Source organism: Etheostoma spectabile, unplaced genomic scaffold (assembly GCF_008692095.1).
Source record: "Etheostoma spectabile isolate EspeVRDwgs_2016 unplaced genomic scaffold, UIUC_Espe_1.0 scaffold00570060, whole genome shotgun sequence".
NCBI classification, from domain to species: domain Eukaryota; kingdom Metazoa; phylum Chordata; class Actinopteri; order Perciformes; family Percidae; genus Etheostoma; species Etheostoma spectabile.
In genome coordinates this window covers 1-68,228 of record NW_022605505.1, presented here as the reverse complement: position 1 = coordinate 68,228, position 68,228 = coordinate 1, and the positions used below count along the sequence as shown (strand labels likewise).

General features: G+C 40.5%; 3 protein-coding genes and 5 non-coding genes across 9 annotated transcripts; 2 read left to right on the top strand and 6 right to left on the bottom strand.

Moving 5' to 3' along the window:
* Positions 1–7,078: 7,078 nt before the first annotated feature.
* On the bottom strand, positions 7,079–7,150 carry trnad-guc (transfer RNA aspartic acid (anticodon GUC)). The gene has a single exon. It is a non-coding gene; the product is annotated as a tRNA-Asp (tRNA).
* A 241-nt stretch (positions 7,151–7,391) lies between these two features.
* trnav-aac (transfer RNA valine (anticodon AAC)) lies at positions 7,392–7,464 on the top strand. Its single transcript has one exon. It is a non-coding gene; the product is annotated as a tRNA-Val (tRNA).
* Positions 7,465–9,402: 1,938 nt separating this feature from the next.
* On the bottom strand, positions 9,403–9,474 carry trnad-guc (transfer RNA aspartic acid (anticodon GUC)). The gene has a single exon. It is a non-coding gene; the product is annotated as a tRNA-Asp (tRNA).
* Positions 9,475–9,715: 241 nt separating this feature from the next.
* On the top strand, positions 9,716–9,788 carry trnav-aac (transfer RNA valine (anticodon AAC)). Its single transcript has one exon. It is a non-coding gene; the product is annotated as a tRNA-Val (tRNA).
* Positions 9,789–18,295: 8,507 nt separating this feature from the next.
* trnav-aac (transfer RNA valine (anticodon AAC)) lies at positions 18,296–18,368 on the bottom strand. Its single transcript has one exon. It is a non-coding gene; the product is annotated as a tRNA-Val (tRNA).
* An 8,888-nt stretch (positions 18,369–27,256) lies between these two features.
* LOC116685577 (NACHT, LRR and PYD domains-containing protein 12) lies at positions 27,257–50,930 on the bottom strand. Of its 2 annotated transcripts, XM_032510583.1 has the most exons (13): positions 50,828–50,930; positions 50,507–50,614; positions 49,841–49,951; positions 48,700–48,778; positions 36,444–36,672; positions 33,549–35,352; positions 33,269–33,442; positions 33,002–33,175; positions 31,906–32,079; positions 31,640–31,813; positions 30,395–30,568; positions 28,741–28,787; positions 27,257–28,026 (listed from the first exon to the last, which is right to left on the bottom strand). In XM_032510583.1, exons 1-13 carry the CDS (start codon positions 50,914–50,916, stop codon positions 27,494–27,496), a joined length of 3,870 nt encoding a protein of 1,289 aa, XP_032366474.1. In that variant the 5' UTR covers positions 50,917–50,930; the 3' UTR covers positions 27,257–27,493. The 2 variants fall into 2 exon arrangements, with proteins under 2 accessions (XP_032366474.1, XP_032366472.1); XM_032510581.1 differs by lacking the exons at positions 31,906–32,079; positions 33,002–33,175; positions 49,841–49,951; positions 50,507–50,614; positions 50,828–50,930 and having other exon boundaries at positions 27,479–28,026; positions 48,700–48,769.
* On the bottom strand, positions 39,243–42,731 carry LOC116685579 (coiled-coil domain-containing protein 106). Its single transcript, XM_032510584.1, has 4 exons — positions 42,285–42,731; positions 41,440–41,586; positions 41,076–41,285; positions 39,243–40,159 (listed from the first exon to the last, which is right to left on the bottom strand). Exons 1-4 carry the CDS (start codon positions 42,379–42,381, stop codon positions 39,846–39,848), a joined length of 768 nt encoding a protein of 255 aa, XP_032366475.1. The 5' UTR covers positions 42,382–42,731; the 3' UTR covers positions 39,243–39,845.
* Positions 50,931–66,619: 15,689 nt separating the features above from the next.
* On the bottom strand, positions 66,620–67,662 carry LOC116685576 (zinc finger protein 2 homolog; the record flags this gene model as incomplete). The annotated part of the gene is made up of 1 exon (XM_032510580.1): positions 66,620–67,662. A coding segment is annotated over one exon (1,018 nt), but the record flags the coding sequence as incomplete, so codon positions are not given.
* Between the last annotated feature and the right edge of the window lie 566 nt (positions 67,663–68,228).

Below are 68,228 nucleotides of genomic sequence, written 5' to 3'. Positions count from 1 at the left end.
ATTATGAATATTAAAAGACACCTAACCATGTGTCCTGTATCATAGCTACATGTATGACCTTTGCAGCAAAAGAACTTGTGAAAATCAGTTTGGTATCAGTGAGGGTGATTGGTTGTTTAGAGGCTAAAACAAGTTTAAACTAACTGTCCCTGTTTAAGGCTGTGGGTGTGCTAACTTAGCAGGAGGATAACAGGGTAGACACCACCGATTGGTTTCATTCTCTCTCCACTGACAGACCTCCTAATGTACAAACTACAGAGCTACGGTTGAAATGACTGGAATTCTCCTTTAAGGAAAAGTCCATCTGCTTTAAAAAGATGTCTTAATGCACCTCTCCATTTCTGACATTTGCCGTTACAATCAGATATGTCCCTGTAAAAATAGAATGTTGGCACATGTAGGGAGCTGCGTGGGAACCGGAGGGTCGCCAGTTCAAGTCCCCATGCGGACCAAGATACGGAGAGTGTTGGATGCCAACTTCACATCCTGGGAACTGCCAGGGTACCCCCCCCAACCGCTCAAGGCGCTGGTCCAGCTGGTAGCCCACTCACTCGACATCTCCATTAGTGCTTGAATAGATCCTGATGTGTGCGTGTGTGTGATCAAGGTCTGTGTGTGATTACAAAAGTGTACACAGAGTGTAAATTGTAATTTCCCCACTTCGGGATCAATAAATATTATAGATTAAATTATATTAATCAAAAAGAAAGATGATGTGTGTATGTATTACTCAAAAAGAACGTATAGGCATATAACGTATAGGCATATATGCATATGTGTATATGCCTTAAAAAGAGAAGACAGATTGCATTAATCAAAAAGAAAGTGATGTGTACATGCATTATGAATCAGTAGCCTCGTGGCGCAATGGTAGCGCGTCTGACTCAGATCAGAAGGTTGCGTGTTCAAATCACGTCGGGGTAAATGTCCTTACTGCAGTGTGTATTACATTGCAGTTGGTGTATTCAGCCCTGTGTGTGATTAGTAACAGAGTGTAAATTGTAATTTCCCCACTGAGGATCATTAAATTATTTTAATCAATAAGAAAGATGATGTGTATATGGTGTAGATGGAACATCGTAAGCACCTTTGATCCGCATTAAAGGATCAAAAGCATTCTTTGATGTGCCAACATTCTATTTTTACAGTGACATATCTGATTGGTGGAACTCCCTGTTACCATGGAAATGTTCACTGCACCTGCAAACTCACCAACAGCCCTATTTCATGCTACTTTGACAAATTCTATTTTCAGAATTTACATAAACAAATTTTAAGTTTCTAAAATGAAAATAACTGTTAAAGAGTATATAAAACATCTATTAAGTTGTTCAAATTCAGCTCATTAAATTAACCCATTAAGTTTCCGCATAACGCATCAGTACTAATATCAAATTCTATTGTAGGTGCTTTCTGCATATTTTCGTCATTTACACTTAGGTAAATATATGTATCAGATCCAACTCTGTTCTGAATATTAGGACTGGGATCAGGGTAAAAAATGATACACCCCCCCCCCCCCTCCTTCTCTCCTGGTTAGTAGATTTAATCAAGTATATTTATCAATAAACATGAAATGGAAGAATACAATGTTCCGATAAATGTGCTAGTTTACTGATATGTATATAAGCAGATTTTAAAAATTATCTGTGAAAATCTTTCAATGAAAATGAAAATCATTATCTGTAAACAATGTGCCAACAAGTATCAAAGAATCAAATCAAAGTGTTTATTTAACTTATTCAACACTGTCTGCTCGAGTATCTTAGCTTGCTAGATGAAAAAAATAGAGGTTGTAACTAGCAACACTTAGTGTTTGTAAGACACCATTTTGTTTTGATTACTCAATCTTAGGGACATCTCTCAGAGGAGAAAAAAATGCTGCTAATATCCTGTCTCTGAAAATAACCTCAGGCCCCAGAGGGTTAACCGAAATACAAGTCAGGAATAACTAGAACTGCAGCAGTTATGACGGGTCCAAACCCCCCCCAGCAAGTTGGCCCCAATGACCCGGGGAGCGCACAAAGGTGGAACAAAGCAAAACAATGGGGAGGGGGGGGGCAAATGTCAGGAAATATGGAGACGTGCATGTAACAGTATGGATTCAGCCGACTGTTGGCACTAAACAAATGGCTTTCAACTGAATGTACGTCCATTCTCTGCAGTTCATTGACAATTTTAGCATTTCTGGGACCGCAGACATCTTTTAAAGCAGATGGACTTTTCCTTAAAGGAGAATTCCAGTCAATTTCAACACGTAGCTCTGTAGTTTGTACATTAGGAGGTCTGTCAGTGGAGAGAGAAATGAAACCAATCGGTGGTGTCTACCCGTGTATCCTCCTGCTAGAGTTAGCACCCAACAGGCTCAAACAGGGACAGTTAGTTTAAACCTGTTTTATCACTCCAAATCCCCTTTGTGAAAACAAGGACAAGGAGTGAAACACTGACATACACACACACACACACACACACACACACAAACACACACACACACACACACACACACACACACGCACAACACACACAGTTTATATTGTCATGTGCCAAGTTCGCACACACATGCACGCACGCACACACAGAAACACAGCTAAGGAAATGCACTTAGTTCCATTCCATCAATGTTTTTATTTAAAAATCAAATCCCAACCCAACAAGAGAACTGACAGCAGAACTAGAACATTGACAGAGTTCCAGTACATTTCCATCCAACCCTTTGGAGAGGTAAGTCCCACTCTACAGCAGAGCTAAAACTACTTTTACTGAACTTTTTCTGTTTAGTAGAGCTGGATGGTGATGGGGAAGGAGTACATTCACTTCTCTCACATTCTTCTTCAAATGAATAAATTTTTTATCAGTATGTTCCAAATATCAGTACAGTATGATGTGCTGTGATTAAGAGATGCAAATGCACGTTTTCTCTTCGGGCTCTGTACCAAATTTGGTGAAGTTTGGCCCTTAGGGGGCGCTATCATCACCGTTCATTGGTTTTCTATAAAAAGTCAATGCATTTCAGTGGGAGAATTGCAACATGTCTGCCACAGTAAATGCTATAAACATGAAACCTGTGATGATTGTTTGTCATGCCTCTCTGAGGCAGTTATGACCGTAGACATATAAAGAGCAGACGCAGCATCGACCGCTACTGCCTACTGGCGCTGACGAGCCGTGGGGCGGCCATCTTGGATCGGTCACCAGCTCCACTCAGTGGAACGTGTTTGGCAGGTGCAATGAGGTGTCAGCGCATTTAATACATCATACCTCACTGAATACAGAACTGATTTTTCGCGTTCTTTTGCTGCAAATGTAGCTATGATACAGGACACATGGTTAGGCGTATTTTAATATTCATAGTAGGCAGTAATAGAATATTCTGATATGATATAAAGTCACCAGACGTCTGAGATCAAAACTGGGAACATAATCCCTGAAAATGGAGAAACACAGGGACATTTCCAGTTTGACTATCAATCTGATTGAAAAACCTAATGTTGTGTCTTTAAAAACAGAACAGGGACAGAGGTAGTTTTTTATGTGATGTAGGCTATGATTGGTATTATGCAAATCACACACCATAAATATGGTAGGTGAAGCAGGAACAGATAGTGGCAGTAACGTCAGATATTTTAATAAGTGGAAGAAACAATATGATTATATAATAGAGTCTACTTGAAGCTTTTTAAATTTGTTCTCTCACACACACACCCACACACACACACACATACACACACACACTGTACTACCACGTTGTTCTGTGATTAAAGACAGATTCTCATTATTATCCATCTGAACGGTTTACAACCCGGTAAACGTCACCGTAGTAACGTCATCAGCACTAATTCCATCTTTCTCATACTAGCTGGAGGCGACTATTGTGTCTTGTGCTCGTGCAAAATCACATTTGATCACACAGCTTATTTGCTATTTGCTTGTAATTCCAATATTCTTTGGAGTTATACTGTAATATTACAGATTACATTGTTATGAAAACTAAAAGTATATTTACGTCCTTTATGGAGAAGATTAAGATTCATAGAAGGGTTAGAATGTGTGACATCACACATTCTCTAATGACACTGATATAGAAGGTTTAGTGTGCTGTCACAAGCGTGTGACATAACACGTCCTTTCATGACGTTCTGTGGCTTTGAACACAGACCCTGTATCTTACCGAGAGACACAACCTTTCACTTGAACCCTGTCCTCCATTAAGAGACACGTCTTTGTTGGAACAGAGCTCAAAACTCAAAACACTTTTCTAAACTGCAATACAGCAGTAATAGTACAAAATACTCCAGTACCGCAAGAAATATCGTTAAAATGTATTCAAAAGTATTTTCCGTGGCTATCATGGCGACCAGCGCCTGGCTTGAGGACCTGAGAAAAGCCCTTCTGGAGGTCCAAAACCAAACTGAGGAGCTGGTCTCAGTGAATGCTGGCCTGGTGGAGGAGAAGGGGAAAATCCTCAAGGCTCTACAGTCAGAAAGATCCATGAGGAAAAACCTAAAGTAGGACCAGAAACTCAAGGATGAAGAGATCCGCCTTCTTAAGGAAAGGTTGGTCCAAGACAAAAACCTCACAGAGTCAGTCAGACGCCACTGGAGCTCAGAGTTCAACGGGTTCAATGGATCCATTAAAGAGGAGGACAAGAGCAGGAGACAGGCCTGGCAGGACGAGGTCAAATGTGGACGATGAGAATGATAGCCTTAGTACTGCGTTTATCTCTCTATTAGATTCCATTGGCTTCTCTCAAAGTGTTCATAAACCGACTCACCGTTTAACCTCAACTTTGATCTTGTTCTGGTGTATGGTGTTGAAATTGAACATTTGATAGTGTTCCCACAGAATCCCTTTTTATCTTACCACTGTTTGATAACTTTTGAGTTTATTCTGCTGAACTACACGCCAGTAGGTAAAAACTTCTATACAAGATGTCTATCTGATAGTGCTGTAGCAAAATTGAAAGATGCGATTCCATTAGCATTTAATTCATTCCCAAGTCACAAAGTAACGGAGGACTCCTATGCTAATTTCGGTCCCTCCCATATCGATCATTTTGTTGATAGTGCAGCAGGCTCGCTGCGAATGACACTTGACTCTGTTGCCCCTCTAAAAAAGAAGATGATGAAACCAAGAAGGTTTGCTCCATGGTATAACACTGAAACTAGCAATTTAAAGCAAATATCGCGGAAACTTGAGAAGAGTTGGCGTTCCACCAAACTGGAAGATTCTCGTATAATTTGGCAGGTTTGTCTTAAAACGTATAGGAAGGCCCTCCGTAATGCCAGAGCAGCGTACTACTCGTCATTAATAGAGGAAAATAGGAACAACCCCAGGTACCTTTTCAGCACTGTAGCCAGGCTGATGCAAGGTCACAGCCCTACTGAGCCAAGCATTCCCATAGCTTTAAGCAGTTACGACTTTATGAGATTCTTCAATGATAAAATTATAACAATTAGAAGGAAAATTCACCAAGACCTGCCTTTAACTGGCACTGACTTATCTCTAAAGTCAGGAACCTTAGAAACAGCTGTAAAACCAGACACATGTTTAGACTGCTTTGCTTCACTTGATCTTTATCAATTAATTCAATTATTTCTTCATCTAAACCATCACCCTGCCTATTAGACCCTACCCAACCTTAACAAGTTTTACCCTTAGTCAACAGTTCTCTACTAGCTATAACCAATCTGTCTTTACTTACAGGCTATGTACCACAGCACTTTAAAGTATCTGTAATTAAACCTTTTTCTGAAAAAGCCCAACCTTGATCCAGATGTTTTAGACAACTACAGACCTATGTCCAACCTTCCATTTCTCTCTAAGATTCTTGAGAAAGCAGTCCCCAAACAGCTGTGTGACTTTCTGCATAGCAACAGCTTATTTGAGGATTTTGAGTCAGGATTTAGAGTTCAGTTGTCTAATTGCCTCAGACAAAGGACTTATCTCTGTAATGGTGTTATTAGATTATTAGTGCTGCTTTTTTTCACCGATGTAATATTGCAAAAATCAATTTCCATAGTGAAGTAGTAATTACATTACATTCAGGAATTCAGGAATATCCTGTCTAAAAATGATGCAGAAAAACTAGTCCATGCATTTGTTACTTCTAAACTCGATTTTACAGGAAGCCAATGCAGAGAAGCCAAACCAGGAGAGATGTGATCTCTTTTCCTGGTTCCTATCAGAACACGTGCTGCAGCATTCTGGATCAGCTGAAGAATCTTTATGGACTCTTTTAAGCAACCTGATAATAAAGAAAATAATTAGCAGCTGGTAGACAGATCTCCCCATCGGGAAATAAAACCCCAGTCTTCCGTGTGAGAGGCGGAGGCGACCATCCAAAGTTTCAGTAGTATTGTGATTTTTGTTGGAACAAGTTGCACTGTTTGAAATAAGCTTTTGAGATACAAGAACGTCTTCACTTGGGACAGCAATTGACTCCCAACCCGATGGGAGAAATCCTGAGCTTTGAGATTTGGAGGTGCTGACTTTGATTACGAATGCTTGACACTGGACTTCAATCTGCCCCAGTGGGCGCTGTAGATCACTGTTGGATGAAGCCCACAGAACAACATAATCTGGAAAGAGCAGAAGAGGAATTATAAGGTGCCCAGACATGACACTCTCCCACCTTCTGCTGCGCCTTGTGAGGTGCTGTTCATGTCCAGTAGATATGCTTTTTCCATCGCTTGACGATATTCCCATTTAGGGTCAGGAGTTCTCCTCCCATGCTGAACACAGCCTGAGCCAAGGCACGCTTCCCCCTCATGATTCACCCCAGTGGAAGCTGTAGATCAATGCCTGATAAAGCCAAATGAACCACATAGTCTGCAAAGAGCATAAATGGAATTCCAAGGTGGCTAGACTTGACACTCTCCCAACTCCTGCAGCACCTTGTGACGTTTTGTTCACGTCCAGGAGTTGTGCTCTTTCAATCACTTGAAAACATTCCCATTTAGGATCAGGAGTTCTCCTTCCATGCTGAACACAGCTTGAGCCAAGGCCCACTTTCCCGAGTAGTCCCACGCGTTCGCCGGGACTTCCTCGAGGCCTTGCATTGGTTAGCTGGTAGAAAAATCTCCCCGTCGGGGAATCGAACCCCGATCTTCCGCGTGACAGGCGGAGATACTGTCCATTATACTAACGAGGAATGCCCAAGCTTAATATTTGGCACATCAACAAATAGGTGGCGCTATTCCAACATTCAGACCACAGTCAATGCATGTAGAAATATTTAGGTTTACTACATATTTGCTATCATTCAAATCCATGACAAAGCATCTGTGACTGAATCTAGTTTAAAATCTCTATTTTGTAGCTTTTTGAACATTTGCAGTAAACTAAAAATGGTGCATTTTCCCACAAATATGCAAAATAAATGCTTTTCGTCAGTTTCAGTAGTGTAGTGGTTATCACGTTCGCCTAACACGCGAAAGGTCCCCTGTTCGAAACAGGGCGGAAACACATTTCTTTGTTTGTATTGACTTCGCAGAATCAAACTCTGCGAAGTTAAACTCTCCATGACATTCATGGAAAAATCTCCCTGATGTGAAATCGTGGCCAGGCCTGCCGAAGTTTCCCCAGTGCAGTAGTCATCACATTCAGAGATTCAGGAGTATCCTGTCGAAAATTGATGCTGAAAAACTAGTCCACGCATTTGTTACTTCTAAGCTGGATTACTCCAGTTCTTTATTATCAGGTTGCTTAAAAGAGTCCATAAAGATTCTTCAGCTGATCCAGAATGCTGCAGCACGTGTTCTGATAGGAACCAGAAAAAGAGATCACATCTCTCCTGGTTTGGCTTCTCTGCATTGGCTTCCTGTAAAATCCAGAATAGAATTTAAAATCCTTCTTCTCACCTACAAAGCTCTTCATGTTCAAGCACCATCTTATCTTAAAGAGCTCATTGTACCTTATTACCCCACCAGAGCACTGCTCTCCCAGAATGCAGGGTTCCTTGTGGTTCCTAAAGTCTCCAAAAGTAGAATGGGAGCCAGAGTGTTCAGCTATCAAGCTCCTCACCGGGTTCCCGTTTGGGTTCAGGAGGCAGACACCATCTCCACATTTAAGAGTAGGCTTGAGACTTTCCTCTTTGATGAAGCTTATAGGTAGTTCTGGCTCAGTTTTTCCTTGCCTCTTTCGCCTAGTGCTTGCTCTTGGTGGGAATTTTCCGGTTTCTGTAAATAACATCACAGAAGATGGTCTGGACCTGCTCTTTTATGAAAAGCGCAATGAGATAAGTGTTGTTGTGATTTGGCGCTATATAAATAAAATTGAATTGAATTAAATTACCTGAACCTCAACTTCCTAGCCTCATAGTTGATGTTTTACATTCTTGGATCCGTCTTAGGTTCCTGCTGTCTGCCTACGTTCCTGGATCCTGAAGTAGGTGATCATATCGTCACTGAAAACATATCTTTGATAGCAGGATCATTCTCAATCCTTTTGTAAAACCTTTGTCTTTCTTGGAGTATATCCACTATAATACATTCTTAAAAAATGTCATATCTTTTGCTATGGTTGGGCCTCGTATCCAAACTACTCTGACAGATGATACTAGTGTCGATTTAGCCTTGGGAAATAATTAGCAGCTGGTAGACAGATCTCCCCATCGGGAAATAAAACCCCAGTCTTCCGTGTGAGAGGCGGAGGCGACCATCCAAAGTTTCAGTAGTATTGTGGTTTTTGTGTTGGAACAAGTTGCACTGTTTGAAATAAGCTTTTGAAATACAAGAACGTCTTCACTTGGGACAGCAATTGACTCCCAACCCGATGGGAGAAATCCTGAGCTTTGAGATTTGGAGGGGCTGACTTTGATTACGAATGCTTGACACTGGACTTCAATCTGCCCCAGTGGGTGCTGTAGATCACTGTTTGATGAAGCCCACAGAACAACATAATCTGGAAAGAGCAGAAGAGGAATTATAAGGTGCCCAGACTTGACACTCTCCCACCTTCTGCTGCGCCTTGTGAGGTGCTGTTCATGTCCAGTAGATATGCTTTTTCCATCGCTTGACGATATTCCCATTTAGGGTCAGGAGTTCTCCTCCCATGCTGAACACAGCCTGAGCCAAGGCACGCTTTCCCCCTCATGATTCACCCCAGTGGAAGCTGTAGATCAATGCCTGATAAAGCCAAATGAACCACATAGTCTGCAAAGAGCATAAATGGAATTCCAAGGTGGCTAGACTTGACACTCTCCCAACTCCTGCGGCACCTTGTGACGTTTTGTTCACGTCCAGGAGTTGTGCTCTTTCAATCGCTTGAAAACATTCCCATTTAGGATCAGGAGTTCTCCTTCCATGCTGAACACAGCTTGAGCCAAGGCCCACTTTCCCGAGTAGTCCCACGCGTTCGCCGGGACTTCCTCGAGGCCTTGCATTGGTTAGCTGGTAGAAAAATCTCCCCGTCGGGGAATCGAACCCCGATCTTCCGCGTGACAGGCGGAGATACTGTCCATTATAATAACGAGGAATGCCCACGCTTAATATTTGGCACATCAAGAAATAGGTGGCGCTATTCCAACATTCAGACCACAGTCAATGCATGTAGAAATATTTAGGTTTACTACATATTTGCTATCATTCAAATCCATGACAAAGCATCTGTGACTGAATCTAGTTTAAAATCTCTATTTTGTAGCTTTTTGAACATTTGCAGTAAAATAAAAATGGTGCATTTTCCCACAAATATGCAAAATAAATGAATTTCGTCAGTTTCCGTAGTGTAGTGGTTATCACGTTCGCCTAACACGCGAAAGGTCCCCTGTTCGAAACAGGGCGGAAACACATTTCTTTGTTTGTATTGACTTCGCACAATCAAACTCTGCGAAGTTAAACTCTCCATGACATTCACGGAAAAATCTCCCTGACGTGAAATCGTGGCCAGGCCTGCCGAAGTTTCCCCAGTGCAGTAGTCATCACATTCAGAGATTCAGGAATATCCTGTCGAAAATTGATGCAGAAAGACTAGTCCACGCATTTGTTACTTCTAAGCTGGATTACTCCAATTCTTTATTATCAGGCTGCTTAAAAGAGTCCATAAAGATTCTTCAGCTGATCCAGAATGCTGCAGCACGTGTTCTGATAGGAACCAGGAAAAGAGAACACATCTCTCCTGGTTTGGCTTCTCTGCATTGGCTTCCTGTAAAATCCAGAATAGAATTTAAAATCCTTCTTCTCACCTACAAAGCTCTTCATGTTCAAGCACCATCTTATCTTAAAGAGCTCATTGTACCTTATTACCCCACCAGAGCACTGCGCTCCCAGAATGCAGGGTTCCTTGTGGTTCCTAAAGTCTCCAAAAGTAGAATGGGAGCCAGAGTGTTCAGCTATCAAGCTCCTCACCAGGTTCCCGTTTGGGTTCAGGAGGCAGACACCATCTCCACATTTAAGAGTAGGCTTGAGACTTTCCTCTTTGATGAAGCTTAAAGGTAGTTCTGGCTCAGTTTTTCCTTGCCTCTTTCGCCTAGTGCTTGCTCTTGGTGGGAATTTTCCGGTTTCTGTAAATAACATCACAGAAGATGGTCTGGACCTGCTCTTTTATGAAAAGCGCAATGAGATAAGTGTTGTTGTGATTTGGCGCTATATAAATAAAATTGAATAGAATTAAATTACCTGAATCTCAACTTCCTAGCCTCATAGTTGATGTTTTACATTCTTGGATGCGTCTTAGGTTCCTGCCGTCTGCCTACGTTCCTGGATCCTGAAGTAGGTGATCATATCGTCACTGAAAACATATCTTTGATAGCAGGATCATTCTCAATCCTTTTGTAAAACCTTTGTCTTTCTTGGAGTATATCCACTATAATACATTCTTTAAAAATGTCTCTCTCTCTCTCTCTCTCTCTCCCTCTCTCTCTCTCTCTCTCTTTCTATCTCTCTCTCTCTCTCTCTCTCCCGCTCCGTCAGTCAATCAAGTCTGCGGATCTGTTCCTTTAACGTTTAGGGTTTCTTCAGCTTCAGGTTTGTTTTTAACTTCGGTTTGTAGTCCTTACATAGTAACCAGTAGATTTCTGGTGAACGTGGGGTTTGTAGTCCTTACATAGTAACCAGTAGATTTCTGGTGAACGTGGGGTTTGTGTCCTTACATAGTAACCAGTAGATTTCTGGTGAACGTGGGGTTTGTAGTCCTTACATAGTAACCAGTAGATTCCTGGTGAACGTGGGGTTTGTAGTCCTTACATAGTTCCCGGTAGATTTCTGGTGAACGTGGGTTTCAGACATGCTGCTTGGTTTAAATGCAACTCCCGTTGCGTCTCTGCCATCGGAGATTTTTTTTTTACTGTCAGCTGCACCCGCCCTATCTCTCTCTTTCTTTCTCTCTCTCTGTGTCTCTCTCTTATTCACACACACACACACACATACCTGTTGTGGAAATAAAAAACAAAAAAAGAACCAAAACCAAAAAAATCACACTGATCATAAAAAAAATTTGAGTTAAAAAAAGAAAGTTATACTGAATATGAAAACTCTTGTTCATTACATTTTACTTCATAATTGCAACCGCATGTGTTGTATTCATTGTTGCAAAACGTTCTGTATATAGTTTGTTAGTTACCATGACAACACCATTGATCTAAAGCTCGATGCTGTCATGTAAATAGTTTTCAAATCAGCCCCGCACATTTCAAGAGAACCCGACCCACTTCCTGGTTAAATCTGACCACTTCCGGGTTAGGCCCCGCCCAGTCCGAGTACGGATACAGATAATTCATGTGGTAAACAGATACAGATACAGATAATGCTGTACTCGCTCATCCCTACTATTCATTATGTCATCATCACAATTCATTATGACATCAACTTTCTTTTTCATTAATGTCTACACACATCAACTTAGTTTTAGATTTATGCATCAACTTTCTTTTTGATTAACGCATATACGCATCAACTTTTGTGTAAATTAATGCTTATGCACATCAACTTTTTTTTAGATTTCTGCATATACACATCAAAATTCTTTGTCTGCCAATAGAAGAGAGTTAAATCTCCAAAGAGGTGGGCTACGTTTATAGGTAGAAAGTTGCATATCTAATAATAAAGGTGAATGGTCAGATATTACAATACCTAAATAGTCAGAGGAAATTACACTTGCATTAGGCGTACTGTCAATAAAAAAGTAATCAAGCCTAGAATATGAATGATGCACCTGGGAAAAGAAAGAGAATTTTTTAATGGTGGGGTTACGAGATCTCCATGGATCAACAAGACCATTCCGTTTCATAAAATCAGAGAATGTTATAGACATAGCAGATTGAGTCAGATTTCGAGGATTAGAACGATCCAAGATTGGGTCAAAAACACAAATTAGATCCCCACTGAAGATCAGCAGGTGTGTATTCAAGAAGGGAATGTTACTCAGCAATCTGTAAGCATATTCAACATCATCGAAGTTTGGGGCATTTACATTTACAAACAAAACCCTCTTTTGTGAAAAAGTACCAGCAACCATGAGGTATCTGCCATTCCTATCAGCAACAACATCAGTGGATGAGAACTGAACTTTTCTGCTAACTAAAATGGCGACTCCTCTAGCTTTTGAATTAAAATTTGAGTGGAAAACTTGAGCCACCCAAGGGCAATGTAACCTACGGTGATCTTTGACGCGAAGGTGAGTCTCCTGCAAGAATACTATATCAGAGTTTAAACGTTTCAAGTGCGCAAAAACCTTAGATCGCTTAACAGGATTCCCCATACCTCTGATTTTCCAACTGATAAATCTGAGAGATGTGCCTGACCCAGCCATGCTGGGATCTATAATGCCATTAACCATGTAAATAACAAAATAACATAAAAAAAATGAAAATGGTCATAGAGAGCACCCACCCCCCAACATACCCCCAAACACAAATACACCCAAAGTCCCCATATAACCATAGAACAAAGGAGACAGCAGTGTTTCCCACAATAACCAAAAGTTGTCCACAATAGCGTTGAACAACCCGGAGACCATGCAGAATAGACAAAGGTAAGAGAGAAAAAAAACTCCCGCCGATCTCAACACTGTTTAACAGTATGCACATGAATATAGTAAAGCACGTAAAAATGCAAAATGACAAATAATAGTAGGCCCTCAGTCCTGTACTATCAGATGGAGAAAGCATAAAATGAGGTAGTGCTGATCATATCTGAAGGACAAAATACAAAATATATATATAATGTTAATCACATACAGTAAGATTGAAGGAAAAAAAAATACCTGCTATAAACAAACAGTGACACTAACCTAGTTAGTGTAGCAAGCCAGAAAACCTGAAAACATACTAAAAAAAAATACTGAACATGTAGATAAATAAGGCTGGTGAGTCCACAAACTAAGGAATAATAGAACAAAAATCTGAAAAGCTACTAGAGCGCACCCAGAAATCAAAGTTTTGACATAGTCGCTGGCTTCATCCGCAGAAACAAAGTCCTTCTCAACACCGTTGTATGTGATGCGAAGTCGCGCTGGATGAATCCGACCATATCGAGCACCGACAATGCCACGAAGTTGGCGTCTGACCTCGTTGAAAGCAGCCCGAGCCCGAGCTATCTTGGCAGTGTGATCCAGGAAGAGTGAGACGGTCAAGTCTCTGACTTTCATCTGTCGGAGCTCTCTAGCGCGGCGCAGAATGTCAACACAGTCACTGTAACAATGAAATCTGCACACAATGGCTCGTGGACCATCACCAGGCTTGGGTTTGGGTTGGAGGGTCCGGTGGGACCTGTCCAAAAGCGGCTCTTTTTCCAGACCAAACGCTTCCTTCAGTAAGGCGGCTACACATAACTGCACATATACATAACATTTCTTTTTGATTAATGCATATACACATTCATTATGTCATCATCACTATTCATTATGACATCATCACTATTCATTATGTCATCATCACTATTCATTATGACATCATCACTATTCAATATGACATCAACTTTTTTCATAGATTACACCAACACACCCAAAACACACAACTGGTAAAACAGTTAATTTCGTGCTCAAAATCCCACATTGTAAACTAAACTCCAAAACTAATTTTCAAAATACAATAATACAGTAACACAACACACTATGTCTGACAAAACACTGCAAACTTGTTTCAAAATACAATAATTATTCCAAACACTAACACACGTTCTCTTCCAACAGGAACATTTAGTCAATCATAACACAATGACAAAAAAAAACTCTATCATCAGCTGAAATTACAGAAACTGCAATATTTTAGATGTGTCAGGTATGCCTTTACACAATAGACAGTATACTGTATTGATCAGAGATGGTGTTTTGCACATGCATTTTATTTCTTTTGTTGAAAAAATTCAAATTTAAAAAATAAATGACTATCTCAGAGTAGCTTTATAGAATCTACAGTTTATGAAAAAAAAAGGAGGGGGATGCCCTCAGAGATGGAGGCGCTGGGTTTTGAGGGCGCCCGTGTGACCTCCTCAAAAGGACTAAGAACAGTGAGCATGTCTGATGCTAACCCCCACTCATTTGGATAGATGATTGTAGAATCTTTACCCATGTTAGAATGCCAAGCCCTGCGCTGCTCCACCAGCCGCTGGAGCATGTAGAAAGTATTGTTCCACCTTGTTTTTTCATCTGTTATGAGCGTGTGCTGGGGGAGGTTCTACTGTGTTTGGAGCTCATGTAATCTGTTGCTGGCTTTGCTTGAGCAATGAATATGGCCAGATATGCTCCTGGCTTTGGAGAGAAGGGATGAATAGTGATGATATCATAATTAATGGTGATGATACAATGAATAGAAAGTTGATTTGTACATGCATTACAGTATTTCTGAGTTGCTAAAACACTAAAATTCATTCGCAAAACCAAAGTTGCAAGTGTACAAACCACTTTATTGATTGAAGCACACAGTTTGTAGAACTTTAAACACTTCTCATGTGGTTAGACACAGCTAGCAAATCGGAATCGCTCTTTGTGCAAAACTGTAAACACATTGTCATTCAAAAAGCACATGTAGCATTTGGTGCACTTCAACTCAGAATGGCACAACACAGCCCCAAAAGTAACACACTGTTGTCATCGGTAACACACAAGCACTCAAAATTTAACACACCTGTTTCAAATCAGTAATGTGTTGCACCCAATCAGTAATGGGGATATAAAGCCAGGTCAAATCCAAATGGGATGTGTGATTTTCACAATGGAGGGCAGGAGAGAAGGTGGAAGTAGAAGTGGACGTGGACGTGGACGTGGACGTGGACGTGGACGTGGACGTGGACGTGGACGTGGACGACAAGGAAGAGGAAGAGGAAGAGAAGGAAGAGGAAGAGGAGGAGGAGGAGGAGGAGAAAGAGACAGAGGAGGAAGAGACAGAGGAGGAGGAGGAAGAAGAGACGGAGGAGGAGGAGGAGGAGGAGGAAGAAGAGACGGAGGAGGAAGAGGAGGAGGAAGAAGAGACGGAGGAGGAAGAGGAGGAGGAGGAGGAGGAGGAGGAGGAGGAAGAACAAGAGCCATCATTTCCAATGAAATTAGAGCAACAATCATACACCATGTTCTGGTTCATGGAATGAGTATGAGGGAAGCAGGACTACGTGTTCAACCAAATATAAGCAGGTTCTCTGTGGCCTCCATTGTCAGGACATTCAGAGAACACAACCGGTAAGTGTACTATCATTTGTGGTCCCTCAAACTTACAGTACAGTATGTACAGTTGTGGAATGTCTCAGTAAATTACTGTAACATCTCTAAAAATTGGCCCTTTTCTTGCAGTATTACAGTAAAACTAATAATAGTATTACATAAAAATATATATTTTATGTATTTTACATATTTGGTTACATTGCATTAGGTCTGTCTGTACAATTCTAACAAGATGTTTTATTCGCTAGAATTGAAAGACTGCCACATGCCGGTGGAACGAGAGGTATATTCTCACAAGAAGGGGCGGCTGTGGCTCAGTGGTAGAGCGGTTGCCTGCCAATCGGAAGGTTGGTGGTTCGATCCCTGCCCCTGCAGTCATTGTCGAAGTGTCCTTGGGCAAGACATCTAACCCCGAGTTGCCCCCGGTGCTGCACATCGGAGTGTGAATGTGTGTGAGTGTTTATCTGATGAGCAGGCGGCAGCCCCGGCCACAGTGTATGAATGTGTGTGAATGGTGAATGTATCCTGTAGATGTAAAAGCGCTTTGAGCAGTTGTTAAGACTGGAAAAGCGCTATATAAATACAGCACATTTACATTTACAAGAGCAGGAGACCATTATTGTCAATATGGTCCTTCAAAATAATCTCATTCGTCTGCGAGAAATACAACAGCGAGTTGAGGAAGACAACGAGAACTTTGAAGGAATCAACAGTGTGAGTCTCTCCACAATTGACCGTGTCCTGAAACGCAACCTGATAAGTCTCAAACAAGTCTACAGAGTACCATTTGAGAGAAATTCTGAGAGGGTAAAAGAGCTACGATATCAATATGTACAAGTAAGTAATACGTAATGTCCAGAGATTATAAAGCACTATTGAGTTACTGTACATCTTTACTGTGTTGAATGTAATGCAGCACATGTATACAGAGTCATGAAGCCTGGAATGCTATGTCATTTACGTTATATCAAAAATGAACTTTTTCTCATTTCTATAGAGAATGTTTCAACTGGATTCCATGGAGAGGCCTCATGAGTGCATCTTCTTGGATGAAGCTGGCTTCAATCTCACCAAGAGGAGAAGGAGAGGCCGCAATATTATTGGTCAACGAGCCATTGTCGAGTTGCCAGGGCAGCGTGGTGGCAACGTGACCATATGTGCTGCCATCAGCAGCTACAGGGTTATTCACCGCCATGTGACTTTAGGACCTTACAACACTGCCCATCTTATAACGTTTCTGTATGCTCTACAGGAAGCATTACTGAGACGTGAAGAGAGAGGTGATGAGCAGGCAGAGCATCCCATGTACGTGGTAATCTGGGACAATGTGAACTTTCACCGTGGTCCTAGAATCCGTGAGTGGTTTGAAAATTTTTTATGATCAGTGTGATTATCACAGAACGCTGCGCGGCCAGTTGAGGAGTTTTATTCAATCCGAGCACGGATATTGACTCATATTACTCGGATAATACTTGTACTCGGCAAAAGTGCTTTATCCGTACCGGATACTCGTTTCAGCCGGATACTCGGATCACCCCTAATATACACATCAACTTTCTTTTTGATTATTGCACATACACATCAACTTTCTTTTATATTAATGCATATACATATCAACTTTCTATTTGATTCATCATCACCATTCATTATATCATCAACTTCTTTTTAATAAATGCATATACACATCAACTTTCTTTTTAATGAATGCCTAACAAATCAAATTTCTTTTTGATTAATGCATATACACATAAACTTAATTTTTGATTTATGCATACACACACCAACTTTCTTTTAGATTAATTCATACACTCATCAACTTAATTTTTGATTTATGCAAATACACATCAACTTTCTTTTATATTAATGCATATACACAACTTTTTTTTTTGATTTATGCATATACACATCAACTTTCTTTTAGATTAATGCATATACACATCAACTTTTATTGATATTAAAGCATGAACACATCAACTTTTATTGATATTAAAGCATGAACACATCAACTTTTATTGATATTAATCCATATACCATCAACATTCTTTGATATTACTGCATATACACATCAACTTTCTTTTTATTTTACGCATATAAACATCAACTTTCTTTTTCATTAATGCATATACACATAAACTTTTGTTTTGATAAATGCATATACAGATCAAATTTCTTTTTGATTAATGCTTAAAAAACATCAACTTTCTTTTAATAAGTGCATGTACACATTCAATTTATTTTTTATTAATGCATATACACATCAACTTTCTTTTTCATTAAGATAAGATGGTGCTTGAACATGAAGAGCTTTGTAGGTGAGAAGAAGGATTTTAAATTCTATTCTGGATTTTACAGGAAGCCAATGCAGAGAAGCCAAACCAGGAGAGATGTGATCTCTTTTCCTGGTTCCTATCAGAACACGTGCTGCAGCATTCTGGATCAGCTGAAGAATCTTTATGGACTCTTTTAAGCAACCTGATAATAAAGAACTGGAGTAATCCAGCTTAGAAGTAACAAATGCGTGGACTAGTTTTTCTGCATCAATTTTCGACAGGATACTCCTGAATCTCTGAATGTGATGACTACTGCACTGGGTAAACTTCGGTAGGCCTGGCCACGATTTCACGTCAGGGAGATTTTTCCGTGAATGTCATGGAGAGTTTAACTTCGCAGAGTTTGATTGTGCGAAGTCAATACAAACAAAGAAATGTGTTTCCGCCCTGTTTCGAACAGGGGACCTTTCGCGTGTTAGGCGAACGTGATAACCACTACACTACGGAAACTGACGAAATGCATTTATTTTGCATATTTGTGGGAAAATGCACCATTTTTATTTTACTGCAAATGTTCAAAAAGCTACAAAATAGAGATTTTAAACTAGATTCAGTCACAGATGCTTTGTCATGGATTTGAATGATAGCAAATATGTAGTAAACCTAAATATTTCTACATGCATTGACTGTGGTCTGAATGTTGGAATAGCGCCACCTATTTGTTGATGTGCCAAATATTAAGCTTGGGCATTCCTCGTTAGTATAATGGACAGTATCTCCGCCTGTCACGATGAAGATCAGGGTTCGATTCCCCGACGGGGAGATTTTTCTACCAGCTAACAAATGCAAGGCCTCGAGGAAGTCCCGGCGAACGCGTGGGACTACTCGGGAAAGTGGGCCTTGGCTCAAACTGTGTTCAGCATGGAAGGAGAACTCCTGATCCTAAATGGGAATGTTTTCAAGCGATTGAAAGAGCACAACTCCTGGACGTGAACAAAACGTCACAAGGTGCCGCAGGAGTTGGGAGAGTGTCAAGTCTAGCCACCTTGGAATTCCATTTATGCTCTTTGCAGACTATGTGGTTCATTTGGCTTTATCAGGCATTGATCTACAGCTTCCACTGGGGTGAATCATGAGGGGGAAAGCGTGCCTTGGCTCAGGCTGTGTTCAGCATGGGAGGAGAACTCCTGACCCTAAATGGGAATATCGTCAAGCGATGGAAAAAGCATATCTACTGGACATGAACAGCACCTCACAAGGCGCAGCAGAAGGTGGGAGAGTGTCAAGTCTGGGCACCTTATAATTCCTCTTCTGCTCTTTCCAGATTATGTTGTTCTGTGGGCTTCATCAAACAGTGATCTACAGCACCCACTGGGGCAGATTGAAGTCCAGTGTCAAGCATTCGTAATCAAAGTCAGCCCCTCCAAATCTCAAAGCTCAGGATTTCTCCCATCGGGTTGGGAGTCAATTGCTGTCCCAAGTGAAGACGTTCTTGTATTTCAAAAGCTTATTTTAAACAGTGCAACTTGTTCCAACACAAAAACCACAATACTACTGAAACTTTGGATGGTCGCCTCCGCCTCTCACACGGAAGACTGGGGTTTTATTTCCCGATGGGGAGATCTGTCTACCAGCTGCTAATTATTTCCCAAGGCTAAATCGACACTAGTATCATCTGTCAGAGTAGTTTGGATACGAGGCCCAACCATAGCAAAAGATATGACATTTTTTAAGAATGTATTATAGTGGATATACTCCAAGAAAGACAAAGGTTTTACAAAAGGATTGAGAATGATCCTGCTATCAAAGATATGTTTTCAGTGACGATATGATCACCTACTTCAGGATCCAGGAACGTAGGCAGACAGCAGGAACCTAAGACGGATCCAAGAATGTAAACATCAACTATGAGGCTAGGAAGTTGAGGTTCAGGTAATTTAATTCAATTCAATTGTATTTATATAGCGCCAAATCACAACAACACTTATCTCATTGCGCTTTTCATAAAAGAGCAGGTCCAGACCATACTCTGTGATGTCTTTTACAGAAACACGAAAATTCCCACCAAGAGCAAGCACTAGGGGAAAGAGGCATGGAAAAATGCGTGGAATAGTTTTTTCTGCATCATTTTTATACAGGATATTCCTGAATTCCTGAATGTGATGTGATTACTACTTCACTATGGAAATTGATTTTTGCAATATTACGACGGTGAAAAAAAGCAGCACTAATATCTAGTAACACCATTACAGAGATAAGTCCTTTTGTCTGATGCAATTAGGAGGTCATTATTAATTTTCACATATATCTCTGGGCTATGATGAACTCTAAATCGTGACTGAAAATCCTCATATAAGCTGTTGCTATGCAGAAAGTCACACAGCTGTTTGGCGACTGCTTTCTCAAGAATCTTAGAGAGAAATGGAAAGTTGGATATACACTACTGGTCAAAAGTTTGGGGTCACTTACAATTTTCCATTCCACTCTATTACAGACAGAATACCAGCTGAACTGAGTGGGGGGCTGATCTTTAATTCAATATCTACATTATCCATAATCAGCAACCATTCATCCAATGTTCCAAAGTCACATCCTGTTTACTAATCTGATATCATTTTAAAAAACTAACTAAGATTACATTGGAGAACCCTTTGCAATTATGTAAGCACACAAAGTAATCACAAAACTGCTGCCCTGGTTAAAAAAAAACAATGCAACTGATTTCAGCTGGTAATCTGTCTACAATGGAGTGCAATGGTAATTTCTAAGTGACCCCAAACTTTTGACCGGTAGTGTAGGTCTATGGTTGGCTAAAACATCTGGATCAAGGTTGGGCTTTTTCAGAAGAGGTTTAATTACAGCTACTTTAAAGTACTGTGGTACATAGCCTGTTAGTAAAGACAGATTGGTTCTATCTAGTAGAGAACTGTTGACTGAGGGTAAAACTTGTTTAAGTAGCCTAGTCGGGATGGGGTCTAAGAGGCAGGTTGATGGTTTAGATGAAGAAATAATTGAATTAAATTGATAAAGATCAAGTGAAGCAAAGCAGTCTAAACACGTATCTGGTTTTACTGATGTTTCTAAGGTTCCTGAGTTTAGAGAGAAGTCAGTGCCAGTTAAAGGCAGGTCTTGGTGAATTTTGGTTCTAATAGTAAGTCTATCATTGAAGAACCTCATAAAGTCGTTACTACTAAGAGCTATGGGAATACTTGGCTCAGTAGAGGTGTGACCTTCTGTTAGCCTGCTAGCTACAGTGCTGAAAAGAAACCTGGGGTTGTTCCTATTTTCCTCTATTAACAACGAGTAGTACGCTGGTCTGGCATTATGGAGGGCCTTCCTATAAGTTTTAAGACTATCTTGCCAAATTATACAAGAATCTTCCAGTTTGGTGGAAACTAGTACCTAGCAACTCTTCTCAAGTTTCCTCAATATTTGCTTTAATTTGTGAGTTTCGGTGTTATACCATGGAGCTAACCGTCTTGGTTTTATCATCTTCTGTTTTAGAGGGGCAACAGAGTCGAGTGTCATTCGCAGCAACAAAATGATCGATTTTGGAGGGAAATTAGCATAGGAGTCCTCCGTTACTTTGTGACTTGGGAATGAATTAAAAGTTGATGGAATCACATCCTTAAATTTAGCTACAGCACTATCAGATAGACATCTTGTATAGACGTTTTTGCCTACTGTCGTGTAGTTCAGCAGTATAAACTCAAAAGTTATCAAACAGTGGTCAGATAAAAAGGGATTCTGTGGGAACACTATCAAATGTTCAATTTCAACATCATACACCAGAACAAGATCAAGGTTGAGGTTAAAATGGTGAGTCGGTTTATGAACACTTTGAGAGAAGCCAATAGAATCTAATAGAGAGATAAACGCAGTGCTAAGGCTATCATTCTCTTTGTCCACAATTGACCTCGTCCTGCCAGGCCTGTCTCCTGCTCTTGTCCTCCTCTTTAATGGATCCATTGAACCCGTTGAACTCTGAGCTCCAGTGGCGTCTGACTGACTCCGTGAAGTTTTTGTCTTTTGTGTGTGTGTGTGTGTGTGTGTGCGTGTGTGCGTGTGCGTGTGTGTGTGTGTGTGCGCGTGCACAAAACCAGATTGAATTAAACCCAGCCAAGTTACCATGGAGATTTATTCTTTGCGGCTAGCCTGGTCCAGAGCAGGCAAACAGCCAGGCTAAGATTAATGTGTTAAATCAGTTGCCGCTCTGATCCGACATAAACGTGTTTAACAGTAATTACGTTGTCTTCTGCATGTGTTCTGCTTTGTTTTTATTAACATGCATTACTTGTCACTATTGTTTTCGCGAGTTTGATTTAAACCCTACTATAGCAGTGGTTTAGATGGTTAGAAATGGTTGCACTGGCACCCAGGTGCAGAGTGGCAATTGGGAGAGTCAGGACTTTTCCCGGTGGGACGATAGTGTGTCGAGGCTGCCTGGCGTGCAGCCGCTGCCCGGTGGCCACTGCCCGGTGGCCGCTGTCTGGAGTGTGTGGCCGCTGCCTGCCGTGCGGCCGCTGCCTGCCGGCAGACCTATGCATCACATCAGTGTCCACTTTCTCAGTAAAAGCAGAGATGAGCAGCGCGGTGTCCGTGGTCTGTGCATCTTCAGGACGCTGCGGAGATTAAGTGTGACAAAGAGCGATATTCCCAGATGATGTTGATGACAGACTGGTCAGAAACCAATACATTCATGTTTCATTTTCTTGTTGCTTGTCCTTCTCTAATAAAGGACATATTACTCCGTAATATGTAGGCCTAATGTTTTCTTTTTTTTATATCTTCAGGGCTGCCAACTCTCACGCATTGGCCGTGAGACATTCGGCCGTGAGACATTCGCATTTGACTGGTTTTACACGCTCACACGCCACACCCCCGATTTCTCACGCTGAAGTGTCAACCCGGTCGGTCAGATTTCTGAAAGATGAGTTTATCTATGGATCTACCTGTTGAGCCAATTGTGATAGACTAGACTGTGCTTTCAGAGACTGCGAGGGGGGGTTCAGGAGCGCTCCCTGTCTGTGGAATTTTCGAATTGTCGCAAACTGAAAACATTTTTTTTCACGAGCCATCCCAGGTGCATTTCCCCGGCTTCAGGTATGAGCTCAGAGTATCACAGACCCGTCCGTCGCTTCGTGTCCACTAGGGATGAGAGAGTACAGCATTATCTGTATCTGTATCTGTTTATCACATGAATTATCTGTATCCGTATCCGTACTCGGACTGGGCACGCAATTGATATGAGTTGATCAGAAATTGTTATATTTATTGCTGATTAGAAAACTATTTCCATGACAGCATTAGCATTGAGCTTCAGATCAGTGGTGTCATGGTAACAAACAAACTATATAGGCCTACAGTATATAACAAGTTTTGCAACAATAAATACAACAACATGGTTGCAATTATTTAGTAAAATGTAATGAACAAGAGTTTTCATAATCAATAATATAACTTTCTTTTTTTAACTTTTAATTTTTCTATGATCAGTGTGATCATTTCTTTTTTATTTTCCCACCAGGTATGTGTGAGTGTGTGTGTGTGTCTGTGAGTGAGTAAGAGATACAGAGAGAGAGAGAGAGAGAGAGAAACAAAGAGAGAGAGGGGCGGGGGGTTGGAATGTGTTTGTGTGTGTATCTTAATTTGTAATATTATTCATTTATACCGCAACTGCCTTTTACTTTTTTATAAAACACAGCAAGAAAGTTTCAGACACTCAAAAAAACTGGTTAGAGCCAGCAGGCGGTTTAAAAAAAAAAAAAAAAAAAAAAAAACTCTGATGGCAGAGATGCAACGCGAGTCCCATTCTACCAACACCATGTCCAAAAAAAAAAAACACGTTACCAAAAGTCTCCTGGTTGCTAGGTACTAGTTTGAACCGAAGTATAAAACAAACCTGAAGCTTGAAGAAACCCTAAATGTTAACAGAAAAGCCCGCGGACCTGAGAAGAGAGACGTTCACTTCTCTGTGTCCTGAGCGTGTGTGAGCAGGGCCGGTGAGACACAACAACAGGAGGAATCTTTGTGTGTAGGGGAGGGGCGCTGGGACTAGCCTATCACAGAATAGTGTAGGGGAGGGGCGCTGTGACTAGCACTGTGACTAGCCTATCAAAGAACGGAGACACAGTCAGTGGAGACTTAGTCAATATGAGTACAGATATTGACTCGCATTACTCGTATAATACTTGTACTCGGCAAAAGCGCTATATCCGTACTCGTTTCCACCGAGTACTCGGCTCATCCCTAATCATCACTATTCATTATGTCATCATCACAATTCATTATGACATCAACTTTCTTTTAGATTAATGCATATACACATCAACTTTGTTTTTGATTTATCATCACCATTCATTATGTCATCATCACTATTCATTATGTCATCATCACTATTCATTATGTCATCATCACAATTAATTATGACATCAACTTTCTTTTTAATAAATGCATATACACATCAACTCTTTTTTAGATGAACGCATATACACATCGACTTTCTTTTTTAATTATGCATATACGCATCAACTTTCTTTTTAATAAATGCATATACACATCAACTTTATTTTAGATCAATGCATATACACATCAACTTTTGTTTTGATAAATGCATATACACATCAACTTTCTTTTTGATTTGTGATCACCATTCATTGTCATCATCACTATTTATTATGACATCAACTTTTTTTATAGATTAATGCATATACACATCAACTTTCTTTTAGATTAATGCACATGCACATCAACTTCCTTTTTAATGAATGCATATACACATCACATTTATTTTTGATTAATGCATAAACACATCAACTTTCTTTTTAATAAATGCATATACACATAAACTTTCATTTAGATTAATCCATATACACATCAACTTTCTTTTAGATTAATGCATATGCACATTAACTTTCTTTTTGAATTATGCATAAACACATCAACTTTCTTTTAGATTTATGCATATACACATCATCTTTCTTTTACATTAATGCATATACGCATAAACGTTCCTTTTGATTAATGCATATACACATCAACTTTCTTTTCATTTTATCATCATCATTCATTATGACATCAACTTTCTTTTAGATCAATGCATATACTGATCAAATTCAATTTTGATTAATGCATAAACACGTCAACTTTCTTTTATATTAAAGCATATACTCATCAACTTTCTTTTAGATTAATGCATATACACATCAACTTTCTTTTAGATTTATGCATATACACATCTAATTTATTTTTTATTAATGCATATACACATCAACTTTCTTTTAGATTTATGCATATACACATCAACTTTCTTTTTGATTTATCATCACCATTCATTATGTCATCATCACTATTCATTATGTCATCATCACTATTCATTATGACATCAACTTTTTTTATAGATTAATGCATATACACATCAACTTTCTTTTAGATTTATGCATATACACATCTGATTTCTTATATATTAATGCATATATATACACATCAACTTTCTTTTAGATTAATGAATATACACATCAACTTTCTGTTTCATTAATGCATATACACATCAACTTTCTTTATAATATACAGTATAATCACCATTCATTATGTCATCATCACTATGCATTATGTCATCATCACTATTCATTATGTCATCATCACAATTCATTATGACATCAACTTTCTTTTAGATCAATGCATATACACATCAACTTTTGTTTTGATTAATGCATAAACACATCTAATTTATTTTTAATTAATGCATAAACACATCAACTTTCTTTTTGATTAATGCATATACACTTCAACTGTGTTTTATATTAATTCATATGCACATCAACTTTCTTTTATATTAATGCATTAATCCCAACCGGCCCGTCAGACACCGCCTACCAAGAGCCTGGGTCTGACCGAGGTTTCTGTCTAAAAGGAAGTTTTTCCTCGCCACTGTCGCACTGTTGCTTGCTCTGTAGGAAACTACTAGAACTGTTGGGTCCTTGTAAATTCTGGAGTGTGGTCTATCTGTATAGTGTCTTGAGATAACGCTTGTTATGAATTGATACTATAAATAAAATTGAATTGAATTGAAAAAGTGTTTGCCCCTTTCCTCATTTCCTGTTCCTTTGCATGTTTGTCACACTTAAGTGTTTCGGAACATCAAACCAATTTAAACAATAGTCAAGGACAACACAAGTAAACACAAAATGCAATTTGTAAATGAAGGTGTTTATTATTAAAGGTGAAAAAAAATCCAACCCATCATGGCCTTGTTAATACATACTATAACTGTGGTTGTCCACACCTGAGTTCAATTTCTCTAGCCACACCCAGGCCTGATTATTGCCACACCTGTTCACAATCAAGGCATCACTTAAATAGAAGCTGCTTGACACAGTAAGGTCCACCAGAAGATCCTTAAAAACTACACATCATGCCGAGACCCAAAGAAATTCAGGAACAATTGAGAAAGAAAGTAATTGAGATCTATCAGTCTGGAAAGGGTTATAAAGCCATTTCCAAAGCTTTGGGGATTCCAGCAAACCACAGTGAGAGCCATTAGCCATTAGGACGCTGTAAAAGCCTCATTGCACGTTATCGCAAACACTTGGTTGCAGTTGTTGCTGCTAAGGGTGGCCCAACCAGTTATTAGGTTTAGGGGGCAATCACTTTTTCACACAGGGCCATGATGGTTTGGATTTTTTTTCACCTTTAATAATAAACACCTTCATTTACAAATTGCATTTTGTGTTTACTTGTGTTGTCCTTGACTATTGTTTAAATTGGTTTGATGTTCCGAAACACTTAAGTGTGACAAACATGCAAAGGAACAGGAAATGAGGAAGGGGGCAAACACTTTTTCACACCACTGTAAGTCCTTTAACCCTTGATATATTCTTAAGGTGATAGTAGGCTGACTTTGTAATTGTCTTAATGTGGCTGTTAAAGTTCAGGTCTGAGTCCATGACTAAACCAAGATTTCTGGCTTTGTCTGTTGTTTTTAACATTGTTGTTTGAAGCTGAGCACAGACTTTTAATCGTTCCTCTTTTGCTCCAAAAACAACCACCTCAGTTTTTCCTTCATTTAATTTCAGAAAGTTCTGGCACATCCAGCCGTTAATTTGTTTGATGCACTTAGTCAGTTTTTGTATTGGACTATAGTCCCCTGGCAATAAGGTTATGTAAATTTGTGTGTCGTCCGCATAACTATGGTAACTTATTTTGTTCTCCATAATTTGAACCAGTGGGATCATGTAGATGTTAAACAGAAGAGGCCCCAGAATAGAGCCTTGGGGAACTCCGCACGTCATATTTGTATGCTCAGATCTATAATTACCTGAATGAATGCAACATGGGGGGAACTTTAGCTTCAACATTTTATGGGGGGGGGGGGGATTTCGAACATCAAACACTTTAAAATATAAAGGACATAATAGTGACCAATAACAGTTGATTATATTTTAGATGTGACATATCATGAAGTGTTTTAGTCAAACAGTTCAAATGTTGATAATCAGAGATGAAATCAGATGAATGTTGTTGTGTTTGAGTCTCAGATCTGCTTCACAGTGCAGAGTGTGTGTGATGGTGAACAGACTGAACTTTGATTTCATTAGCTGGTCTTCAGTCAGTGTTTCTGTCCACAGGAGAGACTCTCAGTCCTGCAGAGGACACAGAGACACCGAGGAACCAGACCAGACCGTAAACCCAGGATAGAGAGGCTGAGTGAATGTGGTTTTGAAGGTGTGGAGGTGGATCAGTGAGTCAGAGGAGACTGTGTAGAAGGACAGAGAGCCAGCAGGAACGTCCACATACACTGCTACTCTGTTAGAGACAGAGCAGGAAGTGAGGACTGTTCTTCTCTTATTGTGCCAGACAGAGTAACCTTCATCAGAACAGAACAGACTCCAGGAATGATCATTACATCCAAACCAACAGTCTCTACTGTCTCCTTTCCATCTGATTCCTCTGTAACTCACTGATATATAAACCTCTCCTCTCCTCTTGACCTCCCAGTAACAGCGACCAGTCAGACCATCTCTACACAGCAGCTGAGGCCAGCGGTCATATCTGTCTGGATGATCAGGATATGACTGATCCTCCTCCACACCTGTCACCTTCCTGTTGTTGTCAGACAATTTGAGGTATCTGTTTACTGTGTTTGTGTCCAGTTCCAGTTCACAGACATCTGATGGAGAGAACAAGACACAATACAGCTGCAGGTTATCATCTGATCATTTATTAACAACTTTACTGACAATAACTGAAAGAAAACCCTTCAAACGTTGATTTCATATCCAGCTGTGAGTGATGTTTAACAATCCAGTTCTACCAACATGAAGAGTTCCTGAACATAAGAGTCAACATGTCAACAATGTCCAGCTTCTTGTCCTCGTGTTGACCCGATGAGGACAGCTGATGATCCAAATCTAGAAACATCAACTGAATAAAGTCTCACTAATAAAACTGTCCCATCTTCTTCTACTGCAACACAAAGCAGCTCTGAACCATATGCTTTCTAAAACTGCTATTAGCTGATGTTCAGTTATAGAAATACCAGTTTATGGATGAAAAATGAGGATTTATGGACTGTGAGTTTTTTTCAATGCTTATTTATTAAAAACATTGACATTACGCATTACATGTTTTTTATTTTTGAAATACCGATATAGCTCATAGTGAGTTAAGTAGTTCCACAGTGGAGGCACCGCGTTATTGGTTGTTGATTATTTCTTTATAGTTACCTATGCCTATAATAACAACATTCACTGGTAAAGGGAGATTTAGCCAATTCACCATAATAAGTAACCTCATCTCATATTATACTTCCAGCGCCAGGAAGGGGTTAAACTAGTGTAACACACAGCTGAGTTCTCTTAGAGCAAACTTAAAACACACTCACACTTCCTCAGACCAGGTCTCAGTCTCTGCGGTCCACCATGGTCCACCCTGCAGGAAGACACAAAGACACAATCCACTTCATACTCCAGGGCTGTGGATAATTGAAGGTTTAACCATCATATTGTGAAATGAGACGGAGTGAGACTACGTGGACTCTGCAGCTTGTTCAAGTCAAAGTCAGGGCAATCCTGCTAAAGCTGTCACGGTGTGGTTACACTTAAGCCGCCTACACATGATACGCAATTTGCTCTCTGAGCACCGCTAGGTAGGACGCAGAGCAAAGCACAGCGCAGGTAAAAGTCATTAAGGGTGGAAAGGAAGCTATTTCCAGTTGCTAGGTAATGACATGCCATTATCTCATTATCTCATTGGTTGGGCGTACTAAAGGTCAGCGACAACTAGGTAAAGATGAAATAATTTGAACTTTGAGCGCTTAGTAGTAGTATTAGTAGTACTGCTACTGCTTGCTTGTGTGGTGTGAGGTTCTTATATGGTTAGAAAATGTTTTCATTTAAGTGCTTTTGTCTCTATCTTAACCGTTTCTGTACTACATATGGTTATAACCTTCGTAGCACAGGAAACACCAGGTCTGAGTTTCTGTGTGGTGTGTGTGTGGTTAGGCTTAGACTGCATATTTTGGAACATACTGCAGGCTGTGCCCTTCAATGTATCCAACTCCTTATGTTAAGCGCACACATAAGACAACTGGGACACTCCCACGTCACTTGCTCCACTTTGCAATAAAGAGACTGCTCTGAGGGAAGATTTTCAAAGTGCTCAGACCGTGTCAGAGGTGACACGGAGGCGTCGCTTGCAGCAAGAAACATTTTAAATTAAATTGTCCTGTCTTCTGTTTATTACTGGAAAGAGAGATTTGGTAAACGAATCTGTGGGTAGTTATCAGAATAACCCAACAGGTATTGTCACCAAATTTCACTCGCTAAAAGAGTTGACTAGGAAAAATGAGTACTCAGCGGGAATAAATGTATCATAAAAGTGGTTAATTGAAGTTGATTAAATCTGATTTTTACTTCAGTATTTTTCATTTTCTCCTGCACCTGCCACAAGGTGGGATGTGCACACAATTATTGTTTCTTTTTAATTTGATACGCTAAAATGGTCTGAGGCATTGGTTAACTCTGGTGTGTTCCTGTGAGAGAAAGAAAAGAGTTTGAGTTGATTTTAAAGGCAACTGACCTTCGTAAAATGTAACTGTTTTTTTAATGCCAATTGAATCTCTACGGTGGTCTTGAAGTGCAAATCACAACAGCAAATAGGAAAACACTTCAACAAATCATTAAACACAACGACATTAACTTCTAAGGTAGGGCCTATCTAGCAGAGGACAGAGCCTCCTGATTGGACAGAAGAACTGTCTGTCTTTTAACAGGAAGGAGAGGTGAAAAACACAGAAAAGCGCCTATTTTGAAAACATGAGTATAATGATGTTGTGTTGTTCTATTTGCTGTTGTGACTTGCACTTCAGGGCCACTGTACTTTCCAGACCTCTGACTTTGAATAAATATTTGTATTTGTGTTATAAGATTGAGAACCCCTGTAATACACCTTCACTTAGATCCTCCATTTAACATTAACCAGAGTTTCTCAGTTAATGACAAAAAATAAAATAAAATAAAGTCTTGGTCTGTCAATACCTGAGAGTGTCCAGTCTGCAGTTTGGATCCTCCAGTAAAGCAGAAATCCGCTTCACTCCTGAGTTTCCTGGATGATTGTAGCTCAGGTCCAGCACTCTCAGATGGGAGGGGTTGGAGCTCAGAGCTGACACCAGAAAAGTACAGCCTTCCTCTGAGATCATACAGCCTGAGAAACTACACACATACACAACACACACACACACACACACACACACACACACACACACACACAGTTGGTCATGACAATTCAGGTCCGACTTGGGCCACCCCCCGGGAGCAATTCTTGGGCGGGGCTTTACACTGCAGCTGAACAACAAGAACTAATTTTGGGTAGCTATTTGAAAATTGTATTATTAATTAAAGAGAGAGAGCGAGAGAGAAATAAACCCTGTTAGTAATTGTTTTGCAGTTATTACATTCTAAAGCACAAATAAATTGATTGACCGTTCTGCTGTTGTTGAAGCTGACTGTCAAAACCCAGCACAATTAGTGAATCACTAATTTTAGGCTCAGAGCTGAATGCTAAATGTAGCCTATTTTGCATTGTGACATTATACCATTTCATATACTGTATTTTTATACAGCAGAAAGGCCTCAGAAGCTGAGTTTTTATTTGATTTGATTGTACATTACATGTACTTACTGTGAGAGAGACAAGGTATTGAAAGATATGTATTGTCATACTTTTGTTAAAAATAACAATTTCCACTAAAACAAGTTTAATAAAGAGCAGAACTCCAGATAACTGCTGTGGGCTTCTATGTCTCTGTCTGTGATGTGGACATGGCCATCCTGATTCGGTCTGGATTCCCCATATGCAGATGCAGATCCACATACACAACGTAGTGAGACTGTCACAAAGGGGACCGTCACATCCGCTTGAGCCTTCCTCAGCCGAGCTGCCGCCAGACAACTCTGACTGGCTTTAAGTCGTTGCAGAGAGTTTCACAAAATAACAAAGGGCAGGACAGCCAGCTGGCCTTCTTGTTCTTGGACTATTAAGTAATATTAGCTGGCTTGCTATGTCTTGTGTCATTTGCTCTGTTAGCAGAGTTGTTGACCCGCTAGATTTTGATTACAAGCAATGTAATCATAACAAATGCACGTGTAGAAGTATTAATATTTATGACAGCAGTGTAGAAGTAAATTACTGTGAAAGTTTAGGGACACAAATCTAAAAGAATTGGAATGTTACACAATGTTGCTTTAAATGTAAAGTTACTCAGGTCCTAACTGAACACCAACCTGAGAGTTTCCAGTCTGCAGTGTGGACTTTTCAGTCCAGGAGACATCAGCTCCAGTCCTGAATCCTGCAAGTCGTTGTTACTCAGGTCCAGCTCTCTCAGACTAGAGGACTGGGAGCTGAGAACTGAGGACAGAGCTTCACAGCTTCTCTCTGAAAGGTCACAGCCACTCAGTCTGAAAGGGATTCAATAAATAGTCAATCCAATAATTAACAGGAAGAAAATAACCGCTCAGAGGTGATACTTGTTATTTAACTGAACACCAACCTGAGAGTTTCCAGTCTGCAGTGTGGACTCTTCAGTCCAGGAGACATCAGCTCCACTCCTGAATCCTGCAGGTCGTTGTTACTCAGGTCCAGCTCTCTCAGACTAGAGGACTGGGAACTGACAATTGAGGGCAGAGCTTCACAGCTTCTCTCTGACAAAGTACAGCCACTCAACCTAAAAGAGATTTGATAGAAAGGTCATCCAATAATTAATATATGAAGAAATTAACAACGTAGAGCAGTGTTTCCTACAGAGACTATTTTGTGAAATGAGCCACACAATTAATACTACAGCCCGCTGTAGCTTCTCCCTGTCCGTCGGCAAATGCAGTGAAACATCCCGCCGAAATCAACGTACAGGTCGTGCTGGACTACATGGAAGATCCTTCCTATCACCACTCTGTCTTTGGCTGGTCCCATCTGGATCAGCGGGGACCGGCACAGCACTGAGGCGAAGCTGTGTTCCTGCCCAGATTATATGAATACAATGTTGTCAGTGTGTTATTGTTGGAGTCCTGATCCTACTCTTACCAAACAAGGGATTGCACCTGCTTTAGAAAGTTAACTAGCCTCATGTTTGTGGTAAAATGCAGTTGGGTTGTCGAGGTCAAAACACTATGTGGCATCTGCGAATCAAATAAACTTATTATAGATACTGTTATGTTATTTTTATACTCTTACACTGAATGTTTGCTGTTTTAAAACAGATGAGTATTGAAAAGTATTTTCTGTGACTGAAAAGGCACGTGTTGAGGATGAAGACCAGCCAGTCTGAAACAGAGCTGAACAGTCCGACCTGTGTAATTAGTTATGTTATTAATTTGTTTACAATATTTTCAGCCTTCAACCAGTGCTGCTCAAGGAGAAAAACAGGGTCAGGGAGAGAAAGAGATAGATTTGTTTGGCAGTGAAGAAAGAGTAGGAGAGGAGGACACCATCCAACATCGTGTCCTCCTCATTTATTAATACATCATTGTTATGAAAATAAGTATTCCCCTCACCCCCCGGTCAGACACCGTGCGCCAAATATTGCTTTGTAATATGTGGGAAACATTGTTGAGGTTCATTTCATAATTTTCAAATAGCTGAGCACCAACTTGAGAGTTTCCAGTCTGCAGTGTGTACTCTTCAATCCAGAGGACAGTTGCTTCACTCCTGAATCCTGCAGGTTGTTGTTACTCAGGTCCAGCTCTCTCAGACTAGAGGACTGGGAGCTGAGAACTGAAGACAGAGCTTCACAGCTTCTCTGTGAAAGCTCACAGCCACTCAGTCTGAAAGGGATTCAATAAAAAGTCAATCCAATAATTATCAGGAAGAAAATAACCACTCAAAGGGTGTTACTTTTTATTTAACTGAACACCAACCTGAGAGTTTCCAGTGTGCAGTGTGGACTCTTCAGTCCAGAGGACAGATGCTTCACTTCTGAATCCTGCAAGTCGTTGTTACTCAGGTCCAGCTCTCTCAGACTAGAAGACTGGGAGCTGAGAACTGAGGACAGAGCTTCCCAGCTTCTCTCTGACAGGTTACAGCCACTCAACCTGAAAAAAAAAAAAACAATGCATAAGAATACATTTTCAAGCAAACATAAACAATTCTAATTAAATAAAACCTCCGTTTAATCTGAAGAGTTGTGTGTGCACATACAGAGCTTTGTTGGAGGCTTTGACCACTGGCAGCAGCCTCAGAAGAGCCTCCTCTGAAGCAGAGTATTTCTTCAGGTCAAACACGTCCAGATCTTCTTCTGATGACAGTAAGATGAAGACCAGAGCTGACCACTGAGCAGGAGACAGTTTATCTGTGGACAGACGTCCTGAACTCAGGGACTGTTGGATCTGCTCCACTAGAGAACCATCATTCAGTTCATTCAGACAGTGGAACAGATTAATGCTTCTCTCTGCAGACAAATTCTCACTGATCTTTGTCTTAATGTACTCAACTGTTCCCCGATTGGTCTCTGAGCTACTTCCAGCAAAGGTCATCAGACCTTTTAGGTGTTTCTGATTGGTCTGCAGTGAAATACCCAGAAGGAAGCGGAGGAACAAGTCCAGGTGTCCATTTGGACTCTGTAAAGCTTTGTCCACAGCACTCTGATGGAGATTGTTTAATTTAGGTTTGACTCTGAAGACTTTAGGCATCAGAGAGGTTTTTTGTTCTTCTGCCAGCAGGTTGACTCCAGAGTTGGTGAAGGCCTGATAGACATGAAGAGCAGCCAGGAACTCCTGAACACTCAGATGGACAAAGCAGAACACCTTGTCCTGGTACAGTCCACTCTCCTCTTTAAAGATCTGTGTGAACACTCCTGAGTACACTGATGCTGCTCTGATATCGATGCCACACTCTGTCAGGTCTGATTCATAGAAGATCAGGTTGCCTTTCTGCAGCTGCTCAAAAGCCAGTTTTCCCAGAGACTTCATCATCTTCTTTGTCTTTTTATTCCAGTTTGAATCTGTCCCAGATCCTCCATCATACTTGATGTTCTTCAGTTTGGACTGAACCACCAGGAAGTGGATGTACATCTCAGTCAGGGTCTTGGGCAGTTCTCCTCCCTCTCTGGTCTCCAACACCATCTCCAGAACTGTAGCAGTGATCCAGCAGAAGACTGGGATGTGGCACATGATGTGGAGGCTTCGTGCTGTCTTGATGTGGGAGATGATTTTGCTGGCCTGCTTCTTGTCTCTGTATCTCTTACTGAAATAATCCTCCTTCTGTGGGTCAGTGAATCCTCTGACCTCTGTCACCATGTCAACATACTCAGCAGGGATCTGATTGGCTGCTGCAGGTCGTGTGGTTATCCAGAGGCCAGCAGAGGGAAGCAGATTCCCCCTGATGAGGTTTGTCAGCAGCACACCCACTGAGGTGGACTCTGTAACATCAGTCAGGATCTCAGTGTTGAGGAAGTCCAGAGGAAGTCGACACTCATCCAGACCGTCAAAGATGAAGACAACCTGGACTTCTTCAAACCTGCTGATTCCTGCTTCTTTGGTTTCACTAAAGAAGTGATCAACAAGTTCCACCAAGCTGCACTTTCTCTCTTTCAGCACATTCAGCTCTCTGAAGGTGAATGGGAATATGAACTGGATGTCCTGGTTGGCTTTGCCTTCAGCCCAGTCCAGAGTGAACTTCTGTGTTAAGACTGTTTTCCCGATGCCAGCCACTCCCTTTGTCATCACGGTTCTGATTGGTTCATCTCTTCCAGGTGGGGCTTTAAAGATGTCTTCACATCTGATTATGGTTTCTGGTCTGTCTGGTTTCTTGGATGCTGTTTCAATCTGTCTGACCTCATGTTCTTCATTGACCCCTGCAGCCCCTCCCTCCATGATGTAGATCTCTGTGAACATCTGATGCAGAACGGTTGGGTTTCCTGCTTTAGCAATCCCCTCAAACACACACTGGAACTTTATCTTCTGGTTAGTCTTGAGTTTACGCTGACAAACTTCAGAATGACTTCCTGAATGAACACACAACAAGAAAAATCAATAATACAAAGAACATATTTCAACATTAAAATAATAAGTATATATTTTAATACATTTTTTCAGACATTAGTAAATGTCCCATTTGTCCCAAATCCCGTTGAAACATAAGTCCTTTAACCCTTAATATATTCTTAAGGTGAAAATAGGCTGACTTTGTAATTGTCTTAATGTGGCTGTTAAAATTCAGGTCTGAGTCCATGACTACACCAAGATTTCTGGCTTTGTCTGTTGTTTTTAACATTGTTGTTTGAAGCTGAGCGCAGACTTTTAATTGTTCCTCTTTTGCTCCAAAAACAACCACCTCAGTTTTTCCTTCATCTAATTTCAGAAAGTTCTGGCACATCCAGCCGTTAATGTGTTTGATGCACTTAGTCAGTTTTTGTTTTGGACTATAGTCCCCTGGCAATAAGGTTATGTAAATGTGTGTGTCATCTACATAACTGTAGTGACTTATTTTTTGTTTTCCATAATCTGAGCCAGTGGAAGGATCTACATTAAACAGACGAGGCCCCAGAATAGAGCCTTGGGGAACTTCGCACGTCATATTTGTATGCTCAGATGTATAATTACCTATTGACCCAAAGTAGTCCCTATTCTTTAAGTAGGATTCAAACCAGTTTAGTACTGAGCCAGAAAGGCCAACCCAGTTTTCCAATCGTCTAGTAATATGTCATGGTCGACCGTGTCAAATGCAGCACTGAGATCAAGTAATAATAAGACTGAGATTTTGCCATTATCTGTGTTAAGGTGGATGTCATTAAAGACTTTGACGAGAGCCGTCTCAGTGCTGTGGTGTGGTCGGAAACCCGACTGAAAGGTATCAAAACTGTTGTTTAGTGACGTTGTTTTAGTGAAGAAATGGTTGAGTTGTCAATACACCGATACATTATATACATTATTATATCAGAGAATCTAAACATTTAAGGCTGTATCAGTTTTAAAAAAACAGCCTTGGGTGTGATGCAATGTGTGCAGTTACAGCATAGTTTTGGAACTATACAGTTGTCACGTTTTGCCTCCATCTCATCTTTCTATCATGATAAATGTGTTAAAATCCTCTTACTGCTCTGCAGACGGTCAGCCAGCTCCTCCTGCTTCATTCTCCTCAGGAAGTGCAGTGTGATCTTCAGAAATGCTTCTCTGCTCCTCCTCCTCTGCTCTTCATCCTCACCCTCCAAAACCTCCTCATCCTCCCTCTGACTCTCTAAGCATTCTGGGTAATCTGGACATAGAACCTTCTGAAACTTCTTCAGCTCGTTCTTTACAAAAGTGACGATGTTCTCCTCCAGCAGCTGGACCAGAATGATAAAGTCAACATTTAGTTTAAAGAACTCAACATGTGATTCATCTCTCAGTCTGAAGGCCTGCTGGTTTGAAAAGAGCAGCATGGAGACTATTGGAAAGACCGTGCCAGTGCGCCTGCGTCAGTATGAACATTTCCAGCCATCACCTCAAGATAGATGCGCAGCGATCCAGAGAGAGACAGCGGCTATGTGTGTGCAATGTGTGCGTCATTGCTGAGAAGTGAGTAATTTAGTGTAATCCCTTTATGTTTAGATGCCTTTGAGCATTATACGAGAGATATGTTTAAGTTTGACACGTAGTTTGGTTAGAAAATGTTTAGCGCAAGTCAACATAACCTCGCATTTACGGCAATTACTTTCACTTGTAAATCCTTATTTTCCATGATTAACGTTGCATCCACTTAAACTGTAACCTGGTTTATCTATGTTAACATTTAAATGTGACATTATTGTGCTTACTAGACCTGTTCCGCACGGTGTATGCTATGTGTAAAATGCGGCACATTTGTGAATCAATAAGTGGCCACACTCGTGGGAACATTCCAGAGCCCTTGCGGGCGGTCTAATGTTAATTCAGTTGGCCACTAGGTGGCATTGTTGTATTGCATTTCACTAGTAAATACTGTTGTGCCATTAGACATAGTCACCATAGTTGAGAAATGTCAGTTTAGCCTGTATTTTTTATTTTATTCCCTCTCCCACACACCCCTGACCCCCCGCACATCAGCAGCTGAAACTCCGTTCAGTGCATGGGAAAGGGAGCTCATAGATGCTTTCACTTGTTGATTAAACTGATTTTCTCAACAGCAGATGTTTCAGGGTGGTCAATAAGGCTTGTGCTGTGAGTAATATAATGCCTTATTTGTAAGAAACGATATAAATCCTGTTTGGAGAGCTTGTGAATGTTTGCAAGTTGTTCAAATGACATTAGCTATGATCTACAAATAGGTCGCTAAGGGATTTTATGTTCTTGTTAGACCATTGCTGAAAACCAGGGTCCGAGGAACCTGGGGAAAAGCAGGATTATTTATTATTGGGGTAAGAATGGATGTGAGATTTGATCTTCTCTCAAGTCGTCAGGTAATCCGCCATGCTTTAGAGTATTAATTGTTACTGGATTTACACAGAGGGTTTTGATTCCTCTAAAATTATTAAAAAACAACAAGTCGCTTAGTCTGCAGTGTGATAGTGCTGTCTCAATGTCCATCCAAATTGAGGTTTTACCCTTGACCCATTCTTGTACCAATCTCAAATGGGCACAAAGCAGGTAAATTTTAATATTAGGTAGATCTAGGCCGCCCCTTTAATTTGGTAGTTGCAACACAGCCATGTTAAGCCTGGGTCTGCGCTTGCTCCAAATGAAAGCGCTGAGCCAACCATCTATATCCTTCAACACCCGCTTAGAAAACAACACAGGAATCATTTGGATAGGATACAATAACCTAGGCAGGACATTCATTTTGATCAGAGCGATACGCCCCAAGAAGGAAATGGGAAGAGACATCCATCGCTCTAGGTCCTGTTTCATTTTACAAAATAGTGGGGGAAAGTTGGCTTTATATAATTGATCAAAGGATGGGGTGATGAAGATTCCTAGGTACACTAACCCATTGGGAGACCATTTAAAAGGAAAGGGAGGTGTAGTAAGTGGTATCATTGAGAGGGTGCCTAGTGGCATCGCCTCAGATTTAGTTAGGTTAATCGGTAACACTTTATAATAACTACATGCTATAAAGCATTAGTTAAGCATTAGTAAATTAGGAATTTATCATTTATAAAGCATTATTCATACATTAATACCCATTAGTAAGTCATTTATAAGCACAGTTATAAATGTTTTAACTTCACATTATTAAGCATTAGTTAAGCATTAGTAAATTAGGAATTCATCATTTATAAAGCATTATTTATACATTAATACCCATTAGTAAGTCATTTATAAGCACAGTTATAATGTTTTATTCTTTATTATCTACACACTATTAACATGTTGTATTCTTTATTAATAAGCTCATCTATAATGTGCTTAATAATTGTATTTTCATACTTTATATATGATCATGTCACTATTTATAAATGAAGTATTATTTTAATGACAAACCCTTTATGTATGAGTTGTTAATGGTTCATAAGATAATTTGGAAAGTGTAAGAATTATTATATAAGTGCCTGTTTTTTATACTCTCCTGAGGAAGAATTTAAACAATCTCAGCATAACTTGTAAATGTACTAGTGGCAAAACTCAAAGGATGCTGCTAAGACAACCTGAAAGATGCCCCAGCTAATGTTACTGGTGGCAGGGAAAAGCCTCACCGTTACAGGCCTGGTACTGTTTCTCTGAACTCCTCATCAAAACTCCGACCTGCGCTTCCAGAGATCTGCTGTGACGGGACTAGCAAATGGTTGCTTGGATGTTCTGTTGAAGGACCCCCCCCCCCCTAGTGCTTTGATCAACCACTAACTTGAAATGACATGTAATTATTAGAAATGGTCTAATGCAGTGCACGTGTTCATAGATGTTTTATAACACTTATTAATACTGCAATTCATGATAATTCAGGTAGTTACAAAGCATTTACTAACTGTTAGTAAGGACTTAGTGAGAGCTCATCTAAAGTGAGGACTATCTATGCCTCATTAAGCATTTACAAATGAAATCTAAAGGCAATAGATATTCTCTAGACATTTGTTAATAAAGTATTTCATGATTAATTCAGGTAGTTACAAAGCATTAACTACCATTTAGTAAGGACTTAGTGAGAGCTCATCTAAAGTGAGGACTATCTATGCCTCATTAAGCATTTACAAATGATATTGTAACACAAATCAGTTATTTTCTGAACAGAAAAAGGAAAAAGACAACATAAAGTGATATACAACATATCAATTATTTATTACAAAACATGTCAGCCATTCGTTAATAAAAAAAGACAAAACACGGCTGCATAAACTGTAGAACTGTTCATAAAATGCACCATGTACAAATATATAATAAAATAAATTGAATACATTTCTTTCAAGTATAAACACCCATGGCTGAATACAAATTTACCAGTAGAGGTGCCAAATAAAATCTTCATAAAATAATAATATAAAATCTTTCAATGTCAAAATGTAACTAAAACAACTTTAGAATAGATCTCCTACCCCAGCATCAGAGCTCACTTTTTTTTTAGGGGCAGAAGCTTTCCAGAAGCCTTATAGGCTGTGATTGTGTCCTCTATTCCTTGGTCCTCCTGAATAGCAGTGGCACACTGTGTGGCAAACACGCTGAGTTTCTTCACATTATTGTGGTTTTTAAGGATTTCCTTGTACTTGCCAGGCGCAGCAATGAACAGCTCTGCGATTGGAGCATTGACCACCACCGTGTTCCTGTCTACTCCAACATGCTTGAAAGCAGCAGACATGGTCCCTCCTTTACTGAACTTTCTAAGAATTCTTTTGTACCGGTCCACCACCTGGTCTGGAGTTTGGGCTGCAATTATAACAACATAAAATTAGTGTTCCACAATATTGTTTTTTTTTTTTTACTCGCACACTCTTTGACACACACACACACACACACACACACACACACACACACACACACACACACACACACACACACACACACACACACACACACACACACACACACACACACACACGGCTTGCGAGTCACACTAACATTCAGTTTTAATCTACAATACAAAACGTGACACTGAATGGTTGCAATTAAGAGACCTACATGTTGGTTAGGTTTATTCCACCTCAAATCAACAAATGCCTTCTGCTTGCATCTCAGGTGTTCTTGAAATTTGTCCACATAAAGTCTGACCATCCAAAGTGGGACCAAGTTTAGGAATGCTATTAATATACTGTAGATAAATTAATGCTTGCTTACAATTCAGCAACCTCAACACTAGATACCACTAAATCCTACACACTGCACTTTGAAAGGGTTGCATAAGTGGAAATGTATTTGTTTAATTTGTTCAGTTTGTCAGACAAGTTCAGTGGGCTCGTGAAATATGATTAAAAAAATTCAAACATTAAAAACACTAAATGGGGACACAATCCTCTTTACAGGAAACAGGAAACTACCTATAAAAGGTTATTATCTGATGCCTCTAGCATGAAAATCTTTGAGAATATAAATCACAAACTTCGCCTGTGCATGTGCTTAAAAGGGCACGGGAAAAAAAAAAAATCTGCTTTGAGGTGGAATTACCTTTTACCAGGTTCCATGAATCCAGAACGCACTGTGTTTATGGTAAAATAGTTAGTTAGCACCAATAAAAATCACACATTTAATGTTGTGTTGGAGGAACCAACCTAGAGGAGCAATTGTACAGCAGAGCTAAGCAGGAACCAATGGAAACGTGGAAAGGGGTCAAAGTAGCTTTTTTTACCTCTCTGCCGTGTCTTTGGTTTGATTTTCTTTGACTTCTTCCTATATTTTTTCCCTTTTCCCTTCTTCTTTCTCTTTTTTATCTTGTCCTCCTCTGATGAGGACGAGGAGGAATCAGACATATCAGAGGAAGATTCCACTGGGCTGTCACCAGAAGAATCTGAAGACAAGTTTATTTCCTTGATGGAACCTTTGTCATCCTTTTTGAGAGCTGTTAAAACAGATACAAATACAAACATAAGGCTCACAATACATGGCACCATGGGAAAGAAATGTTCATATACCCTACTAGAAACCAAAACTAGACTTGCATAAGACTGAACTGTACTACAATTTCACCACATACTGTTTGTTGGGAGACTTACCTGATGCCAACTGGTCTTTGAGATAGTCTCTCTCCTTAGTCAGCTCAGCAATCTTCTCCTTTTGCCACTCTACCCTCAGCTTAAACATCTCCAACTCATTGGATTTTTGCTTAAGTCCCAGCTGTGCGGTAGGTGCCATGGCAGAACCTGAAATAAAATAATGTTTCATTAATGAATGAATCTAAAACATTATTTTAATCTTATTTGCTATTCAAAATGTATTAATTAAATGTATTAATGTATATTGTCTGCTATGTAGCAGAAGGGAGTTCAAAACTCACCTTCACTCCTAACTTGTTATATTTTGACAGTAACCCTACCTACAAACACCCACACTACACGTTGTTGGCAAAGAATAGATACAGTAAAGAACATATTTTTACTGGCCCGTTTCCATAACACTTTTACTTAAATAAAGATATACCCATTGTTTCATTAAACAAACAAATAAGTTTTTTTATTTTCTAGGCAAAAAGAGAGGGAGGAATTTGTCACATATGATGATTGACGTTTAATGTTACAGCGGCGGGGCGGGTTGGGTTGCAGAGTGGTGGGGAAGAGGATTATGGTAGTAATCTTTTCTCAGTACCATTGACAAAATTGCCCTACACCATTGCTCTAAAAGCTGCTCCATGTATCATCAGCTTTAGCACCCGGGGCTGAGTCAGCTATACTCGGAGGCTGTGTTCGGTCTTATTCGGGCGGCGTTCACTGAGAGGCTATAGAGCGCGGTTTTGTTGACTGTTTGCCCGGCTCCGCTCCCATTCCCTGCTGGTCCACCCCGCCCCGGTCTGAAAACCTCTAGTGACAGTGCTTGAATAAAAGTGTAACAAAAAAATACTCACCACTAATGACAGGTATCTCCTCCAATGTGTTCATGCCCTCGGTTTTCTTTTTGCCCCGGGTCCGCATCCCTTTTTTATTTTTTTCGACGTTGTCCATGCTTCGGCTGTCTAACTTTGGCGGTCGTTTTCTTGATCGCACGTTGATGACGTATGAACGCGGGCCCACTGAGGGAACTTTGCAGAGCGGCAAATTGCAGAGCAGACTATTGGATTGCAAACCACTACCATTTAAAAGCAAATCTTTTGCAAAAAATGACTAGGTTCACAAAGCTAAAAAAGCTTATTAATGATGACCCGAAAAGAAACACACTGAAGCTTATAAAGTGGCTTCAAAAGAAGAAACTCCTAAAAACTAAAGTGAAATGCAGAATATGTCATCATGGCATGAAACTGAAGAAAAGGGCAAACAGTGGAGATCAGTATGCTTGGTAAGTAACCTATATTTACAACACTATGTATTAATGTGTGTGATAGTGGGCAGTGGCAGGGATGGGCGAAAATCTAATAGGCATACATCAAAATTATTTTGATACAAGATACAAAATACTAAAGTTGTAAAAGTAGCCTATCAAAATAAAATACAAAATACAGCAACCAAGACATGTATCAAAATAAACTACAGTATCATGTATTTTTTTTAAATACAATAATACTGAGCATGATACATATAATGATGTATAAATGATCAGAAATACTGCCCATACCTAGGTGGTGGGGCATATCATTTCTGTTTTACTAGCTTTGTGTAGATACTTTTGTAGTAATAATCATTTCATTGTTTCGGACACCTGTCATAAGGAATATGGGTATAAAAATCATGGTAATTAGCCTACAACAAAGCTTTCACTTTGCAAAGGTTATCATATCAGAATATGTCCGGCACATGGATGATTACAAAAAATCATTACTAGACTTGGACTAGCTCCTAGTCTAGGCCATGGACATCTTTCTAATAAAATCGTATTTAATATTACTGTTCTTTTAAATAGGACCTGTCGACATGTTGGAACGGAAAAACAAATCTCTGTCAGGCACAAGTCAATCTTCAGTCGTTCAAAGATCTCCTTCAGTAACTGGATGCAATTCATGTACAGGTAGGCAAGTAATAACAATGATAACAAACACATACCACAGTCTCACTACATTGCCAAGTAAAGCACTGAATGTTTTGTTCATGATTTCAGATATACATAAACATTACTCTTTTAAATTTGCCTATGGAGATTTTGTCAGGGTCTACGATTACGACAGATTGACATGATGGATGACAGCATTGCGGCCAGTTCAGCAACTCTCAGTAAAATGGCTAAAAACTAAGGGAGGTCTGTGTCACGGCGGTTGAAAGGATGAGGAGGCGTACAGGCCAGAAGATTGGTGGAAGAAGAGAGTTTGTTGTGATTGATGAGAGCCATTTTCGGCACAAAAGAAAGGTGTCTTATAATAGTTAATAAATAATTGTGAAATATAGTCAACTGTGTTTTTCTTAATATAATAATGTATGTGTTTGTCTGTGTTTGTTGTTTTGTATCTTCATCAGTACGGGAGAGGACGAATGGTTGGTGGATGGAAGAGAAAGAAGTGGGTTTTTGGGATGTTAGGTGTCAAGCATCATCAAGGACGAACATCAAGAAAGCCTGTTCTACGTCTTGTGGAGAGAAGATCTCGAGGACATCTAGTCCCCTTAATCGCCCATCATGTGAGGCGTGGATCATCAATAATCAGTGATGAGTGGCGTGCCTATCGCATACTCCCTGCACTAGGGTACAACCATCACACAGTCAACCACAGCAGGTGGTATGTAGATCCCCATACTGGTGCCCATACCCAACATATTGAGAGGGCCTGGAGATCCTACAAGGAGCAGATCTGGAGGCTTAGGGGAAATCGCACAGATAGTTTGCTTTCTGACCATCTTGCAATAATTGAGTGGAATGAATGGCTTGCAAAGAAACACCATAATGGTGCATTTGGCAGACTGATTCATGACATTTCCAGAAAGTACAAGTAGTCCCATTCAAACTGTATAAGATAAGATGTACAGAACAAATGTTATATTATCCAGCCAGGGTCTCCTGAAAGAGAATCAATGTTTTTATTATGAATAAATGGCTGAGAGACAATAAATGGCAATAAATCCTTTATATGTTCATCAATTTGTGTTGTGTCTATTTACTTTTTCTGTTGAAAAACTGAGAGAACTGATTTTTCAATCTCATTAGTCAATGATTTGTATGGTGTAGATAGTCTTTAAAAATAGTTAACCACTAACAACTGAATTAATCATAAATTTAATATCAATAAATGTTTGTAACATTGTCTTAACACTCAAAATGTCTAAACCATTTGTATAAATGCATGCAAAAATGTACATCTAAATAGTTTATTAATCATTTCCTTACACTTTATAAATGATCTTTCGAACCATAAAGAACTACTTTATATATGGTATGTCTTTGAAATATTTCCTTTATAAAAAGTGAACACACAATTTTTAAAGTCATCATTAAGCCCATTATAAAGGAGCTTATTAATATAGAATTCAACATGTATAACTATGCTTATAAATGATTTACTAATGTGTATTAAGAACAAGAACAATGTTTATGAATGACAAATCAAGAATTTACTAATGCTTAAATAATGTTTAATAATGTGAAGATAAAACATTTATAACTGTGCTTATAAATGACTTACTAATGGGTATTAATGTATGAATAATGCTTTATAAATAATGAATTCCTAATTTACTAATGCTTAACTAATGCTTAATAATGTGAAGTTAAAACATTTATAACTGTGCTTGTAAATGACTTACTAATGAGTATTAATGTGTGAATAATGCTTTATAAATGATAAATTCCTAATTTACTAATGCTTAACTAATGCTTTATAGCATGTAGTTATTATAAAGTGTTACCGGTTAATCTTATAACCTGAAAAACGACTAAATCGGTCAATTAAATCGAGAAGACTTGGTACGGATGTTTCAGGGTCAGTTAGAAGGATTAGAACATCGTCCGCATATAAGGTTATTTTGTGACACAGCTGTCCAATCTCCAAACCACGTATTGTAGGTGTCGTCCTAATGGCCTCTGCAAGCGGCTCTATAGCCAAAACAAATAAGAGAGGCGATAAAGGGCAGCCCTGCATCACCCCCCTGTGAGTATTAAAGTATTCAGACTTGAGTCCATTAGTTAAAACTGCTGCCTGTGGTTCAGTATATATAATCCTAATCCATTTTATAAAATTTTCCCCCAACCCAAATTTGTCCAGTGTATACAGTAGGAAAGACCATTCAATTCGGTCGAAAGCCTTCTCTGCATCTAGAGAAAGCACCAGACCATTAACAGATTCCTGCTTGAAAGCTATGATAGCATTCAACAAACGTCTTACATTAGAAGCTGAGTTCCGCCCCTTTACAAAACCTGTCTGGTCTTCTTTTACCAATGCCGGCAAGAATTTTTCCAACCAAGTGGCCAGGATCTTAGACAGTAGCTTCCTATCTACATTTAGAAGAGCTATGGGCCTATAGGATCCACATAAGTCAGAACGCTTCCCCTTTTTCAAGATTAAAGATATATTGACCTCCTTCAATGTCTGTGGGAATACTCCTGAAGTAAAGGAGTGGTTGAACATGTCAAGAAGAGGATCTGTTAGAATATCTTGAAAATGTTTGTAAAATTCAGAACAGAATCCGTCAGAGCCTGGTGATTTCCCATTTTGTAACGCTTTGATAGCTTTAATCACTTCAGTTTTAGTTATGGGGCTATTGAGGGCAGTTCTATACTCCTCTGACAGATGTGGTAAGTCAATTTGAGCAAAGAAATTGTCCATGAGCTGCCCTTGCTCCTGTTCTTGATCAGAAGAGTAGAGGTTTTCATAGAAATTCTTAAAACAGATATTTATTAATTTATTTTTGTATACCTTGTGGCCATCTTTGTCTGTAATCGCAGCAATAATTTGGGATTCTGCACGTTTTTTCACATAATATGCAAGGCATTGGTTTGACACTTATGTGGGGGAGAAAAAAATGTGTATCGTTTACCCGAGGGGTGGATGCATCTCCAAGCGTCTATAAGGCCAAGCTCCTCACACAGAGCGTGGAGCGCCTTGGCCTGAGGAGAGGGGGGTACGTTACTATTCGGAAATTTGTCAATGAGTGGATTAAATATCAAATTAATATCACCGGCAACGATAACAGTGGAACTAGAGAGAAATGGAGCTAGGTCCAGAAACATTTTGGTTAGAAAATTAACTGGGGGGGCAGGTGGAAAGTACACATTCATCATTACAATACTCTGACCTTGCAAAGTTCCCTTGATTATCACATAGCGACCACTCGGGTCCTTAACGCATTCAGACACTATAAGAGGTAGATTCTTCCTTATCAATACTGCTACACCCCTGCTCCTTGATGTGAAAGATGAGAAGAACACTCGGCCAAATGGCCCTTGTTGTAACTTTAAATGCTCTATATCATCGAGATGCGTCTCTTGTAACATAGCAACATCTATATCATCTTTCCTTATGCATGTAATTATTTTTCTCCGCTTAATAGGGCTGTGGACACCCCGTACATTCCAGGTGCAGACCCGTAACTTATTCATCATTAATATTATTGATGATCCAGACAAAATCTATTAAAACATGTGAACCACCATACACTGAGTAAGAGCTGAGTAAATGAACAAAGAGAAAGAAAGAAAAGTGATACAAATAGCTGTACAACAACACATTTAACAAACAACAGTTTGGCAACAACCCTACTAAACTTGTAGGGAAAACTCTCCCCCCGCCTGCCGCCGGGAGCCGGCAGGTGCAACAAGCGCTCACCGCGCTCATAGACGTAAACACACTAAAGTCCGCTAAGCACACAGCAGAGCAGAATCGAGCATTACTGTTCACCTAGTTATTATACGTAGCAGAAGAGAGGTCCACTGATACTCACACCATTTCATAAGGCACTGTCCGGATGCGGTGCTGGGAAAAATAGATTCGCTGTTTTCAGGTGTTTAGGGCAGCAATTCCACGTAAGTCGCGGCTGCCTCCGGTGTGTCAAATCTCTTCACTGCGCCGTTGACAGACAGCTTCAGAATATCGGGATAAAGAAGGGCATAGTCCACATTTTTCCTCCTGAGGGAGACCTTCACCTCGTCAAAAGCCTTGCGTTTCTTGGCCACCGCCACCGAATAATCATTGAAAAAGGAAACTTTAATCCGGCCTCGGTGCTAGGGAACGGTGAGCGCGGATGACCTTAATCTTCCCGGATTTTGTTGGCAGGTTGAGATGGGAGGGGAGCCACGTCTCCATGAAAGTGACCAGGTCTTTGCCCTCCGTGCCCTCGGGTAGTCCGACCAATCGGAGATTACATCTGCGGCTGCGGTTCTCCAGGTCGTCAATATGATCTGCCATATCGGATGTTTGTTTCTCAAGTTTTGCCACTTTAGCCTGCAGCGTGTCAATCGTGTCTTCCACGCTTGAGATCTGTGTCTCAGCATCCCCGACGCGCGTCGCCAGGGCCTGCATCTGAGATGTTTGTTCGCGTATAGCGGCGAGCACAGTGTTGACTTTGGCGTCTATTAACTTTGTGATGTTATCCGTTATCTTGCTCAAAGCCATAAGGATAGTTGGGTCGACGTCATTCTCATATTCTGCGACTTCAGCAGCGGCATTTGTTTCGTTAGTATTTTCGGGTTCTACAGCAGTAGGCCCCGCAGCGTCGCTGGGTTGGTCCTCCGAAACAGTATTTCTTTTAGATTTGACACGAGGCATTTTCAAAAAGTAGTCAGCCAGGCTCATTATAGAGCTACTCCCGCTCACATATATTACGTTTTTACCAGGTGAACACGTGTTTTAGACGGATATTTCAGCTGAATCCACAGGTGCCGAGCAAACGTGGTGCTCACACTACGACGCCATCTTGTCCGCCCCAGTTTAGCCTGTATTAATGTAAATGATGCCACTAATTTGATGGTGACAAATTAATGTTCATGTTATTTCTTGTTTATTCTTGTTTATTTCAGACCACACACACACACTCTAACACACATGCATGAAGACAGAGATATTCCTGATCGCCTAATCATAGATAGCTCTATGCACAGATAGCCATTATCTGACAACTGTGTACTCTACTGTGCTGTGCTGTGTAAATCCTTCACCTAAAGTAAAGTTCTGGTCTGGATTGAACTGCATCGACTCCTTTGTGTTCTGACCGACACCCCAGTGAGACACCCATCTTACATTCATCATTCCTAATGCAGTCCTAACATATTCACCAACCCATCACCTATTTAACAGAGACTATTGGGATCTGAATGGTAGTTTATTATTTAATCTGTAGATAATAATGAAAATATTCTTATAAATATATATATATATATACATATATAAATATTCTACAATATGTACACACCATAAATATGGAGTCCAGGTTTGTTTGCTGCTGCAGGTCAGACTGACCACCGAGGCCCTCTGAGCTCTTCTGGTGAACTCTGTAGAGAAAACATCAAGTTTAAGAAAATTTAATGATCTGTACACAGTCCTGATGATGACAGCTGTGGCTCTCATACATGGATGCGGTCGTTGGCTAAATCTCCAAATGCATCGAGGACATCGTCTCCAGGACTACTGTACGGACATTCACGAATCAGGAGAAGAACCTTTTATTAACAGGGACAGCAACAACAGCTTCTCAGAGTTTTTAAAAACGTGCACTTGAATACAGCATTATTTGGAGGATTTGTTTGGAGCCAATATGTTTTTCCTCCGTTATTTGTTTCCATATCTCAGTCACAGGGAAGGCAACATGTTCCCACAGTTCTGTTGTTTCTCCGTCATCTCCAACTCTGATGAGTAAATGTTACCCAGAGTCCTTTGCTGCATGCTACCAACCGGTAAGCTAAACTGAGTCTCTTGTTTTTTTCTTTGGTCGTGTATGTAGGCGGGGACACAGTTTTACACACAGTTTTATAAATGAGACCCCAGGACTGTATGACTTAGTGATGGGTTGTTTTGGTTCTTTTGTAGTGTTATTTTTGCTACTGTTACAATTACTTCTAAAAAAGGTTCTGATCTGGTTTATTGGCATTTCTTTAAACAAATGACAATAATCTGTCTGGTGGTTCTGGTCTTGTTATCACTGGGCATCAGATCAAAGACGTGCACTTGAATACACCATTAGTTGGTGGGGCGGCTGTGGCTCAGTGGTAGAGCAGTTGCCTGCCAATTGGAAGGTTGGTGGTTCAATACCTGGCCCTGTAGTCCCATGTCGAAGTGACTGAACCCCGAGTTGCCCCCGATGCTGTGCATCGGAGTGTGAATGTGTGTGAGTGTGTATCTGATGAGCAGGTGGCACCATGTACAGCAGCCTCGGCCACAGTGTATGAATGTGTGTGAATGGTGAATGTATCCTGTATGATGTAAAAGCGCTTTGAGTAGTCGTTAAACTAGAAAAGATATATAAATACAGCACATTTACATCACATGTTGTGGCATTGCCAAACTTGGACCACGAAGCTCTGAGAGAGTCAGGTAATAAAGTTTTAAATTCTTACCTTTCATCGACAGCTTTTCCATCTTTAAAGTTATAAGGACAACCCATAGACTGGTCACTCTTCATGGATACACAGCTGGGTCCAGGTCCTGGTTCAGGTCTTTTCTGCAGACTGATGAAAAGTAGTTGAAGTTGAAGTTAATACTTTTAACTAGTTACATTAATGAATTTGCCCTGTTTTATTATTATAACAACAATGATCTATAAGTCTTATTTTGAGAGTTGAGCGTCAGGATGAATATTATAAATGGATCTGTCTCAGAGTAGACCATGTTATGAACATGTAACTTCTCTTAGTGCTGCACTCTGAAGCAGAAGCTCACGTCACTTTGACTCAACATGAGTCTGATGACTTTAGACTCAAGTTCACAAAATCAAAACCTCAACAACAATGACTTGTGATTTCACTTGGACTTGATATCCTCCCACAGACCAAAGATTAACTATGATCGTATATGTATATTTTTTGCAATGAAACATCTCATGTTCCTGAAAACAGACTTTCAGTCGTGGTAAGAAAGGTGTTTGGCAGTTCAGAGCTGGCTGGTGGTCCTGGTCCTGGTATCACTGGGCACCAGATCCAAACCACATTATGTGGCATCGCCAAACCCGACTATGAAGCTCTGAGAGAGTTAGATAATAACAAAGTTCACTTTTAAATTATTACCTTCTATCAACAGCTTGTCCATCTTTAATGTCAATAGGACGATCCATAGACCGGTCACTCTTCATGGACACACAGCTGGGTCCAGGTCCAGGTTTCTGCTGCTGCATCCTGATACAAACAAAGACCGTGGATGAGTTACTATTCACCAAAATGTAATCTGATGAAAGATGGCGTCTCATCTCAGTAGATAACCAGTGGTTGTCTCTTTGTTGCATATTCCAGTAAGAAGTTCTTATTAACTAGATATTGAGAGTAAATCCTGATGGAGGAGTGATGTGAGTGCTGAGCTCTAACATGGAGAAGAGTCCATCATCATCTCACCTCTGAGCTTTGGTCTGGCTGTCATGGTCCCCCCACAGAGTGGTTTTAGAGGGAAGGGGTCCCTCCTCTCTGTCCTCACACTGACTCATAGCAGAGTCCAAACCTGCTGGGAGACATCACCTCTGTTACTGTCGGCGTATAAAAGGGGAAAACTCCAATGTGCTGTTTACTACCATGTTGTGCTGTTTTATTACATTATAAACCAGATTATCTTTCTATAATATAACTATATGAATACAAACTAAGTAAGTAAACATTATCATGTTAACATGATAAGGTGTATTTATTGGTGTATTATTGTAGATGGTAAAATATTTTTGTGTTTATTTTGTGTTTATTTTGGACTCTTTTCTGCATTTCTTTACTTCCATTTTAAGTATTTGTGCTACAACAATGGATGACCTTTGTTCTCTGCGGAGCAATAAAGTTTTATGTAATCTCATAAAAAAGATTTTATTGCACAATGTTGAACTCATTGGACCTCTTCACCTTCTAAAAACTCCTTCAGTTAACTTCTCTGATTTTTAAGATTATTTTTTGGGCATTTTAGTTCAAAGTTCAACAGAGATGGAAACAAGTAGATTTTTCAGATATTTTTATTTTACTATTTTTATTTTTTTGACGACTTTTTGCTTTTACTCCTTACAATTAAACACGAATATCGGTACTTTCTACTCCTTACATTTTACTCTGCTCGTTACTTTAGTTTTGTACTAAAAGTCGCTAGTAGTTTTGATGTTTGTTCTTCACCTGTTACCTAGGTTACACCTGGCTGTTGATTCAAAATGGCGATTGTTGAACGTCCTCGCTCACGATTGTATTTTAGGTGTATTATTTACATGGTACAGTTACACTGCATTAATATAATGGACTTAATAACGGTTCATTGTTATTATTTACTAGCATGTATGATTCCTATGTATTGTGTGTGGTAACCTTTACAACGTTAATGCTGACCGGTAACATCTTCACAGCAGAACGTGTACTAACGCAGTACTTTGATAGCGTGTACTGGTACTTTTACTGAAGTACAGATTAAACATCAGAGACTTCAGATTCTTTCATGAGTTGTGTTTTAAATATGAATAATAAGAGAGTGTCAGTAATATTAAATGAGTCATTAACTGTCCTAACGCTAACAGATCCCCTTCAGTCCTGTCTCACTCTGTCTCAGAGCTGCATTTCATTTCTCAAATATTTAATTTAAATCACCTCCATAACTGTTACCATGGTTACCTCCTATTGTTGGAAAGCTGGTGATCCTAAACACGGTGGCTAACAGCTAACTGGAAGGGTTAACACTAACCCACCGCTAACCCTGACCCCCCTAACCCTAACACCCTAATATTTACACCCCTAACCCAAACTCATTTTAACCCATTTTCCAGTTTGATGAAACTAACAGATCAGAAATCATCTGAAAAGTTTTACTCACCAACAGTTTAACCTGGAGGAAACATCTGGGTCACAACACAGGACGGAGTGGAGGACCAGAGGAAGACTTTGACCTTTAATGTCCCTTATCAAGACACCTGATCACCAGCTACAGGACACACCTACACACACACCTACAGACACACACACCTACACACACAGATCCAAAGTGCAACATTATGATTAATTAGAGGAAGGTTGAACATTAACACTCTTCATCACAGGCAGATAAGTTGGACACATGAAGATGGTTGACAGAGACGTAGTATTCATCCTCATTCCTTTAAGACAGAGACGTAGTATTCATCCTCGGCCCTTTAAGACAGAGACGTAGTATTCATCCTCAGTCCTTTAAGACAGAGACGTAGTATTCATCCTCGGCCCTTTAGTAAGTAAGTAAGTAAGTACACTTTATTTATAACGCACCTTTCACAGACAAGAAGGTCACAAAGAACTTTACAGTAAAAACAAATAAAACAGCAACACATAAAACACTGAGCCATGTTGTTAGTTAAAAGCTCGTCTATAAAGACGTGTCTTCAGGTGTTTTTTAAAAGTTTCTACAGAATCCAAAGCTCTCAAAGCTAAAGGAGAGAGGTCCAGAGCCTTGGATCCACCACAGAAAAGACTTGATCACCTCTGGTTTTAAAACGTGTTCCGGGGACAGGTAGAAGGTCTGAAGACCTCAGAGAGAGACCAGGAGTGTGGGGGGGGGGGGGTAATAGATCCTGGATGTAAGCGGGAGCTCGACCATGCAAGGCTCTATAAGTAGTGATTAAAATTTAAAATGCTCTCTAAAACCTATCGGTAGCCAATGAAGAGCCTTAAGCCCCGGAGTGATGTGGATCTCCTGCTGGTCTCAGACTAAAGTCCTGCTGCTGGTTCTGTACAACTTGCAGTTTGTCCATAGATGATTTGTTTAAACAAGTGTACAGGACATTGCAATAATCCAAACGTGAAGAAATAGAAGCAGAGACCAACCCTGGCAGCAAGAACTCAGGGTCCACCTGCCCTGCAGCTCAGGACCAGATCAGACCCGGACTCACTCCTCTTATTTTAACAGCCCGACCTTAAAGAGTTCTTCAGGTTCTGCAGAATGACAAACTACGTTTCTGGAAAAAAGACACAAAAGAAAAACTACTAAAATATTGTACTCAAGTAAAAGTACCAATACTTTGATGAAATATTATTTAAGTACAAGTAAAAATACCTATATGAAAATGTACTCAAGTAATAAGCAGTTCATTTAAAATGTATTTTAAGTAAAAGTTACATTAAAAAAACTGTAAAATGGGGGGGGGGGGGGGGATCTCTCCCATGTAGGGAAAATTGGACAAGGGGTCATAAATTCAAACTATTTTGTTTTTTATTAAAGAAAAATCTATACAAATGCCTACACATGTAATAATGCTGGATACATTATTATCATTAACAACAGATGTCACACATGACCTTTAAGACTCTTAGAAAGGTTTAATGTGATATTTTAGTTCAGACCGTCCCATAAAACGTCTTCAAACAGTCGTTTGAAAGTGAAAGTACCAGGGATGCCAACTCTCACGCATTGGCCGTGAGACACACGCATTTGACTGGTTTCACACGCTCACACGCCACACCCCCGATTTCTCACGCTGAGGTGTCAACCCGGTCGGTCAAATTTCTGAAAGATGAGTTTTTCTGTAGATCTACCTGTTGAGCCACTCGTGATCGACTAGTTGTGCTTTCAGAGACTGTGTTAAAGAGCGCTCCCTGTCTGTGGAAGTTTCAAATTGTCGCAAACTGAAAACATTTTTTTCACGAGCCATCCCAGGTGCGTTTACCCAGCTTCAGGTCTGAGCTCTGAGGATCACAGACCCGTCCGTCGCTTCGTGTCCACTCTCTCTGTAACGATAGAGTTGAGCAGCGCGGCTGGTAGCGTAGCAACTTCAGTTCATGTTAGTGGACCCGCTCTGCTGTGGGCAGTGACGCGTTGAATCCGTGTAGTCCTCCGATAATGCGCAGCGTATAGCCTCCTCTAAACTTTGTCAGAGACCAGAGACCCGAATGGGCGTCTGTGTCTGTCAGACGGTCTGAATGAGATCCACCATATCAGCGGAGCAATGACATGCACAGCAGACTATATTATAACTCTCCAAATCTCGGACAACAGAGATGGGAGGAGTTATATTCTGAATGTGCACAAAGTTGTAAACATGAGCAGAAATCTGATGAAACACATCTGAGCTATACTATATAAACTATACTACTATATATACGATACGGCAGCGTTGGACCACTATAGTGCTTCTCTAACCTCTGTGCATCTCTAAATGTAACTGTAAATAATTCATTTAATGTTTTATAAAATGAACAATTAGTCTTTATTTTCCCAAATAAGTAAATCCAGTAAGTGGGGCCCAGAGGATGAGGGCCAAACATTACCGAGCCTTGGCACAAAGGTTAAAGGATTAGAATTTATGCAAAACAGTGGTTCTCATTCTTTAGAATTTCAGTGGTCTAGTTGATCCCTCAACATTGATTTAACTTTGGGTCCCTGGTCCCTACACCAGGGACCCCTGGACCTGTTCCCCACAGACCCAAATCTTCTCAGCTGTTGCTGACATATGCTACTGTCTCTTCATGTGGTTCATTATGTTTGGCACATTGTCTGGGTCAGTTCTTATATCATGAGGAGTTAATAATGTAGCCTATATAATGTAAATGGTAAATGCCCTAATACCTGTTGATACTACAACAACACAAAGGCTCTTGTGCACAAAACTGTCCAGAAAGTGCCATTTAATGGGTTATTTTTCAATTTTCCTGGGGGGGCATACCCCCAGACCCCCCTACGGAGAGCCCCATCCCCCACGTATAACAAATCCCAATTTAAACCCTGAAGTATGGTGATGCTAAAAGAGCCACAGAAATTGCTTTGTACGTGGCAAAATATGGGTTGGCCCCCCCAAATCTCACTCCAAGGTTTTTGGAAAAGTTGGCAGCTCTGAAGTACCAAACATGGTTAGTTCTGAGGGCCGTCTTTCTTTTCTTCACAAACATAAACAGCCCAGACTAGCATCTAGCTTCTACACCTAATGTCCACAGCCCAGACTAGCAGTTAGCTTCTACAGCTAATGTCCACAGCCCAGACTAGCAGCTAGCTTCTACAGCTAGGGTCCACAGCCCAGACTAGCAGCTAGCTTCTACAACTAATGTCCACAGCCCAGACTAGCAGCTAGCTTCTACAGCTAATGTCCACAGCCCAGACTAGCAGCTAGCTTCTACACCTAATGTCCACAGCCCAGACTGTAAATGTCTCTGATATTGTCTTACACAGTCTATTTTTAAATGTTAAGATATTGTGGTTTTATTGTCATTTTGTGGTTTGGTCCGCTTTTATTTTGAAAGCGCTGTCTTCTTCTTCTGGTATTTTGTTTGACGCTACACTTGCTGTTACACACTCTTTTCCATGTGGTGCTCACGCATCGTCGGAGCGAAGGTAAAACCTGTTAACATGTTTGTAGTTTACATATTTGTCAATTTGAGTCTTTTAAGAGAAGGTTTACCTTGCGATTTACCTTATTAATCTTTTAATGTTTGCACATGGTATTTCTAAGAGCTCCAACTGTGAGGACGTCAGGCTAGAAAGCATACTAGCTAATGGACAGACACTTGATTAGCGCCCTTGGAGAGCGGAATAAGGTATGATTTAATATGTGAATGTGATTAATATGGGAAGATGATTTAATATATGTATTGTTTGTGAATCTACATTGAAACTTTTTGTACTTCTGTTCTCTGTAGTTTTCACGGTGTTTATATGGTGCCTGGTGCTCCTTAAGAGGAAGAATAAATTGACACCCGTTTGAAACTCTCTGCGTCCGAGTCCATGAATCCGAGGGGCCGCTACAGTGAAAACTTACCGGTACACCAGCCCTGCCATCCCTGGTGAGAAGCTGACGCCATCACGTCCGTGGTCCAACTACCAACGGATACTAGCCAGTCTACGTCGCTTACATCCAACTACTGCACCCAGGCAAGACTTAAAATGGACAGCGTGCTTAAGGTACAACTACAGTCGTAAAAAGAGACACTGGATGCCAAGCAGCTAAGCTGGAAGAGAACAATTTCTACACACGCAAGTTTACAGCATAACTAAAGGGACTTAAATAATAACATGGTGTTGTAAAGTCAAATTAACTTGCAAGCTAATTCCCAGTTCCTAACACTTCTAAAATGGTGACTATATTAAGAAACTGGCCCATGTGCTTGTGTCATGTCTAGGTATGAAAAGGTTTAAGGGTGAAATTTGTTGTTACTGTTTTATGCTAAAAATCTTTTGAATGTCCATAATCTGTTAATGCTTGACATAAACGTTACTCTGTGGTAAAAGATAACTACAGCTTACAAGTGTAAATTCAAGCATAAGACAATCAAAGGCTAAACACGACTTAAAGCAGTAGCGCAAACCAACAAGATGTCACATAAAGACACACCATGCAGGTCCAGCTCACGTGAAAGAAAGTTAACAGAGAAAGGCCAAGAGATGCATGACCAAGACATCCGAAAACGTGAGAAAGCATTTAACAAGGCCTATGACTCTTGGAAGCTGATAGCAAGGGAGACTAGGACAAAATTAAAAACCCTCTGTTCATTAGAAGACCTTAATGAATTACAGCAAGACATTGAAGCAAAGCATAATGACGTAGGCCAGCAGTATGAACCTATCCTACGTAACAGTAACACCACACCAAAGATTGTAAAGAAAATGGATGCCTGTGTTACGCTAACAAAAGACATTTGTGAACTCATAAGTAACCGTCTAGAGACTATTAACCGAGATTTTAATGACCAACTTGAGAAGGAAATAGTAAGAGAAATATTAAACAAAGATGGATATGGGTCTGTCTTTGGTCATACCAAAACTGAAACGGTGAGCTCTGCCAGTACCCACAGCAGTAAAGCAGATGCACAAGCAGAGCTTGCAGCTAAGCTGGAACAATCAAAAGCCATGAAAGAAATCCAAGCGCAGCAAGCACATCTTCACAAGTTAGAAGGTGAATGGAAACTTAAAGAGGCAAACATGTTGGCAGCTATGAAACAAAAAGAGGTGGAAATGCAACAACAGTTGGAACAAGAGAGAGCCAAATTGCAGCAGTTACAAGCAGTAAAAGATGTCGCCATAGCAGCAGCTCGTGTGAGAGCATATGACGATTTTGAAAGTCTTGAGAACCATGATGAGATTAATGACAACATTAACTCTGCTCTGTACAGAATGGAAACTGAACCTCGATTAAATCCTGATGCTGCATCATTCCAACCTCACCAAGCTGTTCCTGAAGTGACAATGACTCAAGAGTCCGTCAGTCTAGCCCAAGCAATCGCCAGCTCATTAAGCATGAACCGCTTGCCAGTCCCTGAACCAACCACGTTTAGTGGTAACCCTTTACAGTTTACAGATTGGAAGATGTCATTCATAGCTCTTATTGACAGAAAACCCCTCCCACCAAGTGAGAAGATGTTTTATCTCAAAATGTATCTCGCAGGGGAGGCGCGCAAAGCTGTAGAAGGTTTCTTTTATCGAGATTCAGAGAGCGCATACAATGGAGCATGGAAAGTCTTACAAGACAGATATGGGAACCCGTTCATCATACAAAAGGCTTTCAGAGATAAACTCATGAGATGGCCAAAGATCAACACAAACGATCCACTAGCATTACAAGAGTTTGCTGACTTCCTCCAAGTCTGCACTGAGGCGATTCCACACGTCAAAGGTCTAGCTATTCTTAACGATTGTGAGGAAAATCACAAGTTGCTCAAAAAACTACCAGAATGGATTGTACGCAAGTGGAGTCGAATTGTTGTAGAGGAACTTGACACATCCGAAAGCTATCCAGATTTTGCATGCTTCACAAAGTTCCTGAGTAAAGAAGCACGGATAGCCTGTAATCCTATTGCTTCTCCGTTGTTGATACATTTTAAGGCCACAGACAAAAGATCACCAAAGAGAGCCAAAGCTCTCAACACAAACACACAGACAAAGAGTTTTGCTCAAGAGAAACAAGAAACAAGTGGCAGTAAATCAAAATCACCTTGCTCTGTCTGTAAAAGTGAAGGTCACATCATCACCAAATGTCCCACCTTTGCAGAGAAGAGTGGTGAAGACAAAAAGGCATTCATCTATGAAAATCGGCTCTGCTTTGGATGCTTGAGGAAGGGTCACATGACTAAAGATTGTAGAAGGCGACACACATGCAACATATGCAGTTATCGTCACCCAACCTGCTTGCATGAAGACAGAAAACAAAGACCTGCGGAAGTAACAACGAATAGCTCAACTTCCACAGAAAACCATGCAAGCTTGGAAACGCACAAGGTTGTATCCCATGCATCAACACAACGCGCTTCTGCGACCTCAAGTATTGTCCCAGTCCTTGTGTCTTCAATACAAGAGCCACACAGAGAAGTACTTACATACGCGATATTGGACACACAGAGTGACTCAACGTTTGTTTTAGAAGACATACTTGAAAAACTGAATGTTGATGCCCAATCAGTAAAACTGAAACTGAGTACTATGACGGCTATTGACACAATCATATCTAGCAAGAGTGTCCATGGTCTACAAGTTCGAGGACTGCATTCTAAGAACCACATCCAAATACATCAGGCCTACAGTCGTGACTTTATCCCGGTGGACAAGTCCTATGTCCCAACAAAAGAAACAGCATTACTGTGGCCTCATCTCAGACATTTGGCAGATAAACTGCCACCCCTTCAAGACTGTGATGTAGGGCTCTTGATTGGATATGACTGTCCAGCAGCACTAGCTCCCCTTGAAGTTATCATTGGGGATAAAAATCAACCATTTGCACAGAGATCAGAACTAGGATGGAGCATCATAGGCTCATCAAACCCTCACCTAGACAGACAAGGAAGTCAAAGCTTTGTGCACCGGCTCACAGTAAAAGAACAGTCAAACCCATCAGCGACAGATGTTCTAAAAGCCCAAAAATCAGACTTCATCGAGAGAACTTATGAAGATAAATATGTGTCCCAGAATGATGTTCATTTCATACAGTTCCTCAGTAACAGCAGCTTGAAGGATCAGCCTTCAACCCGGCGTGGTTGCCTTTCTGTCATTGCCTCACTTTATGACCCACTTGGATTCATCGCTCCATTCAGTCTAACTGGAAAACATGTTCTTCAAGAGCTGTGTCACAGAGGCATCGGATGGGATGATCCACTCCCAGAAGACATGAGACCACGGTGGGAGGATTGGATAAATGGACTTCACAAGTTGAAAGAGGTTTCAATTCCGAGATGTTACCACCCATATGACTTTAATAACATTGTCAGAGTAGAGTTGCACCATTTTGCCGATGCCAGTTGCGTAGGATACGGTGCATGTTCTTACCTGAGGTACAAAAATGACAAGAATGAAGTGCATTGCAGTCTCGTGTTTGCGAAAGCAAGGGTTGCACCCTCGAAGGTCACAAGTATCCCGAGGCTAGAACTCGCAGCAGCTGTGGTTGCTACAAAAGTCAGTGTCATGTTAAAGGTGAACTTGACATAAAAATTGATGAAGAGGTTTTCTGGACAGATTCACAAGTTGTGCTTGGGTACATTAATAATGATGCTCGTAGGTTCCACATATTTGTTGCAAACCGTGTTCAGCTGATAAGGGATAACAGTGACCCCAGTCAGTGGCACTATGTGGACACGGCAGAAAACCCTGCAGATCATGCTTCACGCGGTCTTTGTGCTTCAGGCATTCATTCCACAAACTGGCTGAGAGGACCAAAGTTTCTCTGGGAGCATGAATTATCTCTAACACCCAGCGCTCCATCAGAATTACTCGTTGGTGATCCAGAAGTCAAGACAATTCAAGTGCTTGCAACAGAAGTCAAAGACTATAATGACATTCTCAAACGTCTAAGTCAGTTTTCCTCCTGGACAACAATTCTTAAAGTAGTTGCAAGAATCAAGAGGCTGGGGCCTAAAAAGAAACAACACAGTGAGTATGTGACTGTTGAAGAGCGTGAGAAGGCTACAGATGAAGTGATTAAGATCGTACAGCAGCAAGCCTTCCCTCAAGAGATAAAGATGCTTCAGAGTAAGAAAGACCTTCCAAAATCAAGCTCGCTTTTCCGGCTCGACCCTATCTGGTCTGAAGGACTCCTCCGTGTTGGTGGGAGATTGAAACAGTCATCGCTCGGCCACAAAGTCAAGCACCCAGTCATCTTACCAAATAACAGTCACATTACTAAGCTGATCGTGTCCCATTTCCACGCTAAGACATGCCATCAGGGTAGAAGCCAGACTTTAATGGAGCTTCGTGTCAATGGATTCTGGGTAATTGGTGGGAGCAAGTTGATTGCTAAGATCATACACACTTGTGTGTTTTGTAGGAAACTGCGACGACCTACAGAAAGACAGCAAATGGCTGAACTTCCCAAAGAACGTGTCGAAGCCTCAGCACCTTTCACATATAGTGGCATGGACTGTTTTGGCCCTTTCATTGTAAAGAAAGCCCGCAAAGAATATAAAAGATACGGCTTGATTTTAACCTGTTTGTACTCAAGAGCTGTTCACATTAAAATGCTTGAAGATTTGTCAACAGACTCATTCATTAACTCATTGAGATGCTTCATCAGCCTAAGAGGAGCTGTTCAGCAACTACATTGTGATCAAGGCTCTAATTTTGTTGGTGCCAGAAATGAGCTCAAGGAAGCACTTAAACAATGTGACACTAAGCTACTGGAAATCTTCTTGACTGAGAAGCAGTGCAAATTTGTTTTTAATGCTCCTTCTGATAGTCAGGCAGGCGGTGTATGGGAACGCCAGATCAGAACTGTTAGAAACGTGCTGAATGCTACCTTTGCACAGTGCCCAGGTCGACTCGATGACGCCTCCCTTAGAACATTGTTATATGAGGCCATGGCCGTTGTTAACAGCCGCCCGTTAACAGTGGATGGAATCAATGATCCTCTGGCACTGGAGCCAATAACACCGAATCATCTCATCATGATGAAATCTAAAGTTGCTCTTCCTCCTCCTGGAGTATTTGTCAAGGAGGACCTGTATGCTACAAAAAGATGGAGAAGAGTTCAGTATCTTATTGAACAGTTTTGGAGCCGCTGGAAAAAGGAGTATTTGTTGAACATATCCCTGAGACAGAAATGACACTCACCTCAGCGCAACCTCAAAGTGAATGACATTGTCATCATTAAAGATGACAACCTCCCAAGAAATCAGTGGCAACTTGGACGAGTCATTGAGACTGTTCAAAGCAGTGACGGCTTAGTTCGTCGAGTTAAAGTGCGAGTTGGGGAAAGGAAATCTCATAAAAAACAAGATCCTCCATTCAAACCCTCAGTTATTGAGAGACCAATCAAAAAATTGGTACTCCTCCTTGAGAACTGATTAGAAGTGATTGACAACACTACACACATTGATGCTCTACTGTTACACTTCTGATAGCTATTCATTTCTTAGTCCAGAAATCCTGTACAATTCATTTACTCTTTTTGTATTTGTTTATTCATTGCACTAGGATTTGGTGGGAGTGTAAATGTCTCTGATATTGTCTTACACAGTATATTTTTAAATGTTAAGATATTGTGGTTTTATTGTCATTTTGTGGTTTGGTCCGCTTTTATTTTGAAAGCGCTGTCTTCTTCTTCTGGTATTTTGTTTGACGCTACACTTCCTGTTACACACTCTTTTCCATGTGGTGCTCACGCATCGTCGGAGCGAAGGTAAAACCTGTTAACATGTTTGTAGTTTACATATTTGTCAATTTGAGTCTTTTAAGAGAAGGTTTACCTTGCGATTTACCTTATTAATCTTTTAATGTTTGCACATGGTATTTCTATGAGCTCCAACTGTGAGGACGTCAGGCTAGAAAGCATACTAGCTAATGGACAGACACTTGATTAGCGCCCTTGGAGAGCGGAATAAGGTATGATTTAATATGTGAATGTGATTAATATGGGAAGATGATTTAATATATGTATTGTTTGTGAATCTACATTGAAACTTTTTGTACTTCTGTTCTCTGTAGTTTTCACGGTGTTTATATGGTGCCTGGTGCTCCTTAAGAGAAAGAATAAATTGACACCCGTTTGAAACTCTCTGCGTCCGAGTCCATGAATCCGAGGGGCCGCTACACAGACTAGCAGCTAGCTTCTACAGCTAATGTCCACAGCCCAGACTAGCAGCTAGCTTCTACAGCTAATGTCCACAGCCCAGACTAGCAGCTAGCTTCTACACACCTAATGTCCACAGCCCAGACTAGCAGCTTGCTTCTACACCTAATGTCCACAGCCCAGACTAGCAGCTAGCTTCTACAGCTAATGTTCACAGCCCAGACTAGCAGCTAGCTTCTACAGCTAGGGTCCACAGCCCAGACTAGCAGCTAGCTTCTACAGCTAATGTCCACAGCCCAGACTAGCAGCTAGCTTCTACACCTAATGTCCACAGCCCAGACTAGCAGCTAGCTTCTACAGCTAATGTCCACAGCCCAGACTAGCAGCTAGCTTCTACAGCTAATGTCCACAGCCCAGACTAGCAGCTAGCTTCTACAGTTAATGTCCACAGCCCAGACTAGCAGCTAGCCTCTACAGCTAATGTCCACAGCCCAGACTAGCAGCTAGCTTCTACAGCTAGGGTCCACGGCCCAGACTAGCAGCTAGCTTCTACACACCTAAGTAGCCCGTATGAGCAGATGTATGAGAATTAATTTAGCCAGTCTCATACATACGTTGTCCTAGGGAAAGGGGGGGCAATTAATTTTCCCAAGGGGCCACATGAGAAACAGGGGCTGTTGTGGAGGAAGTATCAAGGTAGTAAGTATTAAAAGCTAAATGTACAATGTATACGTCGATGTACATGTCACACGGAGGCCACTTGGAGAGATACCTGCTGCTGTACAAGCTGCTGATCTTTAGCTCATTAGATTGTCAGTAAGCTCCATCTAGTGGACAGAGAGTAGAACTCCATCATCTGATGGGGGACTTCTCTCACACTGACTGGGTCCAAGAGTGTATGGCTGCAGCCTGGAGCGTCCCATGTCATGCCGTTCCACCTGGCATCCCCGAGCTTGTACTTTACAAAATAAAAGATTGCATCTGGAATAAAAACTTTAAAAAAGAGGCTAGCTCTCTTACTTTTCAAAGTAAAAGCTCATGTCAACTATCATGCTAATAAATGAAATACTTGAAATATAAATATTTTTTTAAATATTTAAAAATACATGTCAGTCTCTAAAATAAATGCAGATTATAGGCAAACTAAGACTCCTGGGACCAGGTTGGACTGGTTCTGACGTCTCTCTGACTCTGAAGTTATGAAGACGTCACAGCGTCATCGGATCAAATGCACACCGACACCAGAAATTCATACGTTGTAGAATTATTCTATTAATGTCAAGAAGTAACACAGATGTAGAAGAAAGACATCCCTTTATACGTATATCTGGTGAGGGGAAATTCACATTGTTCACTCAGTTTGGTACATTTAATACACACTGGACAGTGAGGTATTGGCAGAGGTGGAAAATAATAAAATACATTACTTACGTTACTGTATTGAGCAGTTTTGTTGTGTATTTTTCAAGTAGTTTTCAAAATGTACTTGATTTTAAATGAAGGATTGTATTTTGCTACATTACAAATCCTATCGTTACTGAGTAAAAAGAAGTTAGACTAATGAAAACTGAAAGCTAGAAAATAATAAATCCCACCGTCTATAACCACTACACCAGACCTGGGCTTTCTTTTTGTGCCATTGTATGCAGCTTCTTCTTCTCTGGTTGCAAGGTGCAATTAAAAAGACGTAAAAGAAGTGTAACGTGAGGGAGCGGTCGGACCCATGGATGTATTAAGAGAACGGTCTGACCCCTGTGGCGGCGAGCTGAGAACTGAACGGGAGACATTAACATGGACGGGAATCAGCTGTTATCCTTCAAAAACATCAGCTCATGGGAAAGAAAGAGAGGTCGATACAGAGTGCCGAGGTTTTAACCAAACATGTACCAACATCGCCACAACACTACGCCATTTTCTGAAGGGGAGTTTCTAGTTACTTTTCAGGTTTTTACCCTTCTTGTCCAATGAAAACCACGTATCTCCAGATGTGTGTTGATGATGAATGTTTGTGATAAACTGAAGTATGATGTCACAAGAGTGTTGTAAAAAAGAATAAATCTGTAAAATAAGAAGAAACTAAATGTCAAAGTTCAACTCAGTTCAGTTTATTTAAGAAGAAGACAGATCAAATTAATAAAACAAAGGATTATACATGGGTTAAAAATCACAGAATTAGCCAAAAGCTCGCAAACCTCCCCCTGAACACAATCAGCTGTTCTCATGGCACAGGGAACATTTCACCAGTAGAAGGAAAAATGGATTCAATACAATTGCAGCAAATTTTGGACGCTAACTTGATGCCATCAGTGAAAAAGCTGAAGTTAAAGAGAGGACGGCTACAAATGGATAATGATCCTAAACACACCTCAAAACCACGGGGATTACATCAAGAGGCGTAAACTGAAGGTTTTGCCATGGCCTTCACAATCTCCTGACAACATAATGTAAAGCAGTGCGTGACAGACAGCCCAGAAATCTCAAAGAACTGGAAGACTTTTGGAAGGAAGAATGGGCAAAAATACCTCCAACAAGACTTAAAAACTCTTGGCTGGCTACAAGAAGGGGCCCAAAACCCAAACTTTTGTCCAAACTTTTGCAGACGTCATTTTTTTGTTTTCAGTTATTTTGAAAGTGTAAATGATGGAAATAAAATCTAACTTTTTGTGACATATTATACATATGTCTAATCTGCCATTTGATGCCTTTTGGAGATTTTTCCATCTTCTCTTGGCATCTTTACAGTGAGGAAAATAAGTATTTGAACACCCTATTTTGCAAGTTCTCCACTTAGAAATCATGGAGGGTCTGAAATTGTCCTCGTAGGTGCATGTCCACTGTGAGAGACATAATCTAAAAAAAACATCCAGAAATCACAATGTATGATTTTTTTTAACTATTTATTTGTATGATACAGCTGCAAATAAGTATTTGAACACCTGTCTATCAGCTACAAATCTGACCCTTGAAGACCTGTTAGTCTGCCTTCAAAATGTCCCCCCCCCCCACTCCATTTATTATCCTAAATTAGATGCACCTGTTTGAGGTTGTTAGCTGCATAAAGACACATGTCCACCCCATACAATCAGTAAGAATCCAACTACTAACATGGCCAAGACCAAAGAGCTCTCCAAAGACACCAGCGACTAAATTGTCCACCTCCACGAGGCTGGAAAGGGCTACGGGGACATGTCCAAGCAGCTTGGTGAAAAAAGGTCCACTGTTGGAGCAATCATTAGAAAATGGAAGAAGCTAAACATGACTGTCAATCTCCCTCGGACTGGGGCTCCATGCAAGATCTCACCTCGTGGGGTCTCCTAAGAAAGGTGAGAAATCAGCCCAGAACTACAGGCGAGGAGCTGGTCCAGGACCTGAAAAGAGCTGGGACCACCGTTTCCAGGGTTACTGTTGGTAATACACTAAGACGTCATGGTTTGAAATCATGCATGGCACGGAAGGTTCCCCTGCTTAAACCAGACCATGTCAAGGCCCGTCTTAAGACCAACGACCATTTGGATGATCCAGAGGAGTCATGGGAGGAAGTCATGTGGTCAGTTGAGAACAAAATAGAACTTTTTGGTCCTAATTCCACTAACCGTGTTTGGAGGAAGAAGAATGATGAGTACCATCCCAAGACCACCATCCCTACTATGAAGTATGGGGGGTAGCATCATGCTTTGGGGGGGTTCTGCACAGGGCGACTGCACTGTATTAAGGAGAGGAGGACCGGGGTCATGTATTGCGAGATTTTGGGGAACAACCTCCTTCCCTCAATTAGAGAGACTGATCTAGAGAAGATCTATGTGGAGGGGGGGGCAAAATCCCTTCTGCAGGGTGTCAAACCTGGTGAAGGACTACAAGAAACGTTTGACTACTGGAATTGCAAACAAAAGCTGCTGTGCCAAATATTAACATTGATTTTCTCAGGTGTTCAAATACTTATTTGCAGTTGTATCATACAAATAAATAGTTAAAAAAAACATACATTTCTGGATTTTTTTTTTAGATTATGTCTCTCCCAGTGGACATGCACCTACGATGACAATTTCAGACCCCCCGTGATTTCTAACTGGGAGAACTTGCAAAATAGCAGGGTGTTTAAATACTTATTTTCCTCACAGTATGCACATTAATAAAAATTTTACCTGGGTTCCCAACTTTCAAACCCCACCATAGTTATTGTTTTTTTCTTGAAGCTGCACTTTCACGTGTCTCTTTGTAGTTTTGCTTATTTAAAGCTAATGTATTTGTTCAGACTATTTCGGCTTCTCTCCGGTGTGAACACGTTGGTGAGATTTAAGGCTACTTCTCTGAGAAAACATTTTCCCACAGTGTTCACACGAGTACGGCTTCTCTCCGGTGTGAACACGCCGGTGTATTTTAAGATTACCGCGCTCAGAAAATGTTTTACCACATAGATCACAGCTGTACGGCTTCTCTCCAGTGTGAACACGTTGGTGAGATGTAAGATTACTACTCCGTGAAAACATTTTCCCACAGTGTTCACACCAATACGGCTTCTCTCCAGTGTGAAGACGCTGGTGAGCTTTAAGGCCACCAATCTGAGAAAATGTTTCTCCACAGTGTTCACACCTGTGCGGCTTCTCTCCAGCGTGAACAAGCTGGTGTCTTTTAAAGTCACAATTATCAGTAAAGGTTTTACCACATAGATCACAGCTGTACGGCTTCTCTCCAGTGTGTCTGCGCTGGTGACGTTTAAAGCCACTACTATTAGTAAAGGTTTTCCCACATTGATCACACCGGTACGGTTTGTCTCTGGTGTGAACACGTCGGTGGATTACTAGGCTCTCCTTCCTAACAAAGGTTTTACCACATAGATCACAGCTGTACGGCCTCTCTCCAGTGTGACTGCGTTGATGTAACGTTAGGGTTTTCTTCAGTGTGAAAGCTGCACCACATTGATCGCACCGGTACGGTTTCTCTCCGGTGTGAACATGTCTGTGGATTACTAGGCTATCCCTCCTAGAAAAGGTTTTACCACATAGATCACAGCTGTACGGCTTCTCTCCGGTGTGAACACGTTGGTGGATTACTAGGTTATCACCCCTAAAAAAGTTTTTACCACACATATCACAGCTGTACGGATTCTCTCCAGTGTGACTGCGTTGATGTATTATTAGGAAACTCTTCACTGTGAAAGCTGCCCCACATAGATCACAGCTGTGTCGATTGTGTCCAGTGTGAACTCTCTGATGAATCTTTAGAGTTCGAGATGTTGTGAAGGATTTGTCACAATATTGACAGTGGTGACATTTTGGTCCCTCTCCTCTTCTCTGTTTCTATAGCAACAGACAAACACAGAGAGAGAGAGAGAGAGACAGGGGAGCGAGAGAGAGAGACGAGAGAGAGAGAGAGAGAGCGTAGTGAACAACCTTATTAAACCCTGGACTTGCTCTCACTCTGTATCCAATAACTCATGACACAAAATTAAGGAAAATATGAGCGGTTGCAGACTGTTTTAGGAAGCAAATGTAGTGCTCATAACTTTTATTACTTCAGAAAATTTCTAGTAATAATGGGTACAGTAATAAATAGTTTAAACAAGGTGAAAACAAGGCTCCACACATTATCAGATCATTTAGACAGAAAAACTATTTACATATCAAACAAGTTAGACTAAAAGATGGACATAATACAGATGAAAATATTGTGACACTATGCAGCATCTGAATATTCAGGGGTAGCATATTACATGTAAATGTACTGTATTATATAGCGCTTGTCCTAGTCTTAACACTGTCAAAAGCGCTTTTACATCTACAGGAAAGATTCACCATTCAACACATTCATACACTGTGGCCAGGGGCTGCCGTACAAGG

Coding starts and splice junctions, on each gene's coding strand:
- LOC116685577 (XM_032510583.1), bottom strand. CDS start 50,916: ATGAGTCAGTGTGAGGACAGAGAGGAGGGACCCCTTCCCTCTAAAACC. Junction 48,779..49,840: donor GGAAAAGCTGTCGATGAAAG/GTAAGAATTTAA, acceptor TTTTCTCTACAG/AGTTCACCAGAAGAGCTCAG. Junction 36,673..48,699: donor ACCTGGACTCCATATTTATG/GTGTGTACATAT, acceptor ATTCTGGTCCAG/CTGCTGGAGGAGAACATCGT.
- LOC116685579 (XM_032510584.1), bottom strand. CDS start 42,381: ATGGACAACGTCGAAAAAAATAAAAAAGGGATGCGGACCCGGGGCAAA. Junction 41,587..42,284: donor GGAGATACCTGTCATTAGTG/GTGAGTATTTTT, acceptor ATTTTATTTCAG/GTTCTGCCATGGCACCTACC. Junction 41,286..41,439: donor CAAAGACCAGTTGGCATCAG/GTAAGTCTCCCA, acceptor CTGTTTTAACAG/CTCTCAAAAAGGATGACAAA.